This window comes from Vitis riparia, chromosome 3 (assembly GCF_004353265.1).
Source record: "Vitis riparia cultivar Riparia Gloire de Montpellier isolate 1030 chromosome 3, EGFV_Vit.rip_1.0, whole genome shotgun sequence".
In the NCBI taxonomy this organism is placed as follows: domain Eukaryota; kingdom Viridiplantae; phylum Streptophyta; class Magnoliopsida; order Vitales; family Vitaceae; genus Vitis; species Vitis riparia.
In genome coordinates, this window is record NC_048433.1 from 8,129,922 (window position 1) to 8,202,010 (window position 72,089).

At 31.3% G+C, this 72,089-nt stretch overlaps 3 protein-coding genes across 3 annotated transcripts; 2 read left to right on the forward strand and 1 right to left on the reverse strand.

Moving 5' to 3' along the window:
* Nucleotides 1-18,612: 18,612 nt before the first annotated feature.
* On the reverse strand, nucleotides 18,613-22,911 carry LOC117908432 (titin homolog). Its single transcript, XM_034822014.1, has 3 exons — nucleotides 22,627-22,911; nucleotides 19,046-21,807; nucleotides 18,613-18,948 (listed from the first exon to the last, which is right to left on the reverse strand). The coding sequence occupies exons 1-3, from the start codon at nucleotides 22,811-22,813 to the stop codon at nucleotides 18,874-18,876; spliced, it is 3,024 nt and encodes a 1,007-aa protein (XP_034677905.1). The 5' UTR covers nucleotides 22,814-22,911; the 3' UTR covers nucleotides 18,613-18,873.
* A 2,121-nt stretch (nucleotides 22,912-25,032) lies between these two features.
* On the forward strand, nucleotides 25,033-43,416 carry LOC117911329 (aspartate--tRNA ligase, chloroplastic/mitochondrial). Its single transcript, XM_034825652.1, has 15 exons — nucleotides 25,033-25,452; nucleotides 26,002-26,145; nucleotides 28,031-28,140; nucleotides 29,462-29,573; nucleotides 29,714-29,785; nucleotides 32,930-33,021; nucleotides 33,220-33,340; nucleotides 33,699-33,821; nucleotides 35,537-35,732; nucleotides 35,841-36,028; nucleotides 36,126-36,197; nucleotides 37,093-37,191; nucleotides 37,301-37,381; nucleotides 41,636-41,693; nucleotides 43,034-43,416. Exons 1-15 carry the CDS (start codon nucleotides 25,117-25,119, stop codon nucleotides 43,201-43,203), a joined length of 1,974 nt encoding a protein of 657 aa, XP_034681543.1. The 5' UTR covers nucleotides 25,033-25,116; the 3' UTR covers nucleotides 43,204-43,416.
* Nucleotides 43,417-68,234: 24,818 nt separating this feature from the next.
* LOC117911673 (agamous-like MADS-box protein AGL62) lies at nucleotides 68,235-68,874 on the forward strand. Its single transcript, XM_034826077.1, is given in 2 exon segments — nucleotides 68,235-68,777; nucleotides 68,779-68,874. Coding segments are annotated over 2 exon segments (639 nt in total).
* The last annotated feature ends 3,215 nt before the right edge of the window (nucleotides 68,875-72,089 follow it).

A 72,089-nucleotide genomic window follows, 5' to 3' on the forward strand; every position in this document is an offset into this window, starting at 1 on the left:
CATTGGAAGAACCTACACCTAGATGGCAAAGCTTCTCGGCTAGAACAGACCACACCCCCACACCCCTCCCCAAAACAAACAAAGGTAAACCACTTCGTTCAGGAAAACACAGAGCAAATCTCTTAGCCTCCACTGAGCTAACCACACAAAAAATGAATCTACTTAACTTCTTTGAACGGTGCTCCATCCTGAACTCTCTACCATTTTCCACTCAGACTTTGTTGCAACGCTTCCATCTTCATCCATGCAACAAGCTTCCACACCATCCAAAAGATGACACAAGCTGAGCTCCCAAAAATTAATCCACGAAGAAAAGCCTCTGCCTCTCTCCAAGATTCTCCCTAATAACTTCCCACCAACCTCCTCTAAAGAGATTTCAAAGGATTTAAAGTCAATAGCAAACCAACTCCTTCCTCCTCTCATCCTTCCCCAATTTCTTATAAAGTAAAAACCACTATCTGTTAAATTTTAAACCATTTGTCAAGCTTCTTAATCAAAATCATGCAACTTTTAGTACAAAAATTTATGTAATTTAATTAAATTTATATATTTGTCATACATAAAATAATTATATATAAAAGCATATATTGATGGATTGGTCTATATGGTTTGTGTCCAAGGCCTACATTTTCAGAACTTCCCATGTGAGTGTATCCATATTATGCTGTACACATCTTGTGTCCATGTCTAGGACATAGCTTCATCTAATTTGACAGTTTAACATTAAGTTGCACTCATAAATAGAGAGCCTTTTTTTTGGATAGGCAAACAAGAATACATATTAATAAACAAAATGTTGCACTTACTTTCAAGATTAACACAGCAGCGAAACGAGATACTCTATCCTTTCTCCACGAAGCCACTCCAATGCATTTTGACCTAAGGAATAAGAGGATCAGAAACTTACTGCACCCGAATACCACACAATTAATAAACATGTAACAAACCTGGCACTCCACTTCATCTGCAGTCATTGCTCCACCAGCCCTAGCCAGGTGGCCCAAGACTGTACTAGCAGGATTAAAAATCACGGTCACGTTTGCTCAAACACAGTCCGCACATAACCAGAGAATTTTGAAACTTTGGAAGCACTCTCGCCTAATGCCACATCTATCACTCATCATAGCTTTAAGCTCCCTATTTTCGCAACATCATTATGTCTAAAAGATTAGATATGCGATCATACAACTGATCCATGAAACGGGAGAAGCTTCTCCACTAAGATCACGGCTTCTTCCTCCAAATGTATCTTCAAAGCTGATGCAGCCCCATCTACAAACAATAAGACAATAATCCAAATATGCCAGCACAGAAAGCAAGTGAACCAAAGCAATATACTAACTGAAAATTTTATTTGTTTTTTTCTTTTGATAGTAAAGACAGGTATGTATAAATTAATAATAGGAAAAGTACAATACACGAACTTAAACATAATAAGCAGTTTCAAATTTCAACCAGCTTAAGCAGAACAAAAGAATAATCAGTATAACAATTCATTGAAAATTACTCTAAATTGCAGACTCTCCAAGAAATAATTCATCACTAAACGAGGACTTTCAAATTCCAAATCAATTCAATACTTTGTACAAAATGTAGCCCAAGTCTTCTCGAAACTTTCTAAACATATGGCATGTAGATTTTGTAAGGATGGTCAATTACACAATTTTTTTCAGAGCTGTTGATTGAAGGGTACCTAATTATGGCCCTTATCTTTAAGAACAGGGAAAGACTGATCAGTTACACATTCTGGGAAATTAATATAACATTAGACAGCTAAGACAGGTAGGAAATGGATAAAACAAATATTTGAAATTAAATTTCATTAGTTGGTACTAGTATTGGCTTCTTAAATTTCCATGAGCCAAAAAGGGGAAAGGACATAAGATAAGAGATCCAACATTTCGATTTCTTTCCTATTTATTGGTTTACTCTGCTTTCTCAATAGCCAGCATGGATAGATTGGACAAAAAACAATGAACCAAACAAACCATGGAAACCAAAACACTACATAACACAGTGTCAATTTGGTTCCATGACATGACAAATTGAAAAAAAAAAAAATCAAGCTTCTAGAATTTCAAAATTTTCACTGGCTGTGACAGGAGAATCAAAACCCATACTCAATTGTCTGTATTACACTGAGTTTTGCATTCCCTGAACAGCATTTTTCCTTTTCTATTTGCCTCCACATGATTACAATTAGATTCTCATTCTCTCACCAAGCAAGTGGAAGCAAAAAGAAGATGGAATGTTACACTCAAGACAACTAAATCAAACTATTATTTGACTCAATGAAGCTGAGTTTTTCAATATATTTGCAAACTAAGCTCTCCCCCACATCAACCAACTAAAGAAAAGGGCCTGCAAGAGCTAAGAATTCGATCCCCTTGAGGGTCCACACTTTCGCAGAAACCAAACAGGAAAGCCACAAAAAAAAAGACCGAAAATTCCAAATTTTCACTCCTTCCCACTCATTTTCTCAGCAACCAAACCAGAGATTCAGAAACAATTACGACTCTCTCCAAGTCTAAGAAAATTGCCCCATTTTTCTCAGCAACCAAGCGGCAGTGGAAAATGCTTTCCTATCTCCTAAAACAACAAAGTCAGGCACTATTATTTGGCTCAAATAAGTTGGGTGTTTCACTATAGTCCGAACCCAAGCCATAAAGCCCAAAGAACTAAAATCTCAACTTTCCGTTCCGTTCCACACTTCTCCAACCAAACAGGAGAGAATAAAACACAAGATTCAAGCTCACATCTCCTTTTCTCCCGCACATATTCCAAGCAACCAAACCAAAGGCAACAGAAACAGAACGCAACTATCCCTCTGAAACAAACAAAGGAAAAATCCCCACTTTTTTCCCTGTCTGTCTCCACCCTCAATTTCACAGTAACACAACAATAATTGAAAACCAAAAACAAAACGACATAAAAACAATCAAATTTCCCCGTACAAAACAAAAAAAAAAAAGAAAAAATTGAACCTTGGGAGGGCCGCGAGTGCAAAGGTCGGCGAGAATGCGGTTAAGGGCGTCGAGGCTGGAGCCGGCGGCGGCGGCGGCGGCGGGGGCGCCGAAGCGGATAGATTGAGCAGTGGAAGCCATAATGAAAGGAAAACCCTAGCTGGATCTTGATTTCACATGGAAAACAAGATGCAGTGTCCAGAGCGAGACATGGTTTGTGAAGTGCGAGAGATGAGTAGGCGTGGCTCCTATGTGGGCCTTTTTGTTCTTATTTCCTTTCCTCCTTGTTCCTCTGCTTCGCTTTGTATTCAAGCTTTATTGGCCTACAGCTCATCCTCTCTTTCCTCTCTTTCTAGGGGTTTCTCTCTCCCTCTCTACTGTGCACTTGTATGATTCCAAGGGATCTAATTCTTCCCACCTTATTATTTACATTTTTATTTTACACCCAATATGCAAATTAAATAATTTATTTTCAACATTTTTATTTCTTTTAAACCATGAGGAGGTGTTATTATATTTTCATTTTCTATACCCTAAAATCTTGTAATAAACCCCACCTGTTGTTTGAGATTTTAGAATTTAGCTTATTTCCAAATTATCCAAGATTCAAATTTCACAAATATTTAAAAATAAAAATCTAAGATTTTGTACTAAAATCGGAGTGATATACTTTACTTATTTTTAACTATTGAATATTTTGAGTTTGGATTTAAAATACTTTAATAAATAAAAAAAATGCTTGTAATGTCACATGTATCTCCTTCCTATTTAACGTAAACGATTGACATTAGATTATAATGATGTGTTAAAACGATTCAAAGGAGTAAAAATCTTAGGTCGGAGGTCGATGAAGATCCCAATAGATAAGTTTGGTTTCATTGAATTTAAACCGATATTCCAACGCACTCATTTTTTGGGCTTAAAAATAATTAAAAAAAACAAAAGTTTTAAACTTGATAATATTTCGACTCATTAATTGATTTTATGAATAAAGTTCAACAAAAATACTTAATAAATGAAAAGTGACTATAATGTTACATGTATCTCCTTATTTGACAAAATGATTGACATCAAATTATAATGAAGTGAAAAATCTTAAGTCGGAGGTCGATGAAGATCACAATAAATAAAATTCATTTTTCATTGAGTTTGAATAAGTAATTCAACACGCTCATTTTGGGGGCTTAAAATGTTTACAAAAACAAAGTTTTAAATTTGATCATATTTTGGCTTATTGGTTGATTTTATGAATGAAGTTCAACAAACTCTATAGAGGGTTGAACCTAATTAATTTTTGTCATTCAAAAATAAAATTTTGATGAAATTGAGTTATTTTAAGAAATTAATTTAGTTTAATTTGAAAAAATAGAACATTTTGTAATATTAATAACTCGCTTTATTATTTATACCTAATATCCAAATTAAATATTTATTTACAATATTTTTTATTTATCACATTGTGAAGCAAAGTTAGGAATGATACTTTCATTTTCTAGACTTTGGAATGAAATTAAATTCTATTAATGAGATTTGACTATTGGGTTCTAAATATCCAAATATTGAGATTCTACAAATACACTACCTTTTAAAGGTCTCTTAGAATTCCCTAACAAAATGAAAAAAGGTAATTTATTTTGTGGGTAAAGATTGGTAAACTCATAGATGTTTTTAAATAATTAACTATTGTAATTCAAAAATGAAAGTTTGTTTGGTAAGATGGGACTTTTATGATATTTTAAGAAATTAATTTAATTACTTTAAATTGAAAAGATAAAATATTTATTTAAATTAACAACTAAGAAGTACACATACTAAATGGTTCCAAAACAATGAGAGATTGTTAAATGCACTCACCCAATTAGTAAAAAGCCAAAATTTCCTTTTATTTTCCTTTAGGTTTTAATAATTAAACAAACCATATAATCCTAATAACCCAACAAACCACAAAAATCACAATAATCAAGCAATTCACAAAATCCTAATAACATAATAAACCATAAATCATACAAAACCCTAATAAAATAAGTTAATAGGTTTTATAGAGAAAGAGCGATAATGAATGAAAAATCTACACCTTAAGAAACTAAATAGATAAAGAAAATGAGGAAGAAATTATCTTGAGTTAGCTGGACGTTGGTAATGACTGTGGAACAGACAAGCAAGTGAGATACATAGGGACGAGGTGAGAATTGGGGGTCGGGGTGTTGTAGTAGTGTTTTAAGGAAGTTTAAAAAGGTTGTTTTTTCCATTTGGAAAAAATTAAATATTTTAGCTTTTTTTATTCAGTCAAGAATTTAAAAAATTAAGTAATAAATCATGAAGAATTAAAAAAATAAATAACTTAAAGTCTAAAAGCAAATTGCTTTTAGCAAAAAAAAACAAACAAACAAACAAACACCTCGTAAGTGCACTATTCATTGCACTTTGTTGCTCTTGTATCTAATTTACAAATTAAATTATTTTTAAAATAATTTAGAATTTTCATATTTTAGAGGAGAGGTATTATACTTTCATTTCTAGATCATAAATGTTATATTATTACCCTATTTGTTGAAATTTAGCAATTGAAATTCTTAAAATACATATCTTTAAAGGTCACATGAAATTTTCTAAAATTTGATAGTAGTGTGATGGTATTACCCTCCACCTAATTTTAACCATTGAATCATAGATTTAATTTTGAAGTATTCAATAAATGACATGTAACACCAATGGATAAAAGCGAATGTTATGGTATTGTAACAATATGATAAGATAACTTATGAACATTTATGAAAGCTCTTAGATTGGAAGTTGGTTTAAGAATTTGTTGAGATAAATTAATAAAGTTTATTTTAGTTGAGTTTGAAAAACTTATTAGTTGCTCAAACCGATAATTTAATGTACTAATAAATAGTTAATAGAAAAACTTACTCAGAGAGTGTTTAAGGAATAAATACTTCAAATTTGATCATAATTTAGGTTCATCTTAAAGCATTCAATTAATGAAAAAATTATAATAATACTCAATTGGTCTCAATATAATTGGATGAAAATCAGTGATATGGTAATAACAATATAAAAAGGGTTCCCAAAAAAAATTATCTGAGTTTTTATTAAAGATATTATATCTAATGTTGGTTTTTTAGATTGATGATGAGATGAATAAATGAAGTTCATTTCTAATTTATTTTTGGTTAAGTTGGAATGACTTATTAGTTATTACTAGTTCATACTTCAAACTAAAAATCAATATAATTTTTACAATTAGACTCAATTGAAAATGTTTAAAATATTAAAGTCTAAAATTCAATCATATTTTAGAGTTTATTAATTTTATAAACGAAGCTCGTTAAATGGTTCCACTTAATTTGGTTTTGTGATTAAAAATTTGAGAGATGCAACTCCTTATATTTTAAGAAATTGATTTATTTTAATTTGAAAGGTAAATTATTTGTATAACCATGTTTAAGAAATTGATTTATTTGGGTAACAAATTCATCAAAAGTCTCTTCAAACCCACTATAACCATATTTTTCTCTCACCTATCTAAATTTTTTAAATTTATTAAACATCTTAGAGGGATGTAAAAATTGATTAATCTAATAAAATCAATTGAACTAAATTGAACCAACCCAAATTGATCAAATTTTTTAAAATTCTTAATAATTTTAATTTTCTAAATATGAAACAAAACCACATCAACTTGATCCATAGATTACTATTTAAAAAACCAACAATAAATTAAACATACTAAGAGTTATATATACACTCTTATAACATGAATTGGTTACATTATTAATTTTAAGCACATTTTCACATTTGATAACACTCCAAACATACACTATCTATATAACTTTTTCTATGATATAACTATTTATTATTACTTGCATAAACGGAAAATTCAACAATACCCATTTGGTATCATACCTTCAAGTTGTATTGACTATTGGATAAAAGTATTTCAATCTTGACCATCCAAATGAATAATGATTTTTTTTTAAATAAGAAAAAAAATGAAAGAGGTAGTCGATCACTTCATTCTTTCTTGCCCTCTTCTCTCGTCTCTTAAAAAATAAAAATAAAAACTATATGCTCTCATTGGTAATGTTGGTGTTGAACTCTAAGGTGGCCATGTTAGAGGTGGTAGTTAAACTTGGTTTTTCTTCTCCATTCCTTAAAAAATTATGTTTTTTTTTTTTTATGTTTGCATCGACAATGGTGGTTTTGAAGAAGGAGGCAGCCATGTTGGAGGTGATGAGACGATAGTAACATGACCTCAAAAGTTGTTTTTTTTTTCATTTATTTATTTATTATTTTTATGCTCTCATTAGCAATGTTGGTTTTGAAGAAGGCAACCATAATGGAGGTAGTGAGTTAGGGTTGGATGGAGTTGCAGACAAAGTAGGAAGAAAAGAAAGAAGAGGAAGAAGACTCCAAGTGAAGAGCTTGGACTTGACCCAAAGTTGTTGCTTGTGTGGCTGTGCTTGATTCCAAGCCATTTAAGTAAAAAATAAAATAAAAAATATGAGTAGTATTAATGTTTCTATAAAAAGAAATAAAAAAAATTGTCCAACATCTTAATAGGAATAGGTCTACAATGATTCTGTTATCTTTTGTCGCAAATATAAACTTATTGTCTTTACCTTAAAATCCTAATAGAAGAGAAAAAAAAATAAAAATAAATAAGAAACAAGATTAATGAATGAATGAATATATTAAAATGAGAAATCAATTTATTTACTTCAATTTCTACTTTGATTGATTGAGTGGCTTGAATTTTGATACCTTCATTTCTAAATTGTCTATTTATCTAACATTTCTTTGTAAAATTTATTGAATACAAAATTTATTTAATGTGATGTCAGATAGTAAAACAAAATTTATTGAAATTTTAGATAGAATTTGTTAGAGCTATTAATATAGTGTGGTGGTGGAGGTAACTTTCATTTAACATGAATTGACTTTATTTCAATTAGTTTCTTACATTTTCTGATTCTCTTCATTTACCCTCTCAACTATTATGAAAGAAATAACAATAATAATAATAAGAAGAAGAAGTTATTAATTTTTTTTTTTTTTTTTTTTAAAGTTCAAGGCCCCATACACATCTAGTATAAAAGAACTAAAATAAAATAAAGTAGTTATTACATATTATTCAAAATCATGTTAGAAAACTAACTTAATAATATGATTTATTTTGTAGGAGTAAGCATGGTGGTATCGAACTTTTTTCAAATCTTAAGAGGCCTATTGGAGCATGAATACATTAATAGTAAGGTAAAATTGAAATGTATAAAATAGTAGTTAATTTTTTTGTCTTCTTGTTATACTAATATTTATTTCAAATTATTGTGTAGTAATCATCAATTGGGCACGATAAAAGAAGAGGACAAATGAGTGAAAATAAATGATGATGTAAGCATTAATGTTTTTCTTTAGTAATATTATGTTTTAAAAAAAATGAAATTTCAACTAACTATCAAATAAATATAGTTAAATTTGAGTAAGAAGTGACACACACTTCGAAAATAGAGAAAGGAGGTTTGATGAGAAAGTCAAAAGAAAGTTCAGAACAATATTCACTTAAAAAGGGTGTGAGTCTTAAGATAAAATTATTTTCTATTATGAAATAGTTACATTAGTTTAATTTAATATTATTTTGTTAAATGTTCATTCCTATATTTTATCGAAGACATGACTTTAATAAATAAGATGAATTGAGTCAAACTTGTCTTATCTTATCTTATGCATGCAATCAAAAAGTTTAAAACCGACAAAGAAAGTGGTGTTTTCGGTTGCTTATTGTTTTTTATAATAATTCCTTGTATTTAATTTATCTTATAATGAATCTATAATTTTTTTATAAAATGTAAAGCAAATTGAGTATATGTCTTTTTAAATTATTTTGCAACTATTCTACCACTGCTTTCAACTCGACCTTCCCCTTGTATTGGTACTTGGGGAGATAATGAGCTATTGTAGAAGAAATGAAGATTTAAAAAGCTTGGTGGTTATGTAATTCCCAATGTAAGTTACATTAACCAATTTGGTTGATTAATTTTTTGTATGTAGTGATTTTTAAATTATTTCTTTAATTTTTATTAACATATTGTAGGTCAAAATATGGGTTATAAAAAACGAGGAACTTGGTGCAATGGAGTAAAATGAAACAAGAATAAAGGAAGATAGAGAGGATGAAACTAAGAATAATGACAAAATTGAAATGTCTACCCATGGTGATGTTGTCAAGCAAGTATTTGTACTATTTTTGACATGTATAAATATTACTAGTTAACCTGTATATTATCATCTTATTAATCAATATTTTATACATCATTAGGTTAATGATGAAAGCTTAATTGATATGGATAAAACTTTTGAACAATTGAGGGCATAAGTATTTGATTTGTGTAATTGTGGGAGTAGTAAAAATTGTCAAAGTGCTTTCAATGAATTCGAGGCCAAATACACAAGCTTTATACAACTTTTTCTTACTTTAAGAGGAAAATCTTTGAAAGACAAAGGGAAGAAAAAAAAAGTAACATAAATTCATGTGAGAGATATTTCGAAAAGAAAGAAAAGAAAAAAGAAAAAGAAAAAAAAAATCACACTTCTTCAATTGAGAAGTACTTAGAGGATAAATTGAATGGAAAAAAGAAAGACCAATCTCATACATCATTAGAAGTACACCTCTTTTATGGAGGAATGTTGACACTTCCATTTAATAGGCAAAACAATCATAATGGAAAGACTTATTTAATCACGAGATGTGCATTTTTTTTGTAATTACTACTTATCCATTACATAATACATACATGTGTATTAACGATATTTTGCTTCTTAGGAACAATTACAGTCTCTATGTCTTCTTCTCAGACACATCATCAAAACATATATGTCCCAGGAGAAGAAGTCAAGTAAATTCAAAATATCCTCATTTCTTTAAGATTTAGTGAAAATGGGAAAGTATAAGCCATGTGAAGCATAATATAACTTTTGAATAGTATTTTCTCATTGGTCAAATAATAATTTTTAAACTAATAGCTATACATTGCTTTTCATATAGTCAATCCCCATGTCTATTCAAGTACATATGGTGGATTCACAATCATTCACTAGACTTGAATCTCATGTTGGTGATTATGTTTTCAATAAATCATTGTCAACAAGGTTTGTAATGTACTTTACATTTACAACTGTATTTTAATAATTGTAAGTCATAGTCTTGCATATATATCTAAAATAATTTTATAATTACTATTGTTTTAGTGAGCTTCTCATTGACTTTGAATATGAACATGGTGTTCAAGGGGATTTTCATTGTTTACACCTAAGACAAAATTTGTTGGATGTTGTAAGTGTATATTTCATTCATATAAATTTAGCATTTCATTTCATTTCATTATTATTAGTAATCTTATTATGCACCTTAGGTAATAAATATTGAAGCATGCAAGCTCAATATTTTCAAAAGGCAATTTAAAGGCATATGAAGCATAAGATGTTATTTACCCACAACACTTTTGGTAAGCTGATTTCTTTGTTGTTGTTGGTATATTATAAGATATATTAATATTTAACATATTATACATGGTTAGCAAATGATTTTGCATGGGAATCAGAAACCTAATATTCATAAAAAATCATCCATCTTGCGTAAATACATTATCGAATTTGATGGTTATGATAAGGTTAGTAATAACTTATAATGTCTTATTACATATCAAACTTATTGCACATACTCTATTAGTTAGAAGAGAGTTTAACAATACAAAATTTTTCTTTCATTTCAAATATACGTTCCAATCCATGATAGTTGTCTTTATAATTGGTATTTATGCGTAATTAAACTTGAAAAGTATAATATCCAAATTTTTTATTTCTTGCGATCAAGACATAGGGACAACATTTGATATAATAGTATAAAAACAATGATACATTTTTCGTTATGTTTCCTCCTTTTTTCTTTATATATTGCATATTTTTATACATTATTAGTACTATAATATTATAAATAAGTTGAATTTTGTGATACCTTTTTGAAACTTCATGAAATTGGGAAAGATGTCTTGGAGTTTTCCATTGATCGATCATCTTGTATTCCAACTCAAGATAATGGGTGAGTTATAATATGTGAATTATTATAGTATTGTTTATTTCCACTATAATGATCAAACTCCTTGATTAAGATGTTTTAAATTTATTTTATTTTATTTTATTTTCATTAGGTGGGATTGTAGAATCCATGTGATTAAACACATGCAAACGTTAAATACATGTGATAAGGGTATCTAGTCTACAAGAAGAAGTCTACGAGTTTCCATTTGTGCATAGACATAAGGCCTAGGAAGGACAAACCAACGAATCCCCAATTTTTCTTTAGTTCTTTATTAGTTCCCAAAGATTGTGAATTTGATTGCTATGACTCTAGGTATGATCTTGGATTTCTACTTTTATTATTTGCAATTTTGAGAATTTTCTAACATCTACCCCTCCTCAATATGCACATAATAGTATCACTTGAAATAAAATAAAATCTACAGATGAACACAAGGTTTAGTGAATAGTCATGGTACACAATTGTTAGGATAATCAATTTAAGGTAAAAATAGTTTTAAAACATATCACATGATAATTTTGATACACAAAAACTATCTTAACAAAATTATAATAACATTTTAAAAATGTATGATACGTAAAATATGCAATTGTAAGTCTAAACATATCTATAGTCAATCCATTGGTTACACACAAGCCAACTACCACCTATGACCCCCATATCTACATGATTTTTAAGGTCTCACTACCCTAGATCAACCAAGGAGCTTTTCTCCTACTCATTCTATCTAAGGGCACAACAAAGCGTACTCTATCAATTTATACCCCTTAGCTTGAAATTAGAACTCACTACCTCACTTTATTACCACTTCCTTGTTGCATAAATGGTATGGAGTTTTTGAAACAAAATTGCACAAAACACCTCACATGTCACGCCCCAAAACCTATTCTAAGGGCATGATAGTCATTTCACACTTTAAGCCCAAAGGCTCGAAGTGGAAATGACACACATTCATCTTGTAACTGAAAATTACCAATTATTAAATTGTTGTTCAAAGTAGTAGAACAAAAAAAATTCCAAAATATTTAAATCTCAACTTTAAAACTAACATATCAACTAAAGTATTACTGTCCAAGCAATTTCAAACTTAAATAATAGCTAACAATAATCAAATTATAACATTTAAATAAAGTCCAAAAAGAAAGTCATAATAATGTCAAATTCTCATCCTAATTGTCACTCTTTGTCTGAACTAACGGTACTTGAAAATTTAGTCAACAAAAGGGGATGAACTCAAATCCCAATAAAAAACATTAATACAGTTTCATAAAATCAAATATTTTCAATAATGTTTATGAGATATAAGGTATAATCATTTTTATAAAAACTTTTGAATTCAAACGTGTTAATACATTTTAAACTGTTCAACCAAACATGTTTATATATATATCAAAGTCATTTCATATCAAATCCAAATCAAATACATTCAAAATATTTTCACTCTGATTATCAAATAACAAATGGTATCTAGTTATGTGAGACTTTACAAATAAGTGGCTAGCCTCAAATTTGTTTCTTTTAAGGTAGATGAAATCAAACACTATTAGTACTAGTAACCTCTAACCAAACCCCTAGAGTCTAAGATTTAAACCAATTATATTTTCTACCACGAAAATGTAAAGATCAATTATTATATCTTACTGACAATGGTTAAACAAACCAAAGTAAAATACTTTATTTTATTTGTTTAAACTTACGAAAACATAATATCTTCATATGTTCTGTTATAAACAAAAGAAAGGTTCTAGTATGTTTTTCGTGCAAAAATATATTTGATCTATGCATAAAAGTAAAAAAATAATATTTACACATTTCAAATAACATATATAAAGAAAATTTTATTTTTTTTTACAAAGTAAGTAGTAAATTCCCTTACTTCAAAGAAGTTCTCAAAAACCTTAGAGAAAAAAATAATTTTAAAGAATCTACTCTTCACCCATCATAACATAAGAAAAATAACTATTACTATTTATCTAGAATTATAAATTTGACAATACTAAAAATTTTAAGTATTCAATTTAATATTTCTAATTTTGAAACATAATTTAATTTATTCCTTATTTAAGTAAAAATTAATACATTTTAATTAAATTTGAATACAACTTTTTATTTTCCATTTTGATTCTAAGAACACATTACCAATTTAATTAAAGTACTATTTTATTTCACTAATCAAATTCTATTTTATTTATTACCTAACGTCCATTATTATTATTAAAACAACAACTAACCTTGTACTTCTCCATTTTCAACACGTTAATGATATTAAAAAAAATATTTTCTTATCTCTCACTTTTGACTTTCCACATCAAGAATCTATATTCTTTTACACCATTAGTTCATAACAACTCTCTCCCTCTCTCTTTCTTAAAACCCTATCCCACTCACATGCACAACTTGCACCCTTTTTATTTTATATATATATATATATATATATATATATATATATATATATATATATATATATATATATATATGTATATGTTTTTATTTTATTTTATGTGCTCATTCTTTGCTTCTAGCTTTTGTTTTCTCTGCGTATAGCGGTTACATGATATATACTACAATTGATTGTTATGACATAAATCATAATGGATTGAAAAAATTAAAAAGATTATATTTTAAACGTGTGTATATATATATATCCTATTATCATTATTATTTTTATACTTTCAGATTTTCTTTAAAGATTTAAAACTAATTAATAAATCTAAAATAAGAATTTAAGGGTTAAAATCTTACTTAAAAAATCTAGACTTCAAACCCTAGACGTCTAAACTTTTAGTTCTACATTCTCCAATTTTCTGTGTAAAAGGGTTTCTGTTTAGAAAAGATAAAAAAGAAAACTATTTTATACATAAGGTTTTTAAATACGAAAATACCTTTTTACGTTTAATAAATTTAATTAATTAATTAATTTATTTATAATTTATTGTTTTGCCCCTAAAATTATTATGCCCATATTAGTGTCCAAAAAAGTCCAACAATTTATTTATAGCATAACTTAGTATGTAGTTTTATTGGTTGTAAATATACATGATATTAAATAATTTCTTAAAGATAAGATAATATTTATTTTTGCAAACTCAATATAAATGATGTTCATTTTGACTAAATAACAATTCAATATACATCTCAAGTCATTAGTAAAATTAACCAAGTAATATACAATGCATATAAGGGAGATTTATTTTAGGAAAAATTTAGCAAAAAACATGCATATCAGAACTCCTCACAAAAGTCTTGCAGTCAAAGCTATTTTGGGATTTGCAATATAATGCCTATTCAAACAGTGGCTTCTCTCTTAACAAAAGGAAATTTAAATAAGAATAAAAATTTAATAAAAATGGGAAATAAGATCTTGAGGCCTTGATAATATACTTTGACTTGAACAACACCTTAAATTAAAATCTACGAACTTTCCAAAAATAATAATCTTGGCAAACAAAGTCAAATTTGAATGAAACTTAAGCTAATGGAATCAATAACCAATCTAGATGCCTTGAAAATTGATATTAAGTTAAATGGTCATTAAAAGACCATCAACTAAGGCGATGTTTGTTTTTTAACTTAACTCTAAATAGAACTTTAATACTTAATAGTGTTAAGTATTATGTTTTTTTTTTTTTTAAATATTTTGTTCCATTAAGTATTAAGAAGTAAAAAAATATCAACATGTTGCTTTTTTCATTTAGAAAAAAGCCAAATATTTTTACTTTTTCTATTCAGCAAAAAAATTATAATAAGTCATAAAAAATAGAAAAACAAATAACTTAAAATCTGAAAGCAAATTGTTTTCAGTAAAAAATTAAAAAAACAAACACTCTCTAAGTCTCAATCTAAATTGGTTATAGATTTACCCAAAATTAAGCATGTTGACATACTACTCAGTACTCATTGCCTTGATTTTTCTCACAAAGGAAACAAGTTAAAAAAGTTATGAAACCTTATAAAATCAAAAAGTAATTTATAAACAAATAAAAAATAAATTAGTACTAAAACCTTGGAATGCAAAACAATCTCAACACATAGTATTGAAATTTATGAGCATTTACCAAATTCTTGCCCCACGTAAACCAATTCAAAATTGAGTGAAATTGGAATCTTTGGTTACATTTTTAGTGTAACATAAAAAAAAAAAACTAGGGATAAGATCCATACCGAAACATACCAAGATATTGAGAAAGACAAGTGATTCAAATATGCCTTAGCTAAATCTCTCGGTTTTTCACAAATATTGACAATAATTTTTTGTTCTATCAAAATACCAAGTATAATTATGTAGCAACTCTGATAAATAAAAACAAGAAAAAGAGTCAATATAACTTTTGTAGTACTCCGGGTATCGTTATCAAAAACTGGTATATGGAAATGTTCAATTCTATGTTAAATGAGTTATTTTTCTTAAATCCAAAAATGAAAATAATGTATGATTTGATTTTTATGAAATAGAATTAACTAAATAAAACTAGATTAATAATGAAGCAAATGTTGATTTTTAATTCAAATGATTCAAGTTTGGGGGTTTCTATAATCTAATTTTGGGAATAGAAGTTAAAAGAGAACAACGGTTTTGGTTGCTTGCAATCAACACGAGTTTTATAACTCTAAGTTACATTTGAAACCTAATTTTGCCTTTTTAGCTTAGATTCCATACCATCAAATGAATGAAATTTAACTCAGATTCACATTTTATAACCAAAACATTAATTAGTCTCATTGCTATGCTTACTTAACCATTATTTCTTTTAATTTCTAATCCTAAATTTTCATGCTTCATACTACAAGACAACTTTTGATCCTTTCATGAGAGTGATGTCACATTCAAAATTTATAATATAGTGAAAGATCATGTTTTGAATTAAAATAAACTAGAAGCAATATAGTAAATCAAAGAAAAAGGAAACAAATCATGGACAGTGTTTTTCACATGCATCCCCATTCAATGGCAAAGTCCAATTTATTTGAAAAGGTCTTTTATTTTTTGTTTTGAAAAGGAATTTTGGAATCGCCACTTATTTCATCTTATTTTTAAAGAGAAAAAATTAAAAACCTAAGTGAATCCTAAATGGATAAAACGAGGCGCTAATTGTAAAACCTAGATTAGGTCCGGGGCTTAGGTGACTTATTGGGAAGGTTTAAGGACACCACTCTAAGACCGAGTTCAACTCGGTCTTTGTTAGTGAGTTAAGGAACTTGTCATTTTATTGTTCAACTAATAGGTCTAGTTTCAGGGAATAATATAAATCATGAATACATCAACATGCCATGCTGGATTAAATGAGTGAATAAAGTAATCGAGAAATACATGTGACTGGCACAACTCGGCTTGCATGAGTGAGCTTCAAAATGACAACTTGAGTAACTTCATTTATATTTGGGATTAGATTAGACTTGAATGTTCTTTGAATTAGGCCAAAAGATACAATTGAATTAGGTCACAAGATCTCCAAGTACGATGATCCTTTCTTATTAAAATTGTTCTACCAAATTACCACCAAAACAATTTGAAGTAGCTCACACTTCATCACAAGTCAACCCAAATTTTCAGCAAAACTCATAGTGACAAAGGTTGCTAATTCAATTACTAAACAAACAAGATTTGTGTCGGGCATGCTTTGAACAATACCTCAAACTCATTAGCTCCTAAATTAGTCCAAGTTTATAAACAAATCAACTCATTCCCTCATTCAAAATCAGATTTAAGGCTGGAATTGACCTAAGTATCTGTCTAGCACCAGTATGAGTTTCATAGCTGAATGTAATCCATATTTTATCCAAATTCAATCTTGATTTTCAGGGACAAATCAACCTATATTTTTACCAAAACCGAGACTTGATTTTAGAGAAAAATCAACCTAGAATTTGACCAAATTTCACTCCAAATTTTAAAGAAAAATCATCTGGTGGATAATCTGCAAGGTATTCGAGATCCACACCATTTTCTTCATTGAGTTTGGAACATCTAAATCACATGTATTATTTTTGAAGCACCTAGATCTTAGATTATTATTTGTCTTTAATACTTCCGTTGCCTTAGATCTAGTATTCTTAGAATTGTAGTAGCATGCACCCCTAGATCCAAGTTGGAATGGAGTAATCTAGATATTCTAATACTCCCATCTAAAAGAGTAAAATTTAGTACCTTGGATAAGGTATTTAGTACCTTGGATAAGATACATGTGAAGATGTTTATGTTTGAGCCAAGGTGGAGATTGTTGTAAAGTGTCTCAAATTTTCTTTTGGACTTATTTCTATGTCTTTGATAGTTCCATATTTGAATGATATTTTGTAAGAAATCGGGAAAGAATATAGGAATATATTTTAAATGAAATTGTGAGTTTGAGTGTAGTTGAGACTCCTGGAATTTTTAAGTTTGAGGGTTATAATTACTCGTTTGAGTGTTTCACTCTTCTTGGAGATGTAGGCACAATGTTGAATCACATTAAGTCTTAGGTTCATGGATTATTGTTTCATTTAATTTTTTGTACAAGAGTAGGTGGTCCAGAATAACTGATCATCAAGCCACCTAGTAGCAACTTGTGCTTAGTGGCTCTTCTTACAAGTAGCAACATAGATGGAACAATATGAAAATTGAGCATGGCCAACAACCAACCATCAAGACAATGAAAACATTTAGTAGCTGCCAGAACCAACAGATTACAGAATAACAAAGAAGATATGGCGTGAAAAATTAGCAAGTTGTCTGTATGCTTCTAGGTTAGTTAGAGTAGACAAGAGTAGACAAGATTACATGTAAATTTTGCCCATGTGATTTCATGTATGGGGCATAATCCCTGAAATTTTAGTAATAAAATCTGCAAAGAGTCTAATCCTATTCCTCTTTACACATGGTGTTGCTTGTTGTAGTATAGGAGAAAAATGTCAATACCAGTATGCCATGCTGCAAAATCTCCATGAGGGCAAGATAGCCACCCTATAGCTCTGCCTGCTTGTGTGTTTTATTGAAAGATGTCTTACACCAGTCCCCTTGAAATATCTTTGTGTCTCTGTCTGTGGTTCATGCAATCACCAACAGTACTTTCTATTCTGTGACTATTTGATCTTCGTTATGGAATGTAGTGAAGAGTAACAGGATCAGAAAGGACCAATTTTTTTGGTGGGATTGGGGTGTTGGGGAGTTCTTAAGGTAGTTTTGATGCAAGTTGGTGAGTTTTCATGGAGGAACACATGGCAATGAGGGGATCATATAGCATTGACTAGAGCAGTGGTGCTTGATTTTTCTCTTAAAATCACTTCACCTACCATATTCAAAAATTGTGGTCTAGTGTAGTATTCTGGTTCCATGTCTCTAAACCTCTTCTTGTTGTCCTGATGGAAGTCTGCAAAAGTAAACTTCTTGTGGCCTTCATCGCATTCTAAATCAATTATTAACTGACATTCTTTTGGAAAAAATTTCTGAAATGATACTGTACCAATCTAACATGAGCACAATTCATCAGGGTAAAACCCCCCCAACACCCTTCACACGTGCCTGCATTAGCAAGGATTAAAATGTTGAAGGCAAGACCCCAGTTGGATATTATGTGGAGATAATAACAACAGAAACTGTTGATTAGCAACATTGAATTAAACAGAGCAGGAGTCTAAATTACAATAAATCAACAATTAAATCAACCTAAGTTAGAACTAGATGGTGTTTCATCTATACACAAAAGTGGAGCCACACACAATAAAGACTAGCAGAAGACAGCTTCATTTCAGCATCACAAAGAAGTGACCTGGGTTCCTAATTCTGTGACCACCTATATCTGGAGAGGGGTCCAATACAAGGCTTAAAATGCAGCATCATGGAGAAGAAACCTGGTTTCTGATTCTGCTTGATCTCCTAACTGGAGTCACCACCTCTTCATCTCCACATCCCTTCAAAATCCAGCGCAAGAGCAACAACATATAAGAGACAATGTGGGTTATTGTACTTCAAATGTTTGTAAATACTGAACGAAAGTAAAATACTTACATGCTTAATGTGAATTTTCTCATATGATGTAAAACTCCCATAAGATGGTGAACCCGTTGAGTATTCTGATGACGAAGCAAGGGACTCTCTTTTGTTGCTCTTCCTCAGCCCCCCCCTTTCTTGGCTTTGAGCTTCACTTGCCCCCTTAGATCCTTTTTGGCTATAGGATGGTGAACCCATTGAGTATTCTGATGTAAAACTTGCCCCCTTGGATCCTCTTTTGCCATAGGATGTGCTCCTTTGGAAGCTGCTCATCTCAGATGGACATGACTCGCCAACCATATCAACTTCGGTTGGCCAATTCCTAGAAGACAGCCCTTGGTGAGTGTTCTCCACACTTGCTGTAGGGATAGGAGCCAGTTTCTTGGCCAGCAACTGATCCATGGGAATTGCAGCAGGACTCGGGGTAGGAGGTTTTTGTTGCTTTAGAAATATGAAAGCTGCAGCTACTGTTAGAATTAGAATGAGCAAAGAAATCCCCAAAACGTTAACAGCAGAGGATTTTTCTTTGAGTGACAGATATAGTTCCTTGAAGCTTTGTGAATTTGCTGTCCAAGCTTCTGATTCTGAGCTTTCAGGTTCGAAAACTGCTCCACTGGACTCAACTTCAGTATGGGAAATTAGTTTATTTTCTCCGTGGAGTTTCTCAGCTTGAGGCACTTCAGTCTTGATTTCAGAAACCTGTGGAACTTGAACTTCCTGTTCGTTTTCAGCTATGATACTCTGTGCCTCAGGGCCAACATGAGAAGCAACACTACTTTCCTCTTCAATCTGCTGCACTTCAACTTCAGCACGGGAAACCAGTTTATTTTCGCCCTGGAGTTTCTCAGCTTCAGGCACTTTTTCAGGCTTGATTTCAGAAACCTGTGAGACTTGAACTTCCTGCTCCTTTTCAGCTATGATACTCTGTGCCTCATGGTCAATATGAAAAGCAACACTACTTTCTTCTTCAGTCTGTTGCACTTCCGAATTATGGGGTTGTGCCTCATGGTCAATATGAAAAGCAACACTACTTTCCTCTTCAGTCTGTTGCACTTCCGAATTATGGGGTTGTGCCTCATGGTCAATATGAAAAGCAACACTACTTTCCTCTTCAGTCTGTTGCACTTCCGAATTATGGGGTTCTGCGACTTCAGCTTGTAGAGGGAGATTTGCTTCTTCTAATTCTGTTTTACCCTGTGAGGCCTGCTCAAGCTCAGTATGAGAAGCAACGTGATATTCCTCTTGAATCTGTTCCAATTCTGAATTATCGGGTTCAATTACTTCAGCTTGCAAAGTCAGCTTAGCCTCTTCAAATTCTGGGTTAACTTGTGAAGCCTCTTCAACTTTTTCATATGCTTCAGTGACCAGATTACCCTGCTCTTTCATTTGAACAATTCCAACCTCTAGCTCCTTCATAGGCCACTGCAAATTTTGTTGATTTTCCTTCACAAGGTATGCACCGCCCACAATATCTACTTGTGAATCTGTGAAGTTACCAAACCGCAAGAAACCCAATTCATTTGTTTCTTTTACAATGGGAATCATCTTGGAGAAATAAGACACTGTGTTAGCTGACCACAGCCTGAAGTTTCTAGTCAGCCCATCAAAATTTGTTCTTGCAAATTCAGCGAGCTCAGCTGGTTCATACAATTTAGTGAAGCTTGACTCTTCGCCGACAGAGGAATCAATGACTGAGCTAATGAATGGAGAGTCAGTAGTTGGTATACACAAACACCCAACTAACAGGAGCAACAGAACAAAAATGGGCTTCAATCTGAAAGAGGAATATGACTTGGACACCCCTTTTGCCTCAAGGGCCCTCCCATTGGAAGTGCGGATGTCAATGGGATTTGGTTCAGACACATTGGGTTCTTCTTGGGCTGTTTCTGTCAAAGCTGCTTCACTTTCTTCTACCTCTTCATTTTGTCCTTCTTCCAGTTCAACGGAAGAAGAATCTTCAGATTGGGTATCCTCAGGGGTTTCAGTATCAGACAGGCTTTCAAAGATAAAGCTATCCTCAAGTCGCTTACATCCCCTCAAGCCGACCTCTTGTTTTTTGTTGCGTAACTTTTGAATTCTTGGGTTAGGCTTGTAGAGAAGGAACTGAGGCCTGGGTGAAAGATAGTTTGTTTTGGGATCATAGGGAGGAGGTGATGGATTAGCATAGTTTGTTTTGGGAACATAGGAAGGAAGTGAGGGATCACAGGGAGGAAGTGATGGATCAGCATCAAGTGGTGCCAGAATAGAAGTTGATGAAGGAGAAGGACTAGGCCTGGTCTTTGAACAATCATCAATACCAACACAGTCTGATCCCATGGTTATGGTCTCTGATAAGGATTCAGAGTCATTCTTGGATTTCAAAGGCACCGGAAAATCAAGGACTTCATTGCCTTTGGAAGCTTTGGAAGGAGAAGGAGCCACAGGACATTCCTTCCTTTTTCCGGGATCTACCATAGTTGAATCAGAGGAAGCTGACTTTGAATCAGAATCTTCAACCACTTCCTGGAGATTCAATGGACTAAGAGGACTTTTCCCATCTGAAAATGATGACAATGAAGTTCGAATCAGTTCGTTCCTCTCAAGCAACACTTTCTTTTTGGGAGAGGCAGCAATCTTGGAAGCAGCAGAGATAGTTGGGGACATGAAGTTCTTTGTACCCTTTGAAACAGCTGGTGATCTGATTCTCACTGGTTTTGCATTCTGATCTTTCTCATTTTCTTTCTCATATTGGTGTGGAGGAACACCACCTTCTTTTGCAATGGAGTGTCTTCGTGGAAAATCTATGACAGTATCAAGAAACAAATCAGAGTTCTAATTCCACTACTAAAGCAAAAGAAAATAGGACATCTTTCAAATGCCACCCATGATAAAATTAGAAATTTCAAATGTCACACCCAATCTAACCCTTCCCATAATCAAACTAGATTTTTTTTTTTTTTTTTAATTTTCTTTTTCTCATTTTCTAAGCAACCAAACAGGCGGTGCTGTAAATTTAGAACAAAAAATAAATAAAGAAAGAAGAAAAAAAACCCTTGAACCTGAAGGAAACTTTTCAGCTATAACCATACTAAAACTCTCCCCGGCCCCCATCCCACCACCCAAGATGAAGATCTTGTGAATGGATTTCCTCTGAAACTCCATCCACCAAATTTCTTTTATTTTCCCAGAAACCAAACAGGCAGTACAAGAAATCTTAGAATAAAAAAGACACTAAGAAGAAAAACCGAATTAAAACTACTACTATTCACAACAATGAATGTCCAAAATTTTCCCGACAGACAAACAGAAAGCACAGAATTTTAAACAAGAAAAGAAATTAATAAAAAGTAAAACACAAGAACCTGAAGGACCGTTAGCAGCTGTAGCAGGATTAAATCCTTTCGTGTTAGCGACAATTGAAGGCTTGGTGAAAAGAAATTTTAAACAAGAAAGCACATAATTTTAAACAAGAAAAGAAATTAATAAAAAGAAAACACAAGAACCTGAAGGACTGTTAGCAGGTGTAGCAGGATTAAAGCCTTTAGTGTTAGAGACAATCGAAGGCTTATTGAAAAGAAATTTTAAACAAGAAAAGAAATTAATAAGAAAAACCCAAGAACCTGAAGGACTGTTAGCAGGTGTAACAGGATTAAAGCCTCTCGGGTTAGCGACGATTGAAGGCTTGGTGAATGGATTTCCACTGAAACTCCTTCGGAGAGTATTGTTGATTTCTGAGTTTCTTGAATTGGGGTTTGATCTGCTTGTGACCGGCGAAGGTGAGGGAGACCCGTTTGAAGAAACAGCCATGGTTGGTGATTTCAGGATGGAATGAAGAGTCTTCAGAGAGCAAGAAGGCAGGAGGAGTTTGCTTGAGATCTTGAAGTGATTTGAGTTTTTGGATGCGTTTCTGCAGAGATTGTAACGGCTCGTTCTGGAGAGATTGAAAATTTAAATAGTGTTTTTTTTCGACCGTTGGAGAAAAAAATATTCCCAAGATCAAGAAAGGTGCTGAAGCCGTTGGATCATTATGATCTGCCTATATTTCAAAACGGTAAATATTTTGGAGATGCAAATTTAGCCGTTGATGACTTTCACTCTTATGGAAAGTGGTGAGTTATGAATAGATTTATAATGATTTTTATTTTTATTTTTAATGTTGGATATTTTACTCAACTTACCAAGTAAATAATATTTTTTTAGTTTTTAAAAATAAGAAATTGTTTCTAAAAATATATGACACTATTTACCTATTATTCTTTTTAAAATATTAAAAAAAAAACAAAGCGAATTTTCACAAAATAAATAGAATTTGTTTTTACTTATATTTTTTTAAAAATAAAAATAAAAATAAAAATAATTTAAAACCCATAAAAAGCACATGAAATAGAATAGGATATCTTTCTCTTTTATATATATATATATAAATCTTCACTAACCAATATTAAAAATTTTGGAATATGAAATAATACATTGAAATTTTGGTTGAAAATGAGTTATGAATTTGTTTTCTTGTATGCATATTAAATTTTAAATCAAATAAGAACAAATCAAGTGAGACGTAAATGCTTTAGATTCTTTAATAAATTTATTGATTTTAAGAATAATTTGAAATTAAAAAAACTTAATGAATTAGTTGTATATCAGATCAAAACTACTCTAGAATACTTTTTTGTAATCCAGTAGTACTAAATGTGAATATGTAATAAAAAAAATGATTTATTTATATATAAAAATTTAGATATTGCTTATTTTTAAGTTCATTTTAAATAAAATATTACTAGTTAATGTTATTTTTAAATTATTATTATTAATTTTTAACAAAAAACAATTATGCATTAATGAATATGTTAATATCCATATTTTATCATATGTAGTAAAATAATATATTTTTAATAAAAATATAATTTATGAATTTATTAAAAATATTAGTATTCATAGTCTATTAAAAGTGATTTATAATATTATAAAATTATTTTATTTCTAATAAGGCTTGAATTAAATTGAATTATTATAATATAAAATTAATTTTTTTTATAAAAATCATTTTTTAAAACAATTAAAATCTATTTATCCAAAGGAGTTTTTTTTAATATTTTTAAAACCTTTTTAAAAACAATCAGACACCCTTATTTTAGAAAAGAACAATTTTTTTTTTTTAACTTAAAAATAATTTTTTAAAACAAGTTTTTAAAAAAGAAAAATAAAATGAACCATAATTTTTTTAAAAAATTATCCTTCATCGTTTTTTCATATATATAAGTCTTTACTAAAAATATGTGATTATATATATATATTTTAAAATTTTGATATGCGAGATTAAATATTTTGATTCATATATATTATAATATATAGTCATATTTATCATATAGTTTTTTAGGTGTGATTTCCAAACTTGGTAAATTTTATATAAGGGTTTGCCTTTTATTTTAAAATATTTTAATTTATTTCTGTTAAAAAATTTAGCATCATAAATTTCTTATATTAATTATTTATTTTGCATCTATTGTGATGTACAATATCCTATGTAAACAAGTTTAATTTAAGTTCAAAATTATAATATTTTCATTTAAATATATATTAATTTGTTAATGATCAAAATATAAATAACTTATATACCATGCGAAAGAAAATACTATAAAAAAAAGCAGACCCGATATATGTCGAGCAACTTTTTTAGTGTTTTCTATTTATTAAGACTAAAATCGTAGTTGTTAATTATAATTTTAAAATTAAACTTAAAATATGATTATAGTTTTAAACTTGTATTTAAAATTACTGTTATTAATTAGATTTTAATTTTTATCCCCAAGAAAAAGGGGAAATCTCAACCCACGTGGATTACCACGTGACGGAGAAACCTAATTTGAGAATTTTTTCCATTGGAGGGTTATTTGAGGGATTTTTATTTTTTATATAAAAAAATAAAAAATAGGTTACAGTGGTTCAAGCCTAAGAAAAGAGGTTTTGAGAAGCTAATCAAAACAAGCATATTCCTACACCCCACCTCCAGCCAAACAGACCCCTACTCAATCCTTAAACCCTTCCATCCTCAACGCCACTGGTAGCGTAAAGTCCCCACTGTCATCTCTCTCTCCACCGTCTCTCTAGCCATGTCCTTGTTTCTCAGAGCCTTTCCTCTCATAGCTCTTCGCTCCAAACCCTTCCCTCTCTGCCGCACCATTTTCAAACTCAATCCAAAACTACTCCCGAACAGAACCATTTCCTATGCTTCTGCTTCTTTTTCCACAGAAACCCAAATTTCCGATCCCAAACCCTCCATAATCCTCAAGGACACTCTTCAATGGGTCAACCGAACCGGATTATGCGGCGAATTATCTGTTGACGATGTGGGCAAACGGGTCCGCCTCTGTGGGTGGGTTGCGCTTCACCGTGTCCATGGAGGTCTCACTTTCCTCAATCTACGCGACCATACCGGTATCGTTCAGGTATCTGTCATCGCTTATCTGCGTAATGCTTTTTCTTTCCCGAAATTCAACTATTTGGGCATGAAATTGAAGTACTGTAATCATAATCTTCGTAATGGGGCAGTTCAACACATGTAATTTTATATTAGAATACATTAAAATGGTCTTTTTCCTAGTTTGGCCTAAAAACTATATGAAATTGAGTCGGCCCGTATTGGTAAGAGTGGAATGGGAATTTTGGTTTAATGTTATTTGTTTTAAAAGCCAGATTATTTTCATAGTTGTTAAGTGATGTTAATGTTATATAGTGGGACTGGTGCGTGAGGATTTGTGTGATATTCCTGGAAATTGGATGAGAATTTGTAAGAACACCCAAGAGGACATTGTTTTTGTAGGTTTTCTATATGAATTATTCCAATTCAAAAATTATTGTCAAAATGTAATTTTATTCAGTACCAGAACTTCAAGTCAAATATAATTTTATTCAACCAAATGCTGCTTTTGTTGATTTTATGTCCGTTTTTTATTTTTATTTATTGTTATATGATGTTTTGCATTGTTAATTCATAGGTTACAACCCTTCCCAATGAGTTCCCCAAAGCACATTCTACCGTGAATGAGTTGAGACTTGAGTATGTGATTGCTGTAGAAGGCATTGTTCGATCTCGGCCAAGTGAGTCAATCAATAAGAAAATGAGAACTGGCTTAATCGAGGTATATTTCATTTTAATATGTTATTATTTATTTTTGTTGAAGATTGCAATTTCTTTTTTCTTTTCTGTCTTGATTGTACATCTGACACTGATGCTATTTAAGTGAGATGCCAATTTTTGTTTTCCTCTCTTTCTTTAGTACCACCCTTTTTCAATAGTTTTGTTGTCTTATTTAAATGCTGTATGTGGCAAATGTCCAGTTCAAAAAATTCAGTATCTTTCCAGTGTAATCGTTCATCAAGCATTTCAGGATTGGTTTGTTGGTCTTGCCTGAGCACATGATTAGTGATTGCACCTGAAATTGGAAGTGATGGAGAGGAGCCAGAACTTTTCAACACATGCTTGCCCCCCCACCCACTTAAGATCAAACTCAGGCTAGTCTGAACCTTACAGATTCGTACTTCATCAATGCCTGTCAGAAAGAAAGAAGAAAAAGAAAAGGGTTTATAAGTATTCCATTGATGTATTCAGTGGATTTTGGTTGTTGAAAGGGAAAAAAAAAAGCTAATGCATTGACTTTTATTACAGTGTTATTTGATTCAATAATTCGGTCAGCAAGAGTTTTCAGTCCTAGGTAGTAAGTACCAGATCTACAGTCAGATCTAAAAGGAAACGGAACAAATAGAGAAGATAAGAAAAAGATAATTAACCATAATCTGAATCAATCAAATAATGAATAATGATACATTCCAGGTCTCCATCACCCATAGAAAAGAGATTTGAAGGAACAGCTTCTTCATTTTCAAGACAGAATTCTCCTCTTCCTTAAAGATGGGCCTATTCCTCTCCTTTCAAACACAGAGCATGTTAAAAATGGAGGGGCTTTCTTCCACCCATTCTTGTATCTCTTCCTACATAACAGCTGTGTGAACTTGGAGTAAATTTTAATTGAACTATCATGAACCATGCGCTCCATGCAAAGACAGACGTCCACAGCTTACTGATAACACGAAAATTGAGGATTAGGTGAGTTTCTAATTTGACATTTCTCAAGAACATAGAACACCGACTGCGAGTATTTCTTCTGGCATCTTGTTTAAGAATGGGTTACCTACCAAGGGTTTGTTGATATATAAAAAAACAAATGGGTCCTAGTTGCGCTAACTGTGGGGAGGACCCAGAGAATACTGATTATTATTATTATTATTTTTTAATTTTTCCAAATTTTAAGTTTGCTACTGGAACATGGAATCTCATTAGAGAGATATGTGGCTTTTCCCTAATTCTGACAATATGGATGCTATTCATTGACAATTGACAATCATAGCTTAGAGACAATGAATTTAGAGGTGAAAAATTGCTAATATTCTTTTGGCTAATCTAGTGCAGTAGTGTTGGAATTAATTTCTAAAACAAAAATAATAATTATTAATTGTCATTAAAAAAATAACTTATATATAAAGACTAAGTTCAAGTTTAGATAAAGGCATTATTTGCAACATTAGGGACAACAAAAGGTCAACCTGGCTTGGCACAGACTGAATGGAGAAGAATAAGATCCTGGTTCCAGTGTTAGAAATCCCTGGTTGGAGGGAATGTATTCTTCTGGTTAACAATAAAAAAATTAATAAATTGACAGTTGAAGGGGCTCTAGTCATTCTATTTCTATGAGAAAATTAATTGAAGTTCATTACATTTCAAAGATGTATATTTGATTTAGTTTCCTTAATTGAATATGGATACTTAATAGTTCTAGTTTTATGGCTAAATTAATTCATTGTGCTTGAAAGATGTATATTAAGCTTTACAATGGGGATTTGTCTGTGTTCTATTGTTATATATTAAGTTTTGGTCCATAGTGTTTCCCCCCCTCAAGTTTGGCATGTGCTTTGTTACGGTTGCAATCATATAGCTAGTCTTTTATGCTTCTTTTTTATGCATGCCAGGTTGCTGTGGAGCATGTCCAAGTGTTGAATGCTGTGACATCTAAGTTGCCCTTCTTGGTTACCACTGCAGATGATGCGAAAGATACTGTTAAGGAGGAGATCCGTTTGAGGTAGCTTGCTTAAGATCACTCTCATTAAATCACTCTCATCTAAGTTACTGTGACATAATTTATATTTGATACTCTGCTATTCTTATGCCTTCTAGTTTTCTTGTTAGTCAGGCCCGAAATAACACTTATTCTTATATTTCAAGATTCATGTGATTCTTCTTATCACCGATCCTAGTTTTCTAGCCCCCATTCTCAATGTTACTGCTTTAAATATGCTAGTACCTTATTCTTTGAAACACTTTTGATCAGACGTGTTAACGTCTTAATGACAAGAAACCCTTATACAGGAGATCTTTGTAGCAGCTTTTCCTTTTTACAATTATGCATACAGCTTCTTTAAAGATGGTAACGGTTATCAAGACCCTGGAGTTTGCTTCAGCCTTCAGGGTTACTGTGTATTAGTCATGTTCCTGCTATTTTTTGAATTCTTAATGTCCATTTTTTGATTTTAGCATATGCTGAAACTGTGGTATAGGCAACGAAATTGCCAAGGAGGGCTTTGATAATTGACAGGAAGCTTGTTGTTTGAGGGAATTGTTTTTTATGGATTCGCTTAACTGGTGTAAATTTTTCCTTTGATTATCAAAGTCCCTTGGTGGATTTCCCCAAGGGTGTCCTAAAGCTCCTCCATCAAGCATACTGCAGTCTATGGAACTAAAGGTGTCCGTTGGAGCAAAAATGTGAATACCCTTAGAAGCCATGACCAGAACACTAGTAGAGAGATCCAATCTTTAGTGAAATAAATGCTGTAACTTTGGTCGTTTCCAAAAAAACTGTTGTGTGATAAAAAAGAAAAATCTCTAACTGATGTCTCTGTCTCCTTCAAGTTCACCAAAGTCGACATGTAATAAATCAACAAAGCTCAAAGTGGTGTATTTTCTCCTTCAAGCTTACCTATTATATTACCAAGTGAGTGTGATTTCCACTGGATATGCACAATACTTTAGATAGTTCATGAAAGTGCATGCCATGATTCTTCTATCTATCAATCAATAACTGGTATGTGTTGCTGCATGATGAATGCTAAGAAGTTGGGTTTGTCTCAGCAATGATGACTCAAGCTAGTGTTTCCAAATCCTGAAATGCTGCAGAGTTTTTTGAACATCATTTTGGTTGTCCTCACCAGTGCTTGCACAGTTGTGATTTAGTGTTTCATGTAAAAAAAAAAAGCTTATTGTTTTCTATATGAACCTGGTGGTTCACAAAGGATTTCAAAATTCTTTTCTGATTTTGTGATTTTTGCGTTTTTTTCTCCTGCTCTCCAATTAATATGAGTTCTTGTAGCTTTATTAATTGAGATGATTCATATATATGTTTCTAGATACCGATGCCTTGACCTACGCCGGCAGCAAATGAATTCCAACATTATGCTAAGACATAGAGTGGTGAAACTCATTCGAAGATACCTAGAAGATATACATGGTTTTGTGGAGGTATTATCCTTTGCAGTTTTAATTACAGTTGAACTTCTTACTTCAAATATTATATTTTATAGGATTCACTTAAAATATTATTTGTTTGGATTTATGTTTAATTTTCATACTATATTTTGATCGTGACTTTTGTAGAGTAGATTGAGACTCCAATACTCTCTAGATCTACTCCAGAGGGTGCTCGGGATTATTTGGTGCCCTCAAGAGTTCAGGTACTTGACTTGTATCCATCTGCCTTTAAATTTGAGATTTTGCTCTTAATCCATTTCCAGTTGCATGTGATCAGGGATTTAGTATTTCTTTTCCTTTTTGAATTATGTTTTCTTGCAAGTTGAAAAATGAGACTCAACAAAATGCACAAATATAAGTCGCCGATACTTGTGACTGCACTTATCTGGTAGCTGCCTAAGTGGTTTATCTCCACGTCATTGCATAAAAAGGGCCTTGTGGAGGTGGAAACTGTAATCACCCTAATTGGGCACAATGTGAATTCCATTAGGCTATGTGCTTATCTAGCACTTGTGGAATCGCATGTTCTCCTGCATTAACCATCTCAAATTTTTTATTTATGTTCTAAATGATTGGGTGGGCATAAAAAAGGGGCTGACTTATGCTATACTGACAACTATAATTGTACCTTGAACCATGAGTTTTACTCCCTGCTTCCTGGAAAGTTTGTAGAGGACATAATGATTTGGTTTGGATTCCCCTGTTAGCAATATTGCTAGTATACAATCATATGCATGGGTTCACATGAATATTTTGTACATATATATGGGTTCACACATGTATATTTTGTGCATAAGCACTTAGTTAATTCATAAAACATATCATGTCTCGTTTTTCTGTTTTTCCATATTATATATCGTATTGTAATATGTATCATAAGTTCTTTTACATAATGCAAAAATAAATAGAGAAATATGCATACACATGTGAGATACATAAATACGTGGGAGGCATGAAGTATAAAGTAATATGTAACAAAATTCATGAAAAATAGTAGGATTTAAAGAGTTGAATTATGTCATATGATATGAAAACATTGATTACTAGAGTTTTGAAAAATTTAATTTAATAAAATATAAGTTTAATGCATAGGTTCATCACAAGGTGTATCAAAATAAACTTTTTGAATCTTTAGATATGATTTTTAGTTCCAAATTTTAACTAGGCATTGATACTTACATTATTGATATGTGCATCTTTATGTGTTATCTCCAAAGTTCTGATTCGTGTTTATCATTATTCCTTTCTCAAAAAAAAAAAAAAAAAAAAAATGGAAAAAAAAACTTATAAAGCCTTTAGTCCTAACCATTGCACAATATGTCTGAGGAGTAAAGAATCAATCGATTATCTCTTTTTCTAAATTGTCTGAGACTGTGGGTTGTGGCACAAGTTATTTAGATTAGTCAGGTTAGGTTGGGTTCCTCTTAGAAGTATAAGTGACATGATGACCTCTCTTTTAGGGAGTTTGAGAGTACTCTCAAAGGTAGAGTACTTGGCATATTGCTCGTCTCATATTGATCTTGATGGTTTGGTGGCAAGCAATGTAAGAATTTTTGAGGACAAGTGGAGAATTTAAGAGATTAGATGGGATCTAATTTATTATATTCCTCTTTTTGGTCCTCTAATACTATAGCTTTTGAGGGCACTTTTCTTAGAGCTATACAATTTAATTGGAGTATGGTATGTAATTGAAAAGGTTAAAATGGAAGTTACTCCCTATTTAGGTTTCACCATTAGTGGGAAGTTAAATTTCAATTATTGTGCTTTGGGTAATTTTGGTCCATTGGAGATTGGAGGGGTGATTAGAGACCATAGTGGTTTTGTGGTTAGAGGTTTTTCAAAAATTGTAGGAGAGGGTTTAGTCATTGAGACAGATTTTAGCCCTTTTAGAGGGCTTGCTACATGGTAGGGCTCTTAGCCTTTCTAACCTATATGTGGAAGAGGACTCTACTATTTTGATATCTTGGGTGGCTAAATTTGAGAGACGGTCTTGACCATACAATGAGTGGCTCTATTAAATTCTAGATGTCGCATGTACCTTGGATTGTTCTTTCTTTGTCTTCTTGTTTATTTAATAATGTCACTGATCTTTTGGTAAAGAGAGGAACAATGCATCAGGTTCATTTTATGGGGGATCTTTTACCCCTATAGAAGTGTCTAGTTGCTTTTCTTTGTACAGTTTCATGTGGTGCTTGTGATGTCTCTCTATGCTTAGAGAAGTTTTATCCATCTCTTCTTTTGATAAGATTTTGTATACTTTGGAAGGATTGTCAATCCTTCATTTGTACTTCTAAATTCATCTCAATGAATTTGTTCGTTTCTCATTAGAAGAAAGAGGAAAAAAACTGATATATTAAATAAAAGTTTTTATTTATCACTCATCATCATTTCCAATGTCAACATTGAAATCATATAAATGATGATTCCCAATATTCATTGTTTGAATAAATTTACATGGAACATTTTATGTATAGTTCGGTAACAAGAATATAGCTTGTCATGTAAGACTATTTTACTTTTCTCTCCCTTTTATGATCAATTTTTAATTTTAAAGTGTTTTGAACAATTTATGCAATAATTCTTCTAATCTTTTAAGGAAAAAGAATTTCAAATTTGATTTTTCTCATAAACTATGAAAGATACTTAAAATGCATGTATTGTTGTATCATGTATCATGTATTGTAGATGTGTCATAAGATATGCTTAAGACAAGATACTTGGCTGTACGAATCGATTTTCATTAAAGAAATTGTGTCATATGATTGTATCATATTGTTTATCATAAGTTTTAAACAACTATGTATATGCATGCGTAAACTGTAAATATACTTATACTTTGTTAATTTATATAGTTTTGGCAATATATGTACCTAGATGCATGTGATTTAGTTTGGACATTCTTTTGGAATCTTGTTTTTTTTCATTTTTGTTTCTTTTTTATTTACTACATATGATGATATGGTGGTATAGTGTAGAAGAGTGGGCCCATGACACTTGGGGTTTGCTTTGTTGACGGTTAGAATAAATGCCTCACTATTAGGCTGGATTCCCCATTATTTAACCCAAAAAAGAAAAAAAAACAAGAAAAAGAAAAGGAAAAAGATGATGTAGTGGTTGGATAAAGAAATGCATGCTTAGAAGGGTATGGATCTTCCTTACTGAGGAGGTGTTATAGCCATAGATGGATGCTCAATATTTTCATGTTAAGTCTCTTAGTCTTGTAACAAAATGTTTGCATTCCTGGGTTTTTGTGAAGGAGAATGTTTTATTAGGAGATAAATCATCTATTATTTTGAAAACTTTTTCCTGGCTTGCAGGTCTGATTCACTCTAATGTGTATTTTGAAGCCAGGGACATTCTATGCTTTGCCCCAAAGTCCACAACTGTTTAAGCAAATGCTAATGGTCTCCGGCTTTGATAAATATTATCAAATAGCAAGGTAGTTTTTTTATTACAAGCTGTTTTTGCTGGATTCAGTCCTTGTATGTTATTGCTTATTTCTACTGTGCTATGAGTTTTCTGCTTCCAGTGAAGATATAGCTCTACAGTATAGGTTATTTTCGTTTATAATGATTAATGAGTCAAGACACCTATAAAAACAAAAACAAAATTAAAGTTTGCTTTTCTTTGTTTACAGATGTTTTCGAGATGAAGATCTTAGAGCAGATAGACAGCCTGAGTTCACACAGTTGGATATGGAATTGGCTTTCACTCCTTTGGAGGTTATGCTGAGGCTCAATGAAGATTTGATAAGACAGGTTAGTATTTCTGGTGCAGGGCCATCAGAAGACCATTCTGTGGATTAAAGAAGAAGACATGTCATTGTGATTCATCTCATGCTTGATTTGGGCTGAGACAAGTTTGTGTCATTCCAGTTTAGCTCATTAGCATCTGAATATACACTTGAGCCCTGACTTGAAGTAGGTTTTTATGTGTGTGTCTGTTTCGGTGGTCTAGTTTAGTGCTTGTATAGCCAGAAAGCATTTTTTTGTATCTCACTATCCATGTATTCAATATTGCATGTTTCTTAATTTTACTTTGAATGTTCAGAATTCTGGTTTGAGCAACAGCCACTTATTATCTGCACATTACAAAGCATGATGACAAAAATTGCAGGTTTTTCTAGAGATTAAAGGCATCCAACTACCCAACCCTTTCCCTAGGCTCACATATGCTGAAGCAATGAGTCGATATGGTTCTGATAGGCCAGATCTTCGTTTCGATCTTGAGTTGAGAGAGGTATTTATTTCTGTTAATTTATCTATTTACACTTTTGATAAAAAAAAAATTTAGAGTTGACCATTTTTTTTTGGGTAAAAGAAGAAAATAGGACTGTGAGAGAATGCATGGCTTCTCTCATCTTCATTCATAATCCTAAAAACTTCTCTTGGCGGAACATAGACTATGTACTTATTTTAGTTATACTTTGTACTCATTTAGTTATCTATTACTTTATCATGTGTTACTGATATTCGATTTATCCTATGTTTATTTCTTTCTCCTTTTGTTTTCTGATTGGTAGTGAATATCATTAGTCTTTTTTTTGTTGTGGTCCTAGATAATGTGAACATGGTTCAAAATTATGGTATTGGTCATTGATTCGGAAGGCACCGAGGAACATTGATCTTGGTAACTCGGATCAATATCAGATGATACTCAAAATATGCTAATTTAATATAATAGCTCAAAAATTCAAAAATTCAAAAAATAAAAATAAAAAATCAATATGATAAACAGTTATATTTTTATTAATTAATTATTAAAATATATTGAATGATATCTTCTTATATGAATTTTATCATTTTTTTAATTATTTTTCTCAATTTGTAAGTATAATAAACTCAATTATAAATCAATTAATTTATTAACCGTTTATATTTATAACCATATAAATATCCATGTTCTTACGTTTATGCCCATAGCCATATAAATATCCCCATTTATCTTCCGTAAATATTTTTGAAATCCTATCTTCAGCCCATACATCTAATCAGTAATGGACAATGCCAGATAATACTATGATATAATATCATATATATTATTGGTGTGTAAAAAAAATATCCAATTCCCATTCTTTTCCCAAATCTAAGTCTTCTTCTTCAGCTAAGGGTGAATCTTGTTTTAAAGCTTTCAAGGTCCATGAAGTACAACCAAAGATATCGATGCAAGAAAAACCAAGGCACCACTGAGATGTCGTCACCAGCAAACAATCTACATAACCATTCAAGATGTTGCCAATAGCAAAAAGGATTTGAAGACAATGATTGGAGGAAGAGGGAACATTGGTGTTGGATTGTCATTCAACTTTAAGTTGCTACAATAGTAGTAGCAGGCAACAAAGAAAGGTGATTTTGTGGATGAAAAAGAAGAAGAGAGGGATTTGTGATGTAACTTGGGGTGTTGGGGTCGAATTTGAAACTTTGTCTAGTCAAATGAGTTTTTTTTTTTTTCAAAAAATCGGTTGAGTTAGACGATTGAAGGCGAGTTAGTACCGTGTCAATATTCAATGTTGAAATTGTAACTTGGGTATCGAAATCATCTCGGACCTAGCTGAGGCGGGTATGACTTGGCTGAGTCGTACCAGACTTGGCCAGTATTTTGAACCTTGAACGTGAAGGTTTCTATATAATTTTATCACCTGTTATTCCCCTGTTATGGATCAACAACTATCTAGTAGTCATAATTGTCTTCCTCATTTAATTTAGATTTAAAGTTATTTGACTATCAATAATATTTTCAAAGTAGCTAGGGGAACATGAAGGTAGCATTTTCGCTTTCTAAGTTTGTTCCAGTATCTGTTTTTGGGTCTTTCCAGTAGTTCAAATGGCTATACTGTTGCATATTAATTACCAAATTGAGAGAATTTTTGTCATTCACCATAAAAAATTAGTTGATAGTTGGATTATCAAATTCATGATTTAAATTATGTTTAATTTTATTAATTGGAACTGCAGGTGTCTGATGTTTTCTCAGAGACTACGTTCAAGGTGTTTGCAGATACTTTGGCAAGTGGGGGAATTATCAAAGTCTTATGTGTGCCTTCAGGTGCAAAACATTATTCAAACACGGCTCTTAAAAAGGGTGATATTTACAGTGAAGCAATCAAATCTGGAGCGAAGGGTTTGCCCTTCCTGAAGGTCTTGGATGATGGTAAAAAGTGACAATGATGGCATTTTAGTTATTTTATTTATTTCTGTGGTGTTATTTGAGTAGATGTTGTGGTTCACCATTGATGGTTTTAGTGTTGCTTTATTTTAGGGGAAGTTGAAGGAATTTCTGCACTGGTATCAAGTTTGGATCCAACAAATAAAAAGCGGTTACTAAAACAATGCTCTGCAGGATCAGGTGATCTCATATTATTTGCAGTGGGTGACCATGCTTCAGTTAATAAAACTCTAGACAGATTTAGGGTATTTATAGCCCACGAACTGGGTTTGGTTGATCATGTAAGTTTGTATCCCACCTTCTACTTTGAAATGTGTATACGACACAGTTTTTTGCCCTGTGTCTGACATTACTTGCTTTTCCCTCTCTGATATATAGTCCAGGCATTCAATTCTGTGGGTGACCGATTTTCCAATGTTTGAGTGGAACAGTGCAGAGCAGAGGCTTGAGGTGTGTCTCATGTCCATATCATGTCTCATGCAATTTTAGTAAAAGAAAAAAAAATTGTTACCGCCTATGAAAGAAACTTACTTGTCACTATGGACAACCTCTGCCTTATTTAAGGAATTAACTAAATACATCACTGCTATGTTAAACTGCTCAATTGATTGTCATTAGGGTAGATCTTGCCATTGTAAATTGTTAGGAAATTTTGTCTTTGTGCGGAAGTGCTGAGGTTTGTCACATGTCTATTATATCTCTTGCAATCTAGTGAGATCAGTGTTATGCATCTCTATGCATGAGAAATCTACAATTCATTCTTTTGCAAATATATGTTTGTTAATGATATTGATTGAGAGTATATTTGAACCGGTGTTTTACCTTGGAAACTGCGGGATTATAAATGAATATGTGAGAATGTTATGCTATCTAGATGTTGTAAAGTTAATCTATGTGATTCCATTTTCTTTTTTCACCAAAAAATTGTTCTATTATGCTATGAATCTTCTGTACCCTTATCAGGGAAATGACCATGTTGTCACTTTACCTAGTTAAGCTTTTATGTTACCTTATGATGGGATCTGTTGCTATGTTAAAGAATTTAAGTATTGTGCTTCTGCCTTTGATATTTTGACCAATGGTATTAAATTATACTTGCTATTGTTAAATTGTTTTTATATGGAAAAAGAACTGTGTATGGCATTTTACCTGGCTCTTTTTTCTGCTATTAATTAGATAGGAACTTTTCTGACAGGATGTTGGGGGAGGGATAGAGAGGTCTTTTTTTTAAGTTTGAATTTGAGTGCTAACAAGTTAAAATTTAGTGTAACTTATCATAAGTCCTTTTCTTTAGTACATTTTTCTTATTTATGCATGCGTTTGGAGAGTAAATTTTCTTTTCCAGGCCTTGCATCACCCTTTCACTGCCCCAAATCCTGAAGATATGGAAGATCTTTCCTCAGCCCGTGCCTTAGCTTATGACATGGTTTACAATGGTGTTGAGGTATTTATATCCTTTCCTTTTGGTGCTCTTTTTCCAAATTTTTTTTCTGATAATCACCTGCAAGTTAGTAACCAATGTGTTGCATCACCTGCTTCTATGGTGTTGTTAGATTGGTGGAGGAAGTTTGAGAATTTTTAAGCGCGAAGTCCAAGAAAAGGTTTTGGAAATTGTTGGAATCTCACCAGAACAGGTGAGGGGGCCAGACCCCTATTTTTAATGTTTAGTTTGGTCTGCTTACATTTTGAAAATTATTTTGGCTTCTTTTTGCATGTTATGGGCCAGTGATATTTCTTGCTACACCACTATGCATTAAGCAACCATTTGTTACAGTCAAAACCTCCTAAAAAGGCCTCAAGCTTATGGAAAAGTTTTTTATTTTAAATAAAAAGAAAAGAAATAGAATAATCTCATATTTGAATAAATTGAAAATAGGAGGTTGATTTGTTTGATTGTCATTTTTAAATGGAATTGCAATAATAAAATTTTCACCCCCAATCTGGGATTTGATCTAGTTATGGGTTGTTTAGTAGAAAAATGGAAAGGAGAAAATGGAAAAGAAAAGGATTGAGAATTTCTAGACTTTCTCTACAGCCCACTCCGTTATTATAATATGTATGCCAAAAGGTAATGGGAAAATACAAATATCCTCTTTTATTTATTAATTAGCTAGACTCTCAACAGAAACACCAACTGATTTAGTGTATAGCTTAAATCTTTATTTGGTGATCTAGTTTAGTTGAAAACTTTTCAATGGATGGTCATGGCACTATTTTCCCTTGATTTGGGGGTTTGATGAACTAAGAATAAAGATTATGTGGGGTTGTTGGGGCTACATCATTCCTGAAAATCAGGGTTTTAATTATGCTTCATTTGAAACAAAAATTCTGGACTGCGATTGACACAAAACGTAATCCCAAAATCTGGTGTTTAATTTTGAAAGGAAGCAGGATTGCATGGGTTGGTATGTTTGGTTCCTTTTTTTTTTTGATAAGTAAAAGCAATTGAATTAAGAAAGCCTAAAGAAGTAGACCTGAAAGTATACATGATGTATACAAGGTGATAAGGCCAAAAAGATAAGGAAAAGAAAAAAATCACCCCCTTACTTACATCCCAACCAATAAATGAAATCAAATAAAGGCCACGAGCTAAAATTAGGAACTACCACCATTGGAATCAACTCGTTTTTATCTAGGTTGATTTTTAACCCTGATACCACTTCAAACCACATGAACACCGAACTCAAGACCTTCACATGCTCCTTGCTTGCATCACAAAAAACTAAGATATCGTCAGCAAATAAAAGACAAGACACTGTCACACCCTCGCCTCCTCTCCCACTAGCCAAGAAACCCTTTAGAACACCTCCTTGTAAAGCCCTCTTCAATATATAGGAAAACACCTCCATTGCTGAAATGAAAAGGAAAGGAGAAAGAGGATCTCCCTGTCATAGGCCTCTAGAACTTTGAAAAAAGCCTATTGGGGATCCATTAAACAAAATCGAGAAATGAGTTGAAGAAATATAGCCACCTCATCCAATGTACCCACTTAACCCCAAACCCCATTTTTTCCATGATTGCTATTAAGAACCCCAATTCACATTATCATAAACCTTTTCAATGTTCATCTTGCAAATAATTCCACCTTTTCCGCTTTTTAGTCTTGAGTCAAAGGCTTCATTTTCTATAAGAACTGCATTCAACATTTGCCTACCTTCAACAAAGGCATGTTGGGAATTTGAAATCACTTTCCCCACCCCTCTTTTCAATCTATGTGCCAAAACTTTAGCTAAAAGCTTGTAAAGGCTCCCCACCAAGCTTATAGGGCCAAAATCCTTCAAATCATCTCTTCCCCCTTTCTTAGATATGAGAACAATAAAGGTGAAGTTTAAACTTCTCTCAAAGTGGCCTAATTCATGAAATTCAACGAAAAAGCCCATTACTTCATGTTTGACTATATCCCAAAAAAATTGCCAAAAAAAACCAAAATGAACCCATCCGGTCCAGGGGCTTTATCCCCACTCAGAGAGTGCAGTCGGGATCTCTTCCTCAGAAAAAGCAACCTCAAGGAGTGCCGCCTCATCACTGTCCAAAGAGGAGAAAGGCAACCCAATAATTCTCAGTCTCCTGTCCCAGTCTCTGACAACATATTCTGAAACGCGTTAACCACCCCCTCCTTTATCTCAGCCTCCTCAGTCAACTTCCTACCATCCACCATACCAGAAGACAAAAAATTCCTTCTTCTCCGGCATTAGCCATCTTATGAAAGAACTTTGAGTTTTTATCGTCTTCTTTCAACCATAATTCTCTTGCCTCCAAGAGATCTCTTCCATGCCTGCCCACTTGCTGAAGTCCTCCATTGCGCATCTTCTAGCCTCAGATTCCTCTGAATAGAGACCAGTCTTTTTCTTTGGCCTTCCAAAAACCAATCTGACTGAGAGCCTTTAATTTACTAGCAAGAATATGACTGCAGGATCCCCTGAAATTATAGCCCATCCACCAATTCCTGACAAGTCTGTAAACCCCTCCACTTTCAGCCACATATTTTCAAAGTGCAAGGGAGTTTTTCTGCCTGTGATCCCTCCTCCATCCAGCAAAATAGGAGCATGATCAGAAGTGGGTTTGGGCAACAGACATTGAAATAGGCCGCAAAAGTCACTCTCCCAGTCTTCTGAGACTAAGAAGCGACCACACCAAGTGAAGGAGCCCCCGGTGAGAGGCAAATCCCTCAACTGCAACTCGTCAATTACCTCTGAAAAACGCTTCATTGCCAGAGACATCTTCAAACAGTTTCTCCTTTCCTTGGGCAATCTGACCACATTGAAGTCTCTACTAATGCACCAAGGATCATTCCACAATCCCCTAATATCCCCAATATCTGACCACAAGGCTTCTCTCCCAGAATTACTGATTGGCCCATAAACTCCGGAAAACACCCAAATGAAATTATCATCACAATTTTTGAATTGACATGAGATATAATACTCCCCTATTTCCATCTCCAGAAGCTCAACACTCTGCTATCCCAGAAGACTAATATACCCCCTGCCTGCCCTCTAGAGTACACACTTCCCCAATCCATAAATCCTCCTGATCCCAGACTTCTCACTACCAAAACGGACATGAGCTGGCTTTTTTGTCTACTGCAAACAAACTAGGTCTGCCCTTTGCGATCTTAAAAGGGCCTTCACTGCCTTCCTCTTATCCTTATCATTATGTCAAGGGAGGATTCTAATTCATGTCAATACACCTCGAAGACTCCCCAACATTTTTTCTGCTCCTTTTTCCTGAACTGAAGAGGACTCTTAATTAATGGAGCACTCTAGCTTTAACTCTCTCAAACCTGGACCTGAGGAAAAAAACTCTTTTTTCCTCCAGGAGTATCTTTGCCCCTTTTCTACACTCCAGTCCTGGTAACAGTGTCAAGATTTCGTTCTTGAAGCCCTCCAGCGGCAACCCCATGAATCTACTGAACGAGAGCAGTTTTCCAAAAGCATCGTCGGATAAGGCATCCTTAACCATACCTACCGTGACTTTACCCCCAAAATTCACTTGGTGGGTTGGCCTCTGTACCTCCAAGCCATCTAACTGAACAATACACAAAGGCCTTGGCTCAAGAACATCACCATCCACTGAAAAACCCCCGAATCCTCCCAACATAACACGTGTCCCGCAGCTTTAACACTGGAGGGCAAAGACGAAGGAGAAGATCCCAGAGTCCCCAAAAGAGGAGTAAGCGGAGTTCTGACCTGGAAAGCAAGTGGTCTCCTCCATCAATACGTCATTCGTGGCGCCCGGACTCAAGGCTTCAGAAGCGTCTGGGGTTCGCAACTCAAGAGCAAGCCTGACATCCTCCTCGGAAATAAGAGGAGGGGAATCGCGAAGTTTGACCTGAAGCAGATCACCGTCTGTCTATAAATCCAATCCCTCCCCCTGCATAATGACAGCATCTTTAGGTTGGTATGTTTGGTTCTATTATCGTAGTAGAATGCAGTAAGCTAGTTTCAAGTTATTTATTTACTTAATTAACCGATAGATGAGGAATCATAAACCATTATATCCTTGAAATGTTAGTTTCATAGTTCTGTTTTAATATCCATGCTAAAAAGAACGAAAACAAAGGTGAAAAAAATGAAAATATTCTGAATTTCTAAATTTAGCATTCTGTGCTGGATTGTGTTGTGTTTTGATAATGAGTTTCAAACAATTCATCAGGAAGGCATTAGTATTTCTGGTCACCATGCTTTAGAATGTGCATTTATTGACATCCAGCTGCCCTTGCTATACTGTACTATGACATGCATGTGATAATAATGAACAAAAACAGCTGCTCTTATGTTGGTTTAAAATTATTAGCTTTTGAAATTTGTACATTTTTTCTTCTCTGCCAAAAAAAGAAAAAAGAATTTCGTAGGTTCTCATTTGGCAATTTCTTCTTTTGTCTCCAGGCTGAGGCAAAGTTTGGCTACCTTCTAGAGGCTCTGGACATGGGTGCTCCTCCACATGGTAAGAAACACATTCCCCTAGCCAGAGTATTGTTCTTAAGTGTAATGGACTAACAGATGCATGTCCCTTGCATAGTATGATTCCTTCTCACGAATAAATGTTCCATGTTTGTACAGAGGTGTGTATTGTCCACTGCAACAGGCACCCAAATAATAGAAAATGAAGCCATTAAATTGCAAAGTAGACATGGATATAGGGTGATGTAGAATATATGCACATCTTTTTCTGATGGAAGATGGAATTACAAAAGAAAGATTTTAGAGATGAAAAATGAAAAATGAAATGAAAGAAAAAAGTGAAGAAAAGTAGAAATAGGTTTAAATTTTCTAAATTTTTTTGGCATGCCTTTTCAAGTATTCCTATTTTTTCCTCTATTAAAAAATGAAGAATTTGAAAATATAGAAGTTCCAAAATATTTTTCATTGTGCTTTATTTTCTTTCATATTTTTCATAGTAGAATAAAGATAATTTGGAATATCTCCTACTTTCTTTTTACTCCTTTTCGTACTTTTTGTAATCCAAATGGAATCTTTAATAAATACTGAATAGCCTGGGAAAAGAAATGAATTTGATTATTTCTGAGAGTTGTTGAACTTAAAGGCTATGTTTGGTTCCCAAAAAAATTGAAGGAAAATGTAAAGGAAAGAAAATAAAGAGAAAAAGTATAAAGAAAGAAAAAGTGAAGGAAAATACTAAATAGATTTAAAATCAATAAATTATTTTTATTTTTATATGCTACTTCAAACTTATTTCACTATCTTTTTGATAAAAAAATTAAATAATTTGAAAATGCATAAGTTTCTAATTAATTTTAAATATATTTAATTTTTTTTTTTTTTGGGAATTTGCGATAGATAACCAAACATGAGAAAATCATTTCCTTAATATTTTTTTTCCTTCCTTAGTACTTTCCGGGAACCAAACATAACCAAACAAATGTTGTTGATGGTCTAGAAAATAGATTTTCCTTTTGAACATCTAGAATCCAAATGGCAAATTTCTATGGTTTTCCAATTTAAGTTCTAAAGCCAATGCCTCTTAGGAGATTGGATCTGGAAATAAAATTTGTTGATTTTTTCCATGTTCCTGGTATCTTGATATTTTACAGATTCAGGAAGGTTCTTTAATGTTATGGCACTTGTGGATTGCTGTATGGGTTGGATTTTTGAGGAGTGAGTTGGCTTTTTGTTAACACTATGGATTGATCTGAATCTGATGCATTGACTGGTTAAGCATCATGGTCATGTACAACCATCTAGTTCATTTGCAGTCTGAGCGCCTGATTGTTATCTCAATATTTGGAGTTATAGTTAAGTTGTTATTTTTTTTTCCTGGTGCAGGGGGGATAGCTTTTGGACTGGATAGGTTGGTGATGCTATTGGCAGGTGCTAATTCCATCAGGGATGTTATAGCCTTCCCAAAGACCACAACTGCTCAGTGTGCCCTGACTAGGACACCCTCAGAGGTGGATCCTCAGCAACTAAAAGATCTTTCATATCAGACCCAATAGTTACTCACTTTGTTTATTTGCTCATCCATTTGCTAACTTAATTTGGTTGCCCATTTCATTAGTATTATTCATTCACTAGAAGATCATTCAGCTCCAGGGCTGCATCCAATACAGTTTTGGTTCACAAGGTGTATAATTTGGAGAAAGATTTGTATTACATATGGATTTTGCTATTTATTTCTCATCAGTATTGCATTAAAATTCCTGTCTTAATGCTTGTTTTTGAGATTCAATTGCCTCACTCAGCAGTGTCAATGTGGGGTATGCTAATAGGGATGGTAATGAAGTGAGTTTTTTCCTATACCCATTTCACTTGTCTTTATATGGATGGTTTTTAGAATAGGATATATTACGGGTAGATTATGTAAATATATATATTTTGCCCATTCATATATATAATTAAATAAAAGATATTTTAATTTATTTATTTTTTATTATATTTATTTGTAAATTCTAATTTGATTATAATTTTTAAACTTATTTTTTGGATGGGGATGGTAATAAGTTCAAATGATTGAGACAGGATTGGGATCAGGGTGAGCCCCATCCTAGCTGCCAACAGAAAAATAAAAATAAATTGCAGGTCTCATCTTCATGAAAAACATGAGTACAAGGCCTTAAACAGTTGGGACTCCCCTCATTGGTTAAGGTTCAACTTGGTCCAACATGTTAAAGGGTGGAAATTATTGATTGGCACCTTAGGCCATGTTTGGTAAGGCAGAAATATGAAGGGGAATGTAGGTGAAAGAAATTTGAATTTTTTAATTTTATTTCTAGTAAGTCATCTAATGAGGACATTCTAAGGTGCTAAACATGTGAACAACTAAAATGTTGAGATTAATTATTTTTTTGAATTTCAGGCAAATATTTTTTAAAAGACCATTGCCAGAAATTTGCAACCTTTGTTGAAAAGTTGAAGGAAATGTGCTAGTTTGTCTTATACCTTACAATTCCAATTATTTATTTTTCATTTTCTCACTGCTCTAAAAGTTCTCTTATTTGAGATACTAAAAATTATTATTATTTTATTTAATTTATTATAGTTAATTTAAATAAAAATGTTAAATAATAATGATTCCATAAAAAGAATCTGCTTACTTATTACATGATCATATTTGATGTATATCGATTTTTTTTCTCACCTCTTCTAGAGCTCATGAGTGTAGAAAAAACTTCAATATGATATTTTGAGTTCTATCATCTTTACTTTACTTTATGTTGCTTAATTTGGATATATGTTATATTATTTTCATATATCATTATTGGATTGTCTTCGATAGAGGATAGTCAACTTTATCGACTAAGTTACATTACAAATCTTAACTATATGCATTTTAGGCTTAATAAATTACGAATATTTCTAATGATTTGAAGAAGTTTCGATTAATGTTTGCTTTGCAAAACTACGAGATATCGTAATATTAACTCACGTAAATATATATCTAATATGAGATCTAGCTTTGTAGGGATTTGAAAAATAACTGAAATTTACATAACGAAGTAACTATGATTCTCAACCTCTTAAATAAGATAAACACATTTAAGTTCTTTCATGAAGAGGTTGTAATACATGTTTGACTTAATTCCATTTCTTAGAGTTGGTTCAAAACTATATCTTGGTGGAAAATTAATAAAGAATTTGATATTTAGTTATATATAAATGTAATGTACATCAATCCAACAATTGTACCAAGATTTGGTACTTTTTGAATAAAATATTCCATTTTTCATTTTAAGTGAGCGAATGATTAAGAAAGAACTCCATAGATATTATTTGTGTCTATGAAAGTACTTCAAAACTTTCTTTGTATATACTGATTGATGAATTAATACCTTATGTGAAAAGTGCTTGCTTTGTAGATTGAGACAAATTTATTTTTCTAAGATACTTCATTTCAAATTATTTCTTCGAATAACTAGTCATTGTTCTTGTAAGTTCTTCAAGAAATTTTAATAAGATGCAAATCATCCACATGTTTTGATTTTTTAATGAAAATGCATGGATAAATTTGACTATTTACATTTATTTATTTTTGAAAAATACTTAATAATAATTTGAGAATTCTTCCCATGATTTTTTTTTTTTGAACTTTATAACATAAGATATGAAAAACTTCATCTTTATGATTTAAATAATAATGCTTAAGTACATTTAGAAAATCACTAAAAATAACATAATCAAAATGTATTCTACCAAAACTAATTCCATATGTAAAAACTTTAAAGGTCTTGAAATCAAATTATTTAAAATGGATTCTTTATTTACTTTTCCATTTAATATGCTCTACAATTTTTTTTTTCTATTTCAAAATTAATTTTTGGAAGATGTTTTATCAGTTCATTTTTATTGAGTTATGTAATTAGTTTGTATTAGCATGTACCGATCTCTTATGCCATAATCAATTCTAAGCATGTATAGAAGGAAAAAAAATATTTATCATGGTTATTATATATTTTTAATGTTTTAAATTTTGTGACCAATAAAAATGATTGTCATTTTTAATATCGTGCCAAAGTAGACTAAAAAGTTTGTGAGAATAACTTAGGGGCATAAATCATATTAAGAGATCATTTTTTGTAACATGTATCATCATTCGGAAAGGACATGGGGCGAAAATCTTATTCTTTTATTTGCCTTCGCATTTAATATGCTTCACAATTTTTTTTTCCATTTTCAAAATTTTGAAATACTTTTTGCAAATTTATATTTTCTTTTGAATAAACTCCATTTTTTGAAACATTTACTCCATCAACGAAGTTTAATCAAAGGATACGTATTCATCCATCTTTAATGACGTCATAAAGTTCATAGCCCAAGGACTATAAAAGCCAAGTCTTTTATTTTTACAGAAACCATAATCAATTTCATTAAGAAGTAAAGGTAATATTTCTAAATTTGTCTTAAATTTGAATAGAAATAGATGCAAAATTGTGCATTTAAACTTTGGGTTTAAGATAAAAGTTCTAAATGACTTTTATTGAAACAATTATTTGAAAATAAAATTCAACTTAAAGAAAATAGATGTTAAATAGACATCTTAAGGGCCCATTTGAGATAGAGTTTTATTTTTAACTACAAGTTGAATTGTAGAAGTTTTATTAAAATTAAAATTTTAGCAAAATAATCCAAAAAGGTACCGGCTCTAATTAAACTTAACAAATAAGTTTTAACTTCTAAGAGTCAATCCAAATAAGGCCTAAGTTTATTTTATTAAAAAAAAAAAAACCTTAAGTCTATTTGATAAAAGGTCTAGCTTTAATATCAATTGTGGTTATGGTCTTTCCTAAGATAAATTGACATAAGAAATCATAGAAGAAGTGGTGTAAATTGGGTTATTGAAATCTTTTTCAATTTAAGCACGAGTATTGACAATTAACAATAATGTGCCAAAAATTTAAAATAAAGAAAATACAAATTAGAGTTTATCATAGTTTGACAAACCCACTTATGTTCAAGTCTTTCAGTTCAATCCTAGCCTTGGAGATTGCTCCACTAATTTTAAGGCTATGTTTGGTTTCCAAAAATTTGAGGGACAGAAAATAGAGAAGAAAAGTTAAAACAAAGGAAAATAAAAATTACATTCAAAGTCAATAAATTATTTTATATGTTTTTTCAAATTAATATATAAAGATTAAATAATCTTAAAGTGAATACATTTCTAATTAATTTTAATTTAATTTGATTTGATTTTTTTTTTTCGTATTTCTCATTATGAAACCAAATATAAGAAAACCATTTTCTTAACATTTTTTTTTCTTTACTTAATACTTTCCGAGAATCAAACATAATCTAAGAGTCTTTAACCAAAGTTTTTCCTCTTTATACACTTTGTTTTTTAAGTATCAATGAACTTTTACAATTCTCAATGTCTCATACACCTTCAACAATTCTCAAAATAGTTGAAGTTCTACCAAGAGATCTCTATGAAAGAAAAGATTTACAAGTGAACAATTCTAACTCAAATGCATTCAATGAGGAGTATTTCAAAGTGCAGATTAAGATGCACTAAAGATTCTTAAAGGCTTGGGATCTCAAAGTTAATTATGATTTGCGGGTGTTAGGCAATTAAGAAATGAGTCCCAATTGCTTTGTTTACTGGTTCTAGAAAAGTATTAGTCACTAGGGCCACTTCCATGAAGAAATGGTAGATGATCACATGGGGCTATGCACTGGCTATTACTAATAAATGTAGTTGTAAATGACATTAGGAGTCTAACAACACAATTAGTTGGGCATCTAATCGATCGGTGCTAGGCAAAGTATAGCAAGTCCATTTGGCATACTAAACTAAGATGGCCGCCATTCGGTTGACCTATTTCCTCTCAATAGCTCTCATATGTGCTTTTTCATGAGCTCAAATCCTGATTAGTGGAATGGCTAGGGTTTGAGCATGTTTTAAAGCCCCTTTTTTCACTTAGAATGCCGTGGTTAATTCAAATTAAGTTCCCTTCAAATTTTTACCTTTTTAAAAAAAGAAAAAAGAAAAAACCTAGTTAAATATGATCAATATGAATATAAAAACAAATAAAATTTAATTTTTAAGATATAAATAAACCAAAAAATTCATTATATGCATATATTTATTACTCAATTAGGAAGATGATATTCTCAATTATTTTATTTAATCTATAATTAGTTAATCAGTTTTTAAACTTCAAATTATTCTTAAAAATTACAATATTTATTAAAGAATTTAAAGTATTAATTATGTTTATTATTATTATCATTTAATTATATTCCTTTTATATATATATATATATAGATATTTTAAATTATTTTAAAAAATTATTAAACTTATTGATAAATTCAATACAAAGTCTTATTTGATTGGAAATTCATTTTTTCTAATTAAAAAAAATCAGAGGAATAATTCTTTATTTTACTTTATTTTTAAAAATTGTTTCTAAAAAACAACCAATTATAATGATATAAATTCTCAAAAACAATTTTGTTTTTAAATAAAAAATAAAGGCAATAATTGAAATCACCAAATTCATTTATAATCAAGAGAGAATAGAAATGGAAATAGAATTTTCATTCCCATTCCTTATTCAAACATGCCAATAATGTTTTTGATTATATTATAAGGGGGCTATAGTTTTGGTATCCAAAATTATTAACTAATAAGTCAAATATGCTCAATACATTTCTATTTTTTGGCGTTTTGATAAATTATTAATTAAAAATGTTGGAAATTTTTTATGAAATGTAACATACTTTATGTAATTGACAACACTTTTTAAAAATTTTAAAATGTAAAGAAGTAAAAAAATTTTGCTTCAAATTTTTAAAGTTTTGAAAGGACTTTTTAAGGGCATATAGTAAACCTCTTCCTTTTGTAAAAGAGTTCTTATATTTTATATAAGAATTTGAATTTTTAAAAATAAAAATAGAAAGAGTATCCAAACATCACCCTGGTTTTAAAATTATGAAATAAAAAATTAAATACAAGGAAAGCATTGATAATTTAAGATATTGGTAGCAAACTTAGAAATATTGAAACCCTTTTGTATAATCATATTTTCTCATCAAACCTCTTTATTATAACATGCTAAATATAGTTAGGTTGTCAATTGTTTCTGACAAGTATACCTAATATGTTTAAATTTACTCATAATGTTTATGACCATACTATAAGAGACTAAGATTTTGGCATTCATGCTACTAGGTAAATAGTTAAATACAAAGATTGAATACTATACATTTGGTTCCAAAATTTACTAATTTTAGATAGCATTGATAACAAATGTAGAGATAGAGAAACCCCTTTAATTGCCCATATTTTTCTCCTCAATCTTCTTTATCATGAGATGACAAATATAGTTAGGTTGTCATTTGTTTTTAACAACTACAACTAAGATGTTTAAATATATTGGTTATCTTATGGCTATATTATAAGAAGCTAAGATTTAGGTATCTAAATAATTAGGTAAGTAATGAAATATTAGGAATGGGATATGACTTCAGATACTAGAGATAGTAATTTTAAAAATAATTCTTTAAACCTCTTTATCATAAGATGATAATATCAATCGGTTGCCAATTTTTTTTCCTTTTTTAACAAATACAAATAAGGTATCTAAATTTGAATTGCATTTATGGCTATATCACAAGAGATGAAGGTTCTAGTATCCAAAATTTTAAGTAAGAAATTTAGTGTAGAGTATCCAAATTAATCGGTAAAACATTAATTATAAGGAATGCAATATAGATTTAAACAAATTCACGAGTCTTATCATGGTATCAAATAAGTGTATTTTTTCAGTATTTATTGCAAAGGTTCCATTAATCAAGTAATGCCATGTGTGTAATTCAGGTCTTATTTTGTACTCAATAGGGATTTGATTACTTTGTACCTTAATTTCATCCCATGATACTTTAGTCTCATTTATTTATACCTTGATCTCATCAAATTATATTTTAGTCAGGTTTATTTGTACCTAGGTATCACTTCATTGTACCTTCACTTCTTTTGTTGGCGCCCTTATCCCATATATTTGTAGTTTTGTTTGACAGTCCAAATTTTATCATATACTATTAGTGGCTCGCATTAAAAAATTCAGTAGGTATTGAATCAATACCTTAATATTTTTTCAAATTTAAAAAATGGAGAAATGTTTAAATACTCACGTATTTGTACTCTAACACCTTTGTCATAAGATGGTAGATATGGTTAGGCAGTCAATGACTTTTTTAACATACTGAAATGTTTAAATATATTTATAATGTTTATGGCTATACCATATATATAAGAGGTTAAAATTTTAGTATTCAAATTATTTACAACTATAAATTCGGGGAAAATATATATTTTTAAACACAAGATGTGGTAATTTAAGAGAGCATTGTCAGCAAATTTAGAGGGAAAGAAACCCTTTTAAATACCTGAATATTTCTCTACAAAATCGTTCAATCTTGATTATGAAAAGCCTTGTGCTTTCTCTCGTTTTCTTCTCTGTGGGAAGAAGTAAGGGTAATAAGCAGGAGGCTGAGATGATGAAAACGGAGGAAGAAAGTACCTTGCAGGTTACTTTTTCTACACACCTCTTTGCTTCTCCCAGAAAGGCTAGTGAGCTCTGCACTCATTTTGGTTCTGAAACCACAGTATTTGTCAACACACCAGCTGAAAAGGTATATTCCTTCGGCCACCCATGTCTAGAATCAATCATAGATTGGTTCTTCACTCAAAACCCTCTGCCAAAGTCTGGTGCAATATGGGGGTTTGAGGTTGGCCGCAGTGCTATCATCTTTGTGAGCTCCATATACAGCTCAAACAGAAGCTTCACCGGTTAGAAGCACAGAAAGAATACAGTGAAGCATTTAGCCAATTGAGGAAAGCTTCTAGACACAATGTTTGAGCGGCCAGAGCAGATGAGGAACATGGCCAGGCAAACTGAAAAGCCTATGACCAAAACTTCAAATCCTCTTATGTTTTATTTATTTTTAAAGAAACTTTTTTACCTCTAAATTCTATTAGAGTAGTTGCCTCAATGATCAGATTCATCAGATACATGTCTTATTCAAAAACCCATGATGTATGAACCCATTTCTATTAGGAAAACTATGACTTCATTATTTATAAAAAGCTGCCTAGTGTCCACAATGGAAGAAGTAGGCATGATCAGAGATATAATGTGTGAAGCGTTTGATAATTTGATAACAGAAGTGTTTCATTCTATTACTTATTTTTAAAACTTTATAAAAGAATGTATGGTGAGTTATACAAGAAAATTTATAAAATTAAGGGAATCAAATATTGTTATATTTGATTGATTTTGATTTATGTAATTATTGATTGGAGCAGATTCCTACTCATTATGCATTTGATTTTGGATATCTCATTGATTATTTCTATTCTTTGTATCTCCTTGATCATTTCCCTTAATATGCATTTGATTCTATGTATCTCCTCGCTTACTTACATTGTGTATCTTCTTGATTTTTTTCTTAATATACCTCTTTAAGTTGGAATAAGAATGAATATGAATGTCTGGTTTGTCATGAAACATTGAAAAGACATCATTTCACAAAGACTTAATAGAAATATTAGCAAGTTGAGAATGTGTGAGTAAAAAAAGTGCCCATAACAACCTTCTCTCTAATAGTGATAATCAAACTTGATGCATTTAGAATGAGAATGAAATGATGAACAGGCATATATGTACAACATTATATTAGCCTGCCTAAAATTGTTATTGGTATTTTGATATTTTGGTTTGAGAATTTTAATGCCCTATAGATATGAAGTCTCTTCCTCTTGAATTGAAATTTTCTCTATCCAAAATGAGTGTAAAGTTTTAGAAATATTTTATCCTCCTTTTGGTATAGTGAGTGATTGTTCATCTCCTTCAATAGTAGACATGAACTCGCTAAAGAAAGAATAAGGTGGTTTAGTAAGTATAGTAACTCGAATATTTTATTGTCTTTGTTTAAGTTATGAGTAAATTGGAATCTTTGTCTTGGTTTGCAACTTTTGATTTGGGTAAGATTGTCACATATATTTTTGATTTTTTTTTTTTTAAATATTCTTTAAGAAACCATGCCCTTTTATTTTTTATTTTTTATTTGAAAGTCATCAACCTATTTTTTTAGAGTTTTTTTCTTTCTTGACTACGATAAGGAGCAATTTCTATTGAAGAGAAGTCTATCTCATATATTGTTTTAACACAAAGAATCATACTTAAAATGTCTTTTTCCTTGGATTCAAGAAGCCATGAGTGAGAAGCACCTCATTGTTGATCCATAGTTGGTTTTGTGGGATTGGATTTTTGCTTCCCTCATCGTCCTTAATTTCTTCTACAAGTTTTTCTCAACTTAAGATGATGGAGAACACTAAGGCCATGAATTAAGGAGGAGATTTGGTTTTACCATGGTAGAGAATTTATGGTATTTAGCTTGATTGAAATTAAACTAGGATATTGATGGAAAACTTAGATATTAAGGTTCATTCTCTCCTAGCTTCAATGCCATGAAGTTGGACAATTGATTTTCTTAAAAGTTTAGGGTTTGTTTGGTAATTGTTTTAAAAAATAGTTTCTTGTTCTCTAGAACAAAAAAGAAAGAAAGTACGTTTTGATAACTAGAAAATAGAAAACAATTTTCTTTTAGAAATAAGGGGCTTGTTTGACAACTATTTTCAAGAACAGTTTTCTTGATTTTTTTTCTTCTAGAAAACAAAAAATAGGGTGTTTTCGGAGAACATCTTTTAGTGGTTTTATACTGTTTTCACTTGTTTTCTAAGGGTTATTTTAAAAATTTATTATACAAACATGTAAAATAATTAAAAATAAAACAATGGATATAAAAATTATTTTAAAACATATTTAAAAATATTAAAAACATATTAAAAATATTTTAGGTTTTCAAACAGACTTTTGATCTACAAAACATCATAAAATAGTTTTCAAAAACTATTTTTTAGAACTTTTTTTAAAAAATAATTACTAAATGGGCCAAAGATGTTTTTAAATAACATCTTTTAGTTGTTTTAAGTTATTTTCACTTGTTTTTTATGACTATTTTTAAAAATAATTATACAAATATAGAGAATAACTAAAAATAAAGCACTGCATATAAAATTATCTTTAAAACATATTTGAAGGTATTGAAAACGTTAAATTTCAAATTCTTAAACAACATTTGTTCTACAAAACATCAAAGAACAGTTTTTAGAACCTATTCTCAAAAACTATTTTTCAGAACTATTTTAAAAAATAATTACCAAATAGGGTTTTAAACTTTTAGTATTTGAACCAATAATGTATATGATGCAACTTAGATATTGAGGTTCATGCATTCTTTCCTATCTCTCTAATAGCATAAAGTTGGACAATCAATTTTCTTAAAAGTTTAAGCTTATAGGATCTGATCCCACAATGTACATCATTCTCTCTAATACCCTCCATCACGTGGAGCCTATTTTCTTTTTTGGCTCCATTTGTGGGCTCAACAAAATGGGAAAATGAATATATGGTGAGGTTTGCATACATGGCCTCCCATCAAACATACTATGGTACCATGTTGGATTATCAATTCTCTAAAGGTTTAAACTTATTGGATTTGGGCCTGCAATGTATATTATACTCTCTAAAATGTGGAACATGAACTTATGAAATATAATTTCATTCTTTATATCATTAGTTAGAATAAAGGATGTTCTCTCATTATAAAAAAAGTGAATTGATAGGATAAATAAAATTCCAATTCTTGTAATAAATAGCCTAGTATAAAAATGATTTTATTTGACTTTAATGTAGACTAGGAAAATGTTTTTTCTCTCACAAAGCTTTCAATGGATTCAATACATGTCCTACATCAAGGTAGTCCCTACTATATTGGGTTAATTATACATTTTCTTTTTATTTATTGAGAAATAGAACTAATTAATCCCAAGGATGGTACAAGGCCAAGAAACTCACAAACTTTGATAGAAGCCTTCTTTTCACATGATTATGAATCATAGTTAGATTTACTACTATGTGTGGTAGCTTGGATTTATTTTTATTTTTTTAATGAATAGTTAAGGTGAATGGTAAAGGTTTTAGATTCTAATTTAACCTTAGTTATTTTGTTCATTTTCTAGTTTGTGTACTAAATGGTGTCTTTTCATAGATTGATATGGAAACAACAAGTTGATGACAATATTTTCCATGTTGGGTGTATGATAATTGTCTAAATCATGATACACTTGCATGACTAGCCCATAGGGCAATGTACTATGCATGGAATATATGCCCCATAATCGTACTTATGTTATCCTTACCTATCCACTGAATGTAGGTCATGCTTTATCAAATAAGATGGAGGTATCTCTTATTTGAGACTAAATTGTTGCAAAACTTGCTCTAATCAAGGCCACTCGATAATGTCAAAGCAGATAAAAGGTGACATCACCTACCAATTCTCTTGGTTTTCTATACATGTTGGAAGATATGCAACCAAGTCTCCCATGTAAGGTTCCAAGACCTATAAATACTAACATTTACATTAATAATGTTAATGCTTAAATGGTTAACAATAATACATTACACGTGATATGTACTTAGTCATGGGTTTGTGCATCTAATTGGTCTCGATAAAATGTCAACACACGTGATGGATTATGAACTCATGATAAATGTATAGGGAATATTTAAATTACTCCATTCCATATCTCAAGATCAATTATGGTGCAAAATTAGCTTCCTAGGATTCTAGATCCTAAAAATGGAAGCATTAGATATAGCTAAAACTTTATAGGATCTAAAGTTTAGTATTTTACCTCAAATTTGAAAGCTCCTAGATGGAGACTATGCCAAATCCATAAAATGTCTCATAAACTTAGTAGTCTTCCTCTCAATGGCTTTTTCCAGATATTGTTATGGAGGGGTGGAAACCTTTTGGAGGATTGGTGGCTAGGTCTCTCTTTCTCTCTCTCTCTAAGTGAACAAGAAGAATGAATTGTTAAGAGCAATATTTTTAGAATTGGATCGGTCATTAAACATGAAAAGTTACCGATTCACGATTCAATGGTCGAACTAGTGGTTAAACCATGGTTGAATCAATGATGTCATAAATAAATATTTTATATATTATTAAAATAAAAATAATTATAAGAAATTACAATATATGTAAATAATTAAAATTTTTAAATACATTTCATCATATAATCATCATTAATATTGATAACTTAAATTATGTTAAGAATAAAACAAAGATTTATTAAATTATTTGTATTTTCAATTTTATTAAATATGTAAATTTTAATTATTAAAATAAATAAGATTTTATTATTTAAATTTTATTTGGATTTAAGTAGATATATATTTTACAATTTTGAAAATTATTAATTCTTTTATTTATATTATTTTGATATTTATTATAGATAAATCATAAATATTTATATTCATTTTGTGTTTAATGTATATATAGTTTTTAAATGCTTTATGGTAGAAAGATGTAAGTATAAGAGGGTGGTCCATACCTTGATTTTCCATACCTTTGAACCTAGGTTCAAATTATGGCTTTTTACCCCTTACCAACTTATCCTAGTAGCCTAGACATGAAATTAGGTTACTGGTATGGGCTTTAAAGTGGGCCTTTGGGTTTGAAATCTTTGCATGCCTCATGTAAAAGAAAAATAAAGGTCAACCCATGATTGGGTGGACAAGTTCAATATCGGTTTAACTCATTTTAAGCCCAACATGGTGAATCAAATTAGATCAGGCTTTGATTTTCAAAACATTGGTCAAGAGTTAAGCCCTAACCCCTAAGGGGGTTTATATAGGCTTATAGTGGGCTTAAGTGATTTAAGCCCATTATGGGCTTGGTTTGCTTGAACTAGCCCACCACATGGGTCTTAATTGGTTCGTTTGTAAGTTAAATCAGTTTTTCAAAAGGTCCAGATTCTGACTTGCTTTTGACACTCGAAAGTGTTTTTGTAAATTTATATTAGCTCATGGATTTTAAAATTATTTTTGATATATTTCCTATATAATAGACTTCTTCAATAACCCTTTAGGGTTTGGTTTCATTCAAAAAATAATTTCTTAAGCTTAATATTTAATTTAATCTTGCTATGCCTACTATGCTAATTTGAATCTATGGTTGTGATTTTTTCTTTGAAATTTGGGATAACCTATGCATGTTTAGGCTCTTTAGGCATTTTTCATATAATCTAGATACTTCAATTATATTGTACAATTTTTTGGTTTGATTTTATCTCACTTCTATGCTTGTTAATAAATTCAATCTTTGTACGACACATTGTTCTATCTCATTTTTGAGCATTGATAAGTTTGATCAACTCTAGAATAAATAATATATGATTAGGCTCTTTGTACTATTGGAATTCTAGGCACTCTGGGGATGTTTTGGAATTTTTTTTATTTATTTATATGATTTTATCAAATCTCTAATTATTTATTTGGGAAAATCATCTAACTATACACCAACTACAAAAAATATGAGATTTTGGAACTTTACTTTTTTCTTTTTAATTTTGGTGTAAAATGGAAAAAAATATTGTTTATTCATGCACTCCAATAGTGCTTTCAAATTTGTTCCACAATTACCCTCAAAAGTAAAGGACAAAGCACACACCAATTTAATGCTATCTGTTAACAAGTACATGAGTCATTTAATTTTATTATTTTTCTCACATCAATATATCTCTCTTACCACTTGTCATGTTTCCACTTTTTTCTTTTTTCTTTTTTTTCCTCTCCTGCCACCATAATCCATTGTCACCTATTATAATTTTTATTATTATTTTTCTTTTTTGTCTTTATATTCTTTTTAATATGCTCGTGCATTTTTTAATAAAAATTCTTTAATTTTAATTTTTTTTACTCTCTAATTTGTCTATATTTATTGATTTTAATTATTTTTTTTGACATATTAAACTTAAAATGATAATATATAATAAATAATTAATATAAAAAATTAAATAAAAAATATATATAATGTAAAAAAATGAAAATATTATCCCACAAATAATAATGATTTTAAATATTAATTATAATAATACATTTTATAAATTTTAAAAACTCCATTTTATTATTTAGAAGTTTATGATATAAGATTTTTTATATTAAAACTAAACAAAAGATTTATTTATTTTGTAAATTCTACCACATGTAAGAGTAAAAATATCATCGCAATACTATTTTATTATTTACATTATTTTTCTTTTAATTTTTATTTTAAATTTATCATATCAAAATCACAATAAGTGACGATGCTTTTATCATTTTTCTTATGATTTTAAATTGATTGTGGATCTAATTTTTTTTTTTGGTTAAAATCTTTAATTTTTAATTAAAATAAAATAAAATAAAAATATATTTTTCATAAAAAATTGTATTTAACCTTTTATATTAATTTAATAAAAAAATAGGTAAATTAATGCTTAAGAGAACCGAAGACACTATCATACTTATCATGGTGTATATATTCCTTTAGGACCCTTGATAAGTAATTGGAGGTCTTTGTCCATCCTAAAAAGAACTTTGAGATCCTAAGTATATCCATTCTTAAAGGAACCAAGACCCCTATTTTCATTTTCATGGTTCATATATTCATTTGGGGACCCTTGAGAAGGAATTAGAGGTTATTCCCCACCTTAAAATGGATATTGGAACCCAAGGTACATCCTAAAGACAATTTGGTGCATCATTTATAAAATTTGGTACATATTTCATAAAATTTGGCACATATTTCATAAAATTTGGCACATCCTTAAAACAATTTTGTACATCCAATTCATGAGCTATCAGGACCTCTATATTATAACCCATGGTTTGTTTATTTCTTTAGGGATCTTTAGGAAGTAATTAAAGGTTGTTCCCTACTCATAAACGAACTTTGGAACCCTAAGTACATCCTTAAGGAAATTTGGTACATCGTTAAGAAATTTTGGTACATCAAATACTCCAGCTATCGAGACCCCTATCTATCTTCCCATGGTCCATATTGTTCTTTAAGGACCCTTAGGTAGTGATTGAAGGTCATTCCCCACATTAGAACGAACTTTGGCACTCTTGGTACATCCTTTACAAAATATGGTACATCCTTAAAAATATTTGGTACATACTTGAGCTATTGAAACCTCTATCTTATTACCCATGGTCCATTTATTCCTTTAGGGATCTTTGGGAAGTGATTAGAGATCGTTCCCTACTCCGAAATGGACTTTGGAACACTTATCTCCATTTCCATAGTCCATTTCTTTCTTTGGAGACCCTCAGGAAGTTATTGAAGGTCGTTCCCCACCTTATAATGGACTTTGGCAAGATTAGTACATCATTTACAAAATTTGGTACATCATTTACAAAATTTGGTACATCCTTCACAAAATTTGGTACATTATGAAGGATGTATAAATTTTGTGAATGATGTACCAAGGGTTCCAAAATGCATTTCAAGGTAGGGATCAGCCCCCAATCACTTCCTTATGGGTTCCAAAATGAAATCATGTGTCATCCATGTTCAGATGGGGGTCCCAGAAGCGATAGGATTGGATGTACCAAATTTAATAAAGGATGTACTAAATTTTGGGAAGGATGTACCAAGGGTTCCAAAGTGCGTTCCGAGGTGGGGATCGGCCCCTAATCACTTTCTTATAGGTTTTTATATAAAATTATGGACCATCCATGTTTAGATGGGGGTCTCGGAAGTGATAGGATCGGATGTACCAAATTTAATGAAGGATGTACCAAATTTTGTGAAGGATGTACCAAGGGTTCCAAAGTGCATTTTAAGGTGGGGATCGGCCCCCAATCATTTCCTTATGGGTTTCTAAATGAAATTATGGACCATCCATGTTCAGATGGGGGTCTCGGAAGTGATAGGATCGGATGTACCAAATTTTGTGAATGATGTGTCAAGGTTGTGCTATTTACTAGTGCACATAGCCTACCAATATAATGGTTTTAGCAATAGGCATGCCTCTAAAATCAAGGATGTGCCCCTAGTTTGCATACTGCATATAGTATACCAAAATAATATTATCATACCCATGGGCATGCCTATGCAACGAAGGGTGCACCCTTACTTTGCCTTTTGCATGTAGCATAGTAATATGATGTCATTCAACCATAGGCATGCCTTTGAAATGGAAGGTGCGCCCCTAGATTGCCTTCTGCACATAACATACCAAACTAATGTTATTGTATAAAAAAAATTCCATTTATTCTAAGGATAAGGTGTAAATGTTCAAATGCTTTCCCAATGTGTTAATGGGTCAACCTCCCTTTTACCGACTCCTCACATAACACGAAGCCAATCTTCACCTCAAGGATTTGATACATCCTTCATTAAATTTAGTACATCCGATCTTATCACTTCTGGGACCCCCATCTAAACATGAATGGTCCATAATTTCATTTAGAAACCCATAAGAAAGTGATTGGGGGCCGATCCCCACCTCGGAATGCACTTTGGAACCCTTGGTACATCCGTCCCAAAATTTGGTACATCCTTAACAAAATTTGGTACATCCCATCCTATTGCTTATGAGACCCCCATCTGAACATGGATGGTCCATGATTTCATTTGGAACCCATAAGGAAGTGTTTGGGGGCCGATCCCCACCTCGAAACACACTTTGGAACCCTTGGTACATCATTTACAAAATTTGGTACATCCTTCATTAAATTTGATACATCCGATCTTATCGCTTTTGGGACCCCCATCTGAACATGGATGGTCCATATTTTCATTTAGAAACCCATAAGAAAGTGATTGGGGGCCGATCCCTACCTTAAAACGTACTTTCGAACCCTTGGTACATTCTTCACAAAATTTGGTACATCCTTCATTAAATTTGGTACATCAGATCTTATCACTTTCGGGACCCCCATCTAAACATGGATGGTCCATAATTTCATTTAGAAACCCATGAGAAAGTGATTGGGGGTTGATTCCCACATCGGAACGTACTTTGGAACCCTTGGTACATCCTACACAAAATTTGGTACATCCGATCCTATTGCTTTTGAGACCCCCATTTGAACATGGATGGTCCATAATTTCATTTAGAAACCTATAAGAAAGTGATTGGGGGCCAATCCCCACCTCGGAACGCACTTTGGAACCATTGGTACATCATTCCCAAATTTTGGTACATTCTTCGTTAAATTTGGTACATCCGATCTTATAACTTCCGGGACCCCCATCTAAACATGGATGGTCCATAATTTCATTTAGAAACCCATAAAAAAGTGATTGGGGGCCGATCCCCACCTCGAAACACACTTTGGAACCCTTGGTACATTCTTTACAAAATTTGGTACATCCTTCATTAAATTTGGTACATTCTTCATTAAATTTGGTACATCCGATCCTAAAGCTTTCGGGACCTCCATTTGAACATGGATGGTCCATAATTTCATTTTAGAACCCATAAGGAAGTGTTAAGGGGTCAATCCCCACCTCAGAATGCACTTTGGAATCCTTGGTACATACTTCACAAAATTTGGTACATCTGATCCTATCTCTTCCGGGACCCCCATCTAAACATGGATGGTCCATATTTTCATTTAGAAACCCATAAGAAAGTGATTGGGGGTCGATCCCCACCTTAAAACTCACTTTGGAACCCTTGGTACATCCTTCACAAAATTTGATACATCCTTCATTAAATTTGGTACATCCGATCCTATCGCTTCTTGGACCCCCATCTGAACATGGATGATCCATAATTTCATTTAGAAACCCATAAGAAAGTGATTGGGGGCCGATTCCCACCTCATAACACACTTTGGAACCCTTGGTACATCATTCCCAAAATTTGGTACATCCGATCCTATTCCTTATGGGACCCTCATTTGAACATGGATGGTCCATGATTTCATTTTGGAATCCATAAGAAAGTGTTTGGGGGTCGATCCCAACCTCGAAACGCACTTTGGAACCCTTGGTACACCCTTCACAAAATTTGGTACATTCTTCATTAAATTTGGTACATTCTTCATTAAATTTGGTACATTCTTCATTAAATTTTTGTACATCCCATCCTATCGCTTTCGAGACCCCCATCTGAACATGGATGGTCCATAATTTCATTTAGGGTCGATCCCCACCTTGGAACGCACTTTGGAACCCTTGGTACATCCTTCACAAAATTTGGTATATCTTTCATTAAATTTGGTACATCCGATCTTATTGTTTCCAGGATCCCCATTTGAACATGGATGGTCCATGATTTCATTTTGAAACCCATAAGGAAGTGATTGGGGGCCGATCCCCACCTCGAAACACACTTTTGAACCCTTGGTACATCTTTCACAAAATTTGGTACATCCTTCATTAAATTTGGTACATCTGAACCTATTGCTTTTATGACCTCCATCTGAACATGGATGGTTCATGATTTCATTTTGAAACCCATAAGGAAGTGATTGAGGGTTGATCCCCATTTTGGAACGCACTTTGGAACCCTTGGTACATCCTTCACAAAATTTGGTATATCTTTCATTGAATTTGGTACATTCGATCTTATTGTTTCCGGGATCCCCATCTGAACATGGATGGTCCATGATTTCATTTTGAAACCCATAAGGAAGTGATTGGGGGCCGATCCCCACCTCGAAACGCATTTTTGAACCCTTGGTACATCATTTACAAAATTTGGTACATTCTCCATTAAATTTGGTACATTCGAACCTATTGCTTTCGGAACCCCCATCTGAACATGGATGGTTCATGATTTCATTTTGAAATCCATAAGGAAGTGATTGAGGGTCGATCCCCATTTTAGAACGCACTTTGGAACCCTTGGTACATCCTTCACAAAATTTGGTACATCCTTCATTAATTTTGATACATTCTTCATTAAATTTGGTACATCTCATCTTATCGCTTCTAGGACCCTCATCTGAACATGGATGATCCATAATTTCATTTAGAAACCCATAATAAAGTGATTGGGGGTCGATCCTCGCTTCGAAACGCACTTTGAAATGCTTGGTACACCCCTTTCAAAATTTGGTATATCATTCATTAAATTTGGTACATCTGATCCTATTGTTTTCGGGTCCCCTATCTGAACATGGATGATACATGATTTCATTTTGGAACCCATAAGGAAGTGATTAGGGGTCGATCTCCACCTCAGAATGCACTTTGGAACCCTTGGTACATCCTTCACAAAATTTGGTATATCCTTCATGATGTACCAAATTTTGTGAAGGAAGTACCAAATTTTGTCAAGGATGTATCAAATTTTTTAAAGGATATACCAAATTTTGTAAATGATGTACCAATGTTGCCAAAGTCTGTTATGAGATGAGGAACGACCTTCAATAACTTCCTGAGGGTCTCCAAGTGAAGAAATGAACCAGGGAAATGAAGATAAGTGTTTCGTTAGCTCAAGGATTGGATGTATCAAATTTTCTCAATGATGTACCTAGGGTTCCAAAGTCCATTTCGGAGTACTGAACGAACTCCAATCACTTCCCAAAGATCCCTAAAGGAATAATCGGACCATGGGTAATAAGATAGAGGTTTCAATAGCTCAAGTATGTACAAAATATTTTTAAGGATGTACCAAGAGTGCCAAAGTTCTTTCCGATGTGGGGAATGACCTTCAATCACTACCTAAAGGTCCTTAAAGGATAATATGGACCATGGGAAAATAGATAGGGGTCTCGATAGCCGGAGGATTGGATGTACCAAAATTTCTTAACGATGTACCAAATTTCCTTAGGGATGTACCTAGGGTTCCAAAGTTCGTTTCTGAGTAGGGAACGACTTTTAATTACTTCATAAAGATCCCTAAAGAAATAAACAAACCATGGGTAATAATATAGAGGTCTTGGTAGCTCATGGATTGGATGTACAAAATTGTTTTAAGGATGTACCAAATTTTATGAAATATGTACCAAATTTTATAAATGATGCACCAAATTGTCTTTAGGATGTACCTTAGGTTCCAATATCCATTTTAAGGTGGGGAATAACCTCTAATTCCTTCTCAAGGGTCCCCAAAGGAATATATGAACCATGAAAATGAAAATAGGGGTCTTGGTTCCTCTAAGAATGGATATACCTAGGATCCCAAAGTTCTTTTTCGGGTAGGCAAAGACCTCCAATTACTTATCAAGGGTCCTAAGGAATATATACACCATGATAAGTATGATAGTGTTTTCGGTTCTCTTAAGCATTAATTTACTTATTTTTTTAAGGATGTACCTGTTTTTTTATTAAATTAATATAAAAGGTTAAATACAATTTTTTATGAAAAATATATTTTCTTTTAAATTTTATTTTAATTAAAAATTAAAGATTTTAACCAAAAAAAAAAAAAAAGTTAGATCCACAATCAATTTAAAATCATAAGAAAAATGATAAAAGCATTGTCACTTATTGTGATTTTGATATGATAAATTTAAAATAAAAATTAAAAGAAAAATAATGTAAATAATAAAATAGTATTAGGATGATATTTTTACGTTAACATGTGATATAATTTACAAAATAAATAAATCTTTTGTTTAGTTTTAATATAAAAAATCTTATATCATAAACTTCTAAACAATAAAATGGAGTTTTTAAATTTAAACCTTAATTTATAAAATGTATTATTATAATTAATATTTAAAATCATTATTATTTGTGGGATAATATTTTCATTTTTGTACATTAAATTTTTTATTATTTAATTTTTAAAAAATGCGCGATAATAGGTGACAATGGATTATGGTGGCAGGAGAGGAAAAAAAAGAAAAAAAGAAAAAAGTGGAAACGTGACAAGTGGTATGGGAGATATATTGATATGAGAAAAATAATAAAATTAAATGACCCATGTACTTATTAACAGATAACATTAAATTGATGTGTACTTTTGTCTTTTACTTTTGAGGGTAATTGTAGAACAAATTTGAAAGCACTATTGGAGTGTATGAATAGACAATATTTTTTTCCATTTTACACCAAAATTAAAAAGAAAAAAGTAAAGTTCCAAAATCTCATATTTTTTGTAGTTGGTGTATGGTTAGATGATTTTCCCTATTTATTTCGGGTTTATTTTATAAATACGTGTTATGTCCATTTGTTGTATATCTTATATAATTGTTTTATTTTGGTCATCTTTTGCTGTTTTTGTTTTTATTTATTTATTTATATTATTGATTTGTATTATAGACATCTTATACATGTTAGATTAGCTCGCCTTAATTTGTATCATATCTACCCATTTGCTATTTTATTGGGATTTATTTTGCTGTTGTATATATGCTATTAGTTCTGAACCACGTACATGTTTAGCATATATTTTAGTCCTCTTTATCCATGTTTAACATTTCTTGCTTCTTGATATGAATTGTATATTTGTTGTACATGCTTGATAGTTCTTGTTATTATTTTATATCTCTTATTTTACTTGTGGACTAACCCTCTTCCGTATGAGGGTGTTGCCCAACTTTAGAGTACTTATTGAGGTACCCCTTCTTTTCCTTCTTGATTGTTTGATATGCACGCCTTGCCATTTTTCTGTGCTCTCATTCGATTATCTCCGTAGCCTCATTCTTGGCTTTGTGTCTTGGTATCCATTGGTTTATTAATCAATTGCCTTAGTTCCCTCAACTTATTTAATAGAGACCCCATTAGGGTTTAGAAGGGTGCTACTTTATGATACCTTCTTAATAAGTAACTTAAACCTAGAACTTGGACTTGGTTTTCGTAGACATGCTTTTCCTTTCATAAGGAGTGACTCTTATGGTTTTATTTTTTATTTTGTTTTATTCTTTAAAAATAAATGCTAACTCCAACTTTTTTCCAAAAATAAAAAAATTCACAATAAAAAGTGAGTATCGTCATTGAGTAGGGACACACGTAAAAAATGCAGGTCCATACTAAGTTCATGAATTGATTGAGAACAAATCATGTATTTGCAAGGACCTCATGATTTGAATCTTTCGTACAACCTCTAATGCATCTAAGTCATGTGGAGTGAAAAAATGCCATGCCAAAATGCTTATAAGTATAATGCATGAAACACAATAAATATGAAATGGGAAACTAAGATCTTATTATATAATAATAAATCTAATAAATGTTATATCATGTTATGCTTTTAAGGACTTTATACTAATAGAATGTATTCTCTCCTTAAGTTCCAAAGGATCAACTTGCCATGTCTTGTCTAATAATGCCTCATCTAGTAATCCCTGGTCTTCAAAACTAGCTAGACGTTAGACGCAAGTTATACCTCAACTGATTGATTAAGAAGTTGACTAAAAACTAACCATTAGAGTTTTATTTAGTGATTGTTTGAATATAGAAACCTTGATTGGTTGAGGTCCAACCTCAACCCCCCTTTCTCTATTAACCACTACTCAAAACCACCCTCAACTGGTTGATTAAGGGGTCGATTGCTTTGGTTCATTAACAAAAAATGTAGAAAATTGTTGCACAAGTGACATTTAATGGTTTAGGTTGATTCAAATTAAAAACTTAGGATTGAAAAACCTTTATTAATGATGAAAAAACAAGTTAAACATGAGTTTTTATTCCTAAAATAATCAATATCATTTTTTTGAAAAAAGTTATTAATAATACATAAATGAGTTCTTTTATTTTAATTTTTTAGTTTTTTGGTTAAATCTTAAGGCTTATTTTAAAGGTCAATGTTAAGGCATATTTATTCTTACTGATTTATTATCTTGGCTTAGTCTTATAAGAGAACCTATCTATAATCTTTCAAAAGAACCTTCTCTTGATGTTCCCTTTAACTCCATAATATTGGGTTGTGTAGCTTTTCTTTTCTTTTTTTATTTTTATTGATCAAATGTAATCTTGTTTTCTAATGGTTGCTTGGATTGAATTGGTAGGGTGTTGCATGTGATTGTTTATTGATTAATTTTAGGCTTTTTGTTTAAAAAATAGATGACACACACACACTCACACACACATATATACATAATTATTATATGATAGAATATATGACAATATGGTTTCACTTAATGCCAATAGTTTATATAAATTACATTCCATTAGTTTCATTTAATCCCATAATGTCAATAATTTATATATATTCTCAAATTATATATATATATATATATATATGTACATATAATATGATAGTAACAATTTAGTTTCACTTAATGCTAGTAGTTTATATAAATTACATTCCATTAGTTTCATTTAATACCATCATGCCAATAATTTATATATATACTCAATATTAATATGATGGTAACAATTTGGTTTCACTTAATGCCAATAATTTATATAAATTACATTCCATTAGTTTCATTATATATATATATAATATGATGACATATATGACAGTAACAGTTTGGTTTCACTTAATGCCAATAATTTATATAAATTATAATTCCATTAGTTTCATTTAACATCAAAATGAGAACTGATGTGGTTTTATGACACTTGAAGATGAAGACCATCTAGAAGTAGATAATATGGGTACAATGACATAAAATTTGTATAATATTAATTATAAGCCACATTGTGCAATAGTATAACATGAATTTAAAATTTAAAAGTATATACTCAATATTAATGTGACGGTAACATTATTTGGTTTGATTGAATATTAATACTTTATTATAAAATAAAATTATAGTGACACTGGTTAATCATAGAATATGCATTGATAACAAAGTGAATATTGAACATTAATGGGAAGATAATTCCACAAAAGATGCCATGAGGTCCAAAGATACTTAAAAATGTTAACAATTATAGATACATTCTTTTCTTGCCTTTTTAATGTAGTATATTTTTTTTATAAAATATTTGTAATTATGTTTATGTGTTTATAATTGAATTTAAAACAGAAGTGATAACTTTTGAGGATATTGTTAGGATTTTTTTATTATTTATTTTTATTTTTATATATTTGTAATATCCCATTTGATGAAATATGAATATGAATAAAGAAATTAAAATTTATTTATTTATTATTTTGGTGGTAAAGGGGTGGGATAAATTTTTTGGTTCTGAAAATTAGTCGGGGACAACAAGAATAGGATTTATTTAGAAAAGGAGATGTATGATGACAAAGCCTTACCCTTTTTCCAAACCATATATGGCTGACCAAAATTGGGCAATATTTGTCTGCATAATTTGCATCCTTCCTATTTAGATAGATCTTTATAATCTTACAGAATCAGAGGAGAGATAAACATAATTTCATTTTTCCTTTTATTTATTCATTCTTGTTTTCTGACATAAGAAGTAATATTTAAACTAAAGGCTTACTATTTCCAATTAGATAGTAAAACTTTTATCACAAAAAAAGAAAAAGTTTGATAATACATAAACTTATTTTCTAACAAAAAAAGAAAAAGTTTGATAATACATAAACTTATTTTCTAATCACTTATTATAAATACATAGAAATGATAATGTGGAGGGATGACAATGTCACAGGTTTTTCGAAAAAACCAGCCCCTTTCCACCTCTAATAGGATGAGTTCGGGATAAGTATAAATAGGTTGGGGGTAAGCATAGGAAAATTTTAAATTGAGATGGGTTTGTAGGAAGTTCAAGTATGACTTTGTTTCACTCATGTCCAGTTTCCTGCATACACACATACCAAATGAGAGGTATACACACAACACACACTAAATGAGAAACACACATATACCAAATGAGAGATATTATGTTGTATTTTTTAAGTTATTTTATTTCCCATATGGGGCCTATTTATTTCCTTTTTTGGAACTATCATGACTATCTTATATATATATATAAAATTTAATTTTGGCGACCTAGCCACTCAACTCGTAGATTTCTAAAAGCCCAAGAAATCTAAATAAAACACACTTTAGAATTGGTTTAATGGTATTTGATAAGCATTGAGATACTTTTCCTTTTATGAGTTACAAACATTTGAAAACTAATTAAGAAAGCTAACACGAAGATGATCTGTAAATTTATTTCTTTCGTATGAAAAGTGATGATAATTTCAATTTGGGTTTGACTAATGATACAAAGAAAATTAACTTATCAAGTCATAGAGCTTCCTAATTCTTACAAATTCATCAAATCTAGATAAAAATACACTTATGGTATATGCTAAGGGTTATAGGCTTGCCTTTGATAAAAATATACTTATTGTATTGGATGGGAGTGGACAGATAGGTGTATAGATTACCTTTTATCCTAATTTGAAAGAATAATTAATAATATGCTCATCTTTGAATTAGGAAGAGTTTATTTTGATATTGATTCGCTCCCATTCCTAGATTTCGCATTAATTTCTTTTTATAAAGTACAACTAAGATGTTTAAATACTGGTAATTTTTATGGCTATACCCTAAGGTTGAGATTTTGGTATCCATATTATTGGGTAAGTAATTTAAGTTCAAGGAATGAAATATAGACTGACACAAGAGGTAATAATCTTAGATAATATTGACAACAAATCTAGAGGTGGAGAAACTCTTTAAATCCTCACATATTAGTCCTCAAAAATCACTCAGTTTTGCCAAGAAAAAACCAGTACCATTTCCTTTATTTTCTTTTCCTCTCTTCTTTGATAGGCTAGGAAACAGCTTTCCTTAGTTCTGTATTCTTCTCCTTGATGGCTCCAACGAGGAAAAGTAGGGGCCGCCAAAAGGTTGAGATGACTAAAATGACAAAAGAAAGTAACTTACAAGTTACTTTCTCCAAACGCCGATCTGGCCTTTTTAAGAAGGCCAGTGAATTATGCACACTTTGTGGTGCTGAAATTGCTATAATAGTCTTCTCTCCTGGGAAAAAGATGTATTCCTTCGGCCATCCTGGTGTTGAAACAATTATAGATCGGTTTCTTACCGGGAACCCTTTACCCCACTCTGGTGCACTGCAGCTCTTTGAGGCTCATCGTAGTGCAAATGTTCGTGACCTTAATATGCAACTCACTCAAGTTCTCAACCAACTAGAGGGTGAGAAGAAGCGCGGAGAAGCACTTACACAGATGACGAAGGCCAGCCAAGCACAATATTGGTGGGCAGCTCCGATTGAGGAGCTTAGCTTCGAACAACTCGAGCTTCTGAAGGTGTCGCTAGAAAATCTTAAAAGGAATGTTGAAATGAATGCAGACAAGCATATGATGGAGGCATCGAATCCTCTTGACTTTTTTTCTTTCGAGTTCTGTTGGAGCAGGTGTGCCTTATGATGCGCACATTGCTGCATTTGATCCTCTTAACTTTAACTTTGGTTATGGGGGTCATTTGCTCTAAGTTTGTAGTGTGGTTCAACGTACGTTTGTGTTTTATGTTGTTAGTCATTTGTTTTTGCTTTTTTTTCAGTTAGGTATCGTTTGGATAAATTTTTCGTTTTGTTTTTTTAAAATAGAGAATGATAGTGTAACAATCTACTCCCAATTATATAGACGCGCTTTAAAGTTGCGACCTTCTCTTTAGGTTTAGAATGAAATCTATATGGTTGGGAGTGGATTCCACTCATAACTATGTAGATATATTTTAAAGTTGTGAAGACTAACATGGTTAGGGGTGGGTTATTACATATAGTAGCTTCTATATATATATATATATATATATATATATATATATATGTAAAAACTCTTTAAGACTTACCCTAAAATGATTTTTACAAACGGTTTGACAAAATCGAGCTACTAAAACATTTTTATTACCTCATATTTAAAAATTTTAGAAGTAATTTTCAAAGAGGTAAGGTAAGTTCGGATTTTTATAGAAGAGTTATTATATTTTATATAGAAGTTATTATCATTTTATATTTTTTAAAAATGAAAACAAAACATGTATCCAAACGGGAGTTACCTAAAAATTGAAGTTTGTATTGGTATTGTGTTTCCACATGAATAAAAGGATTTGTTTCATGTATTATTATTTTGACTTTGACATTATTAATAATTCTTTTTGTTGCTAATGGTGTAATTTGGGTGGGTAAAATTAGAGAGAGGTTTTACGTCTTTATAAGCAGAATGGATTAGTACTTATGGTTATAAATTCAACTTAGATAAATCCTATTAGTATGTACATATAAACAATATCTAGCTCCTATCTATCTGGTTGGCAACTATGGATATAGACCATACTTGAATGCAATTTAGAACCTTTGCTTGAATGAAAAGTTGGTACTTCCTGTTATAAATTTAACTTGAACCCAACCCACATTGTTAAACTTACAGTTACAAAATGTACTTTAATCTATTCTGCAATAAGGTAAAATTAGCTTAGGTAATCAATTTGAAAATCAAAATTATAGAACATAAAAAATAAAAGAATAAAGGGCAGTCCATATTTAGATTATAATTCAAATGAAACCTATCTATAATCAAATGGAAGAGTTGTTTGAAATGGAAACAAGCAAAACCTATTTACATATTGTGTTTGTATAACATATTATATTAGGGGAAAAGTTTAATATAAGAAAATAAAACCATTTGAATGAGATTACAAGTGATATGTTAGTCTTCACAACTTTAAAACATATCTACATAGTTAGGGATTTTCATAAATCAACCATTTATAGTTTTTTAATATGACATATATAAATGTAAGGGATTTTCTTATTATGGCTAAGGAAATATTTTATTATGAAATCTTTTTTTGGAATAGATATCCTTGACAATTATACAATTAGTTTCTTATATCGAATATTTCATATAATTAGGAAAATATATAAGATAATTTAGAGAAAAAATATCTTTTGAGTGTAATTGGTGTGGGATCCCCACTAAGAATTTCGCCACCAACAATTGGGACTTTCGAATTTGAGAGTTATAGGATTGTAATCTCTTTTAGCTTATGGACGTGGGTTGTATGCCAAACCACATAAACTGTGGTGTGCTTAATTTTTGTATTTTTTGTTTTCATTATTTTATTTTATTCTTATTATTTTTATTATTCATTGTTGTGGTCTCCAAAACTTTATGAGGTTTTCCTAATCTCTTGAATTTTATTATGTCAAATCATGTAAACTGTGGTGTGCTCAATATTATGTCTTGAATTGTTTTTCTAATAATCTATTATTATTATTATTATTATTATTATTATTATTATTATTATTATACTACCTATTATTCTAAAAAGAAAATTTAGAAAACCTTTCAAAGAAAAAATGACACACACAGGCAAGTACAAAGAAGTAGAAAACTATTTAGTTTTTCCATAATCAAATTGTACATAAAAAAATTCATTATAGAGAAAGTTAGTGATACAAATGAAGACATCTAAATAATGGCAATATAAATAATTTATGAAGGAATCAAAGTTTTATCAGACAAATACATCTTGATTAGATAGTATTGATTGGATAGATTTCGATGCAGAATTGTGAGACAACAAGTTAAATGAAAAATCATATACACACATAGATGCAGAATTATGAGACAAAATATGTTAGATGAAAAATCACATACACACGTAGATCTTTCACAACATTCTCTTGTTGTGACAGCTATCAATAGGAAAACTCACTCAATTGTTAATTAGGTCATATGAGTGTACATTAGAGAGGCAAGGAGACATAGCATTCTAATATTGTTTATATATAGAATCTACCTATTATAAAAATCTAGGCTTATACTAAAAAAATTACATTAAAGTAATTAGGTCATGGCTTATAAGGTGCACCAAGCCCAATTTCAAATTATGATAAAAAATAACTAATTGGACTTCTAGGTAAATAGTTAAGTTATAGTTCAATTTGTTTTTGCCAAAAAAAAAAAAAAAAAAAAACTTGATAAATGATCACATAAAATACAAAATTCTAATATTATTCAATGTAAAACTAAACAAAAATAAGAGCATGAATCATTCAAAAAAAAAAGAAAAAAAAATGATACCCAACCCACTCTAAATCAAGCAAAAACAACATACAAAAAAGCCTAGCCAAATGAGTTTTATGCTCTTAGAGAAAAGAAAAAACACAAAAGATGAAGCTTCTACAAAACAAAAAAGGATGAAGTTTCCACAAAAGAAAGAAGGATGAATAATAATGCAAACTAAGAGATAAACTTCATAATTTATATTGCATTTCTCATTACACCATCTCTTAATACAATCTTATAATACTAGGTCTAAACAATCTCAATTTGCAACTTGAAAACAAAATCAAACAAAAAATAAAAAGTAAAACACAAGTTGTATATAAAAATTTATGAAAAAGAAAAGAGAAGAAAAGAAAAGAAAAGAGAAGAAAATAGAAGAAAAGAAGACAACTCATCCCACAAAACAAAATGAGAAAAAAAAAGAACGTACCCATAATTTGTTTTAACCTTCATAGTTTTTTGACAATCATAAGGAGCTTTAAAGCTCTTATAACTTTCAAATTATAATTGCATAATTCAATTAAAAATTATCCCCAAAAGCAACAAAACATCTTTAATAAATTTCATTTAGTTTTTTAAGCTTCCTCTCGATTTTCCTTTATTTTCTCCCTCTCTTTGTCTTAGACTTTTATTTAA

Coding starts and splice junctions, on each gene's coding strand:
- LOC117911329 (XM_034825652.1), top strand. CDS start 25,117: ATGTCCTTGTTTCTCAGAGCCTTTCCTCTCATAGCTCTTCGCTCCAAA. Junction 26,146..28,030: donor TGAGAACTGGCTTAATCGAG/GTATATTTCATT, acceptor TATGCATGCCAG/GTTGCTGTGGAGCATGTCCA. Junction 41,694..43,033: donor CATGGGTGCTCCTCCACATG/GTAAGAAACACA, acceptor TTCCTGGTGCAG/GGGGGATAGCTTTTGGACTG.
- LOC117908432 (XM_034822014.1), bottom strand. CDS start 22,813: ATGGCTGTTTCTTCAAACGGGTCTCCCTCACCTTCGCCGGTCACAAGC. Junction 21,808..22,626: donor ACCTGCTAACAGTCCTTCAG/GTTCTTGGGTTT, acceptor ATACTGTCATAG/ATTTTCCACGAAGACACTCC. Junction 18,949..19,045: donor AGAAAATTCACATTAAGCAT/GTAAGTATTTTA, acceptor TGGATTTTGAAG/GGATGTGGAGATGAAGAGGT.